We start from the raw sequence: 65,420 nt of genomic DNA, 5'->3' as shown, positions 1-65,420 counted from the left end.
TGTATGCAACAACCAACCAGGGTGCAGCTCTGGGAAGGCCAATACCTCTATGTGAGTTGCTGTGAATTCTTGGCCTCCACTAGCCAATCCCTTATATGCCTCATGGAGCACGCTATTGTGAGGTACCTTATACTTAATAGTCCCATTCCTCCATGCATCCTAGGTTTGTGTAAAAACATCTATTGGGAGCCTCGGTCTCTGGCCTCGCCACAAAAAGGTCTGGATTACTCTAGACAGGACCCTCTCCTCTCTCTGTCTTAAATATAACGGGAGCATTTGAAAGGTGTATAGCCAGCGAGGGGCCACCATCATATTAAACAGGGCAATTCTAGCTGTAAGGGAAAGCGGAGCCTCCCCCATCTTTGTAACGTACGTCTGGTTTCAGTGAGCAGTGGTATCACATTTTCATTGTAAAGCTGCAATGGGTCATTTGGTATCTCTACCCCAGGTATTTCAACCGCTCGGTTCCCCATTTCAGAGGAAACTGCCCTTGCCATTCCGTTTGAACCTCTTCCCTTCGTCGGCATGGCCAGAGATTTTGTGTAATTGAGTCTAAAGCCTGATACCTCCCCATAGTTCCCCACCTCTTGGAGCAGGGCTGCTAGTGATGTCTGAGGGTCATCTAGGAGAAGCATGAGATCATCGGCATACGCCAGTAATTTAGTCATGTGTCCAGGTAGTTTGTGCTCCTTTGATTTCTTTTGTATTTCGTATTACAGATAGAAGTGGTTCTAGTGTAAGCACAAATAATAATGGGGAGAGCGGGCACCCCTGCCGCGTCCCCCGCTCAATCCTAAACTCCTTTGTCCTAATGCCATTGACCAAAATGGAAGCTGTTGGCGATGTATAAAGAGCCTGAACTGCCTCAAAGAACCAACCCTGAACTCCCACCCAACGCATGTCTCAACATGAACGGCCACTCGACTACATCAAATGCTCGTTCTGCATCTAAGCTAACCAATAGTCTGTTTGTGTCTGTCTCTTTTGCATGCATCAGCGCCGCCAACAGCCTCCGCACATTAGTACCGATTTTCTACCTCTGACGAACCCACTTGGTCTGTATGAACAACCTTAGGTAGACTCTGGGCCAGTCTATCCGCCAGGATTCGAGACAGGATTTTGATGTCAACATTGATTAGTGATATTGGCCTATATGTGCCGGGCTGCATGGGATCTCTCCCGGTTTTGGGGATCAAGCTGATTAGAGCTGTATTTGCGTATTGGGGAAAGGGCGCCCTGCTGGACCGCTTCGTTATATACATCTATCAACGGCCCAATCACCTGGCCTTGGAGCATCTTATAGAACTCGCTTGTATAGCCATCTGGCCCCGGTGCAGTGTGAAGTCTGAGTGTTTTAATACCTTGACTAATTTCTTTTGCGGTTATTGGGCGTTCAGAGCCTCTATCTCCTTTGTAGAGAATTTCGCCATTCCCGATCTTTTTAGGTATTCTGCTGCTTTGATCTCTAATGTTTCTTTTTCCCCTGCTTTTTATAGAGTGATTCAAAGTGCTCTTTAAATAATTCAGCTACCTCATCCATATTAGTTGCAGTCTTGCCGTCTGGTGTGCGCAGAGCTGTGATAAAGTGTTGTTTCCTATTGTTTTTAACTACTTTAGGCCCTAAAAGTTTTAAATGACCAGAAAACAACAATAGCCTTCTTACAGGAAACACACTTAACACGAGAAGAACATGAAAAGCTGAAGCGATGGTGGGTGGGTGAAATCATGGAGGCCCCAGCAGTAGATGGGAAGGGTGGGGTGATAATCTTGATACGCAAGGGGTTGCATGTGAAAGTTAAGAAACTAATTAAGGACGAGAGAGGGCGGTATGTCTTGGTGGCCTTAGAAATAGAGAGACAGCCTTTATTGCTATGTAACATATATGCGCCTAATAACTTTGAAAAACCATTCTATAAACAACTTATGCGTAGAATGCAGGATATGGGAGAGGGACCTATCATAATGGGGGGAGATTTCAATGAGGTACGAGACCCACAATTGGACAGATCTAATCCGACCAGGCGAGAGCTGTCTAGGAGCCAGAGGGGTCTGGGGATGCTGGAGGAAGCCCTGGAGTTGGTGGATGTTTGGAGAACCTTAAATCCGTTAGAACGAGACTACACGCACTTGTCCAGGGCCCACTCCACGCTATCACGCATTGACTACATAATGATCGCGCGGGAACTGCTAACACAAGTTAGGGGGGCGAGGATTGGACCAATAGTGGTTTCCGACCATGCTTGGGTCTCAGTAGGCTTGAGACTGGAGCGGGAGTCACAGAGAACCTTCTCATGGCGATTTCCTACTTACCTGTATAGAGATAATAAATTTCAATCCCAACTACTGCATAGGTGGGCACAATATCAGAAGGAGAATGAAGTACATAGGGAAGACCCAGTCCTCTTCTGGGAGGCCGCCAAAGCGGTTCTCCGAGGGGAAACAATAGCCTATAGCAGTTTCCAGAAGAAGGTGCGGAAACGGGAGGTGCTAGGATGGGAACGGAAGGTAGTATCATTGCGAAGACAATATGGCCATAGTCCGACGATAGAATTGAGGGCTCGGTTATTAGAGGCACAGCAAACCCTTAATGAGTTATTGCAACAACAGGTCCAGAAATCGGCAGTGTATTATAAATATCAACTATATAAATTTGCTAATAAGGGAGGGAAATTCTTGGCGAACTTAATAAATAAACAGGTGGGCTCCAGGAAAGTGATCTCATTGGTAAACAGGCAAAAAGAACTGAAACATAAAGACAACGAAATAGCAGAGATCTTTAAGCACTTTTACGAAGAGTTATATAAGCCACAAGCTGAAATAGTGAAACCTAGTGCAATATATCTTGGGAGTGTGGATGTGCCAAAGGTGCATGCTGCAGACCTAAAGGTTTTGAACGCCGCAATAACAGAGGATGAAGTAGATTGGGTATTAAAGCAAAGCCCACTTGGTAAAGCGCCAGGCCCTGATGGGCTCTGTAATGAGTTTTATAAAATACTGCGACCGGAAATTGGGCAGATAATTTCAGAGGTTTTTAACGTGGTGATTGCACGTAGACAAATGCCCAACCACTTAAATCGAGCTCATATAACAGTCATTTTAAAACCGGGCAAGCAGGCGCATCTTCCAGAGTCATACAGACCTATATCCCTACTGAACGCAGAGACAAAATTCATAGCAAAGATACTGGCCAATCGACTGGCTCGGTTTTTGCCGGACTTGCTGGAGGAGTCACAAGTGGGCTTTGTGAAAGGCAGGAAAGTAGTTAAAAACCTGAGAAGGATAATTGGGGCATTGGAGAGAGTAAAGAAAGAGGACAAGCAGGCCATGTTAATCAGCTTTGATGCCGAAAAGGCCTTTGACAGAGTGGACTGGGGCTTCATGTTTGCGACATTAAAGGCTTATGGCATAAAGGGGTTCTTTGTGCAGGCAATAGAGATGCTATATAAGGATCCCAGTGCGAGAGTCAATGTGAATGGTCTGTGCTCAGAATGGTTCAATATAAGTAGGGGAACAAGGCAGGGCTGCCCACTTTCGCCACTTCTATTCGTGTTGACTCTGGATCCACTACTGCGAGAAATAGGAAACAATGTAGAAATCAAGGGAATAAGAATACAAGATCAGGAATTCAAAACTGCAGCCTTTGCAGATGACTTACTGGTGTTGATTACTGAGCCCCGGAGGTCACTGGAAAGATTGATGGAGAGCCTTCAGGAATATGGAGACTTCTCGGGGTTCAAATTGAATCTAGGAAAATCAGAGGCCCTAGCACATGAGGGACTAGGACAAGAGGTATGGAATCAAACAAAGTTACGTCAAGCGAACATGACATTCAAGTATTTAGGTATCAACATGCCAATGGAGCCAACACAATTATATAAAACCAATGTCCCAGGTTTGATTAGAGAAACCAAGACACAATTGGAAAAATGGATGTCGCTACCGCTGTCATTGATGGGCAGGATACACTTGTATAGGATGATTATTTTCCCCAAATGGCTATATGTGCTACAGATTCTGCCAATTAAACTATTGGTTAAAGATCTGAAGACTTTGCAGAGACACGTGGTACGATTTTGCTGGGGGGGGAAAAAATCAAAAATGAGGTGGCAACATGTATATGGGACACAGGTTGGAGGCGGATTGGGCATGCCTGACGTGAAGGATTATAATCAGGCGTGTTTGATAAGGCATGTGAAAGACTGGATCCTGGGCACGTCTACATATACCGACATGCAGTGGGAACGCGCATATTTTAAGCCATGGTCCCTGAACTGTTTATTACATATGGGGAGAAAGGGGCTGCCGCCACTGGTGAAAAATAGTGTGTTACTGTGGCCGCTGAGACAAGTCTGGAGGGCACTGCTGGGCAATTGGGGACAGGATCCGGAGACTAGTGTGCTACTGTCCATTACTGGCAATGTAGAGTTCCCAGCGGGAAGAGAAAACCGAGTTTTTAGAGACCTGGAGAGACAGGGGGTAACACTGTTGGAGAATTTTCTCCAAGCAGATGGTTCACTGCTATCTTATGAAGACTTTGAAAGAAGGTGTGCCGGAGGTCCGATGACCAGGCTGGCATATTTACAACTAGCACATTATCATAGGGGATTGCCTCGATCCGCACTCACAATGGAGTTTGGGGGGAAAATCCGGGACTTCCTGAGAGGGGATGCAGTAGGACAAACCTCCATATCTTGGTTTCATAAAGCGTTGGGACAATTCAAACCCAAAAGGAATATAGGTGAAGTAGTGAGGAGATGGGAACAGGAGGTGGGGAGCACAATAGCAGAAGGGAAGGTGGAGGCTGCGCTTAAAGGGTTAACAGGGGTAGTACATAGTGCGGAGTTGCAGGAGTGCCACTTTCGATCAATACACAGGGCATACTTCTCGGGCAGGCAAGCATGGCATGCAGGAGTGGCGGGAGCAGATAGATGCCTAAAATGCGGAGAGGACACGCCCTCCTTGGCACATGGGATGTGGCAATGTCGACCCGTTTGGAGGTTCTGGATGGCTCTCGCTCGGTTTGTTTCGGGGACATTGGGATTTAGGGTGCAATTCACATTTGAACAGATAATGTTTAGTTCATCATTGGTGTGGGCATCAGGGATGAGGGAAGAAAAGATATTTTTAAGTAAATCCTGCATTTTGGGGAAAAAATGTATATTGAATCATTGGCTGATGGACGTACCGCCCTCATACTGGTATTGGAGGAACAAACTACACGCGCTCATGCTCTGGGAGGCAAAAGGTGCTAGATATACGCCAAAGCGGAGGCAACACTTTATTAAAATATGGAAAGCATATTTGAATGGTATAGCTCCTAAAGCTAGAAGCCAGGTATTGAATGAGTTGGGATGAATGTAGAATGAATGGAAGGGAGGGGAAGGGAGGTAATACTTGAGGGGAATGGGGGGGGGGGAGGAGGGGGGAGAGAGTCCGATGGGATGCCAAAAGGAGTATTAAAATGGAAGTATAAGTAGGGAACAATATGAGCCTTCATCGGCCTTAAAAGTGAACCTTGATCTATGAATGTCAATGCCATAGATAATCTTTCCTTATTTTTAAAAATATAGTAATGACACAAAGACAACAATAAACAGGGTGGTCATTGCGTCTGGAACACGGCAGTACATGTAAGAAAAATGCATTAAAGAACTCAAAAATAATCGATTGGAGACAGCAGTTCAATGCTGTAAACACATGTTAGCCCATTAAAGGACTCCAAATCTCGAATTTTTAAGGTACTATTGTAACTGTTGACCCAGCACAGAAAAGTTACTGAAACTAAATATAAAATATAGTACGAGAAGAGATGAGAGGAGAAAACGTTAAAAGTTTGATGATTGTAAGCAGTAAGGTATATTTGTGGTACTGTTATTATGGATGTTGCATCATTGTACTTATATTACTATGCCGAGATAGTTTTGTACTTCTTGACTTGACATCAATAAAAATTGTTGAAACATAATACACAGACCCCTTTACATTCCCTCGAAGCAGAAAATACAACATATCCATGCTGACGATTACCAGAGATGCAGATAGAACAGATAATGTCACTCAAGCTGATATTTAAAAGCTCCTTGTTGGTCTTCCCACATCGATATAACAGCCATCGGAGTCCTGATCCTGTCTCCAATGGTGGCCAGTCTGGTCACAAATGCCTGTCAGAGCCCAAAAAGTAGATCTATTTCTCATGGTTCATTTTTCACTGACGAGCAATGGCTCTGCGAAGGGGCAGACTCAAGAAGAATGTCAGGAAGTATTTTTTCACGGAGAGAGTAGTGGATGCTTGGAATGCTCTCCCGCGGGAGGTGGTGGAGATGAAAAGGGTAACGGAATTCAAACATGCGTGGGATAAACATAAAGGAATCCTGTGCAGAAGGAAGGGATCCTCAGGAGCTTAGCCTAGAATGGGTGGCAGAGCTGGTGATTGGGAGGCGGGGCTAGTGCTGGGCAGACTTATTCGGTCTGTGCTGGAGCTGGTGGTTGGGAGGCGGGACTAGTGCTGGGCAGAGTTATACGGTATGTGCCGGGGCTGGTGGTTGGGCGGCGGGGATAGTGCTGGGCAGACTTATACGGTCTGTGCCAGAGCTGGTGGTGGGAGGCGGGACTGGTAGTTGGGAGGCGAGGATAGTGCTGGGCAGACTTATAGGGTCTGTGCCAGAGCTGGTGGTGGGAGGTGGGACTGGAGGTTGGGAGGCAGGGATAATGCTGGGCAGACTTATACGGTCTGTGCCGGGGCTGGTGGTTGGGAGGCGGTGATAGTGCTGGGCAGACTTATAGGGTCTGTGCCAGAGCTGGTGGTTGGGAGGCAGGGATAGTGCTGGGCAGACTTATAGGGTCTGTGCCACAGCTGGTGGTTGGGAGGCGGGGATAGGGCTGGCCAGACTTATACGGTCTGTGCCCTGAAGAGGACAGTACAAATAAAAAAAGTAGCATATATGAATTTATCTTCTTGGGCAGACTGGATGGACCGTACAGGTCTTTTTCTGCCGTCATCTACTATGTTACTATGTTACCTGACTACAAATATTTTTATGGATTTTCCTCTTTTGAACCCCTCTATCATAGTTCCTTTGACCACATCCTCTGGTACAACGAACAGCTTAATTATGCACTGCAGGTAAAACAACCTTTCTACATTCTCTTAGGCTTCCGTGGCAGGCGTCATGTTGTGGTTGTTCGGGTCTTGCCTTGTCTGAGTAAACGTAATCAATGTTTCATTTATTGTACTGTGATTTTCTTCTTCTTCTTTTGTTTTTTTTTATATTTTTATTGAGAGAAGTTGAACCATCTTAATAAATTGAGGGCTAAAATTGAACCATTTTAACACATGAAAAAGATAAGGCCATTCAATTCTATCAATTGCTTTTTTGGCATCAAGTGAAACAGCTACATAAGGTTCTTTGATATTTTCTGTAAATGCGAGAATATTCCAACAGTCTTGAGTTAACATTAGCCAATCTATTAGGAGTGAAACCGTTCTGGTCTCTATGTATAAGCTCAGGGAGGGTGTTTTGTAGGCGTAGAGCCAGGATTTTTGCATATATTTTGTTGTCAATATTTATTAATGAAGTAGGGCGATAGTTCGCAACTTTACTTAAATCTCTATCGAGTTTTGGAATGACAATTATAGTGAATTGGAAAAAGGAACCAGATTGCTGATTATCAGAGATTAAAGATTTATAGATAATATCCAATTTGGGGATCAATAAATCTGCAAATTTTGGTAAAATTCGGCAGTAAAGCCATCATTCCCGGGAGATTTCCCTTTGGGAAGAGATTTAATGGCGTCTATTAGTTCTTGTGGAGAGAAAGGTTTATCTAATTAAGAGTTTTGGAAAGGTGGTGACTAAAGGGCGATGAAGATCCTTTACAAATTGTTGGAAGGATTCTTTGGAGAACTGAATTTCAGAGTCATATATTCTTATAATAGTTTTGAAATTGCTGGGTAATGCCATTATCACTGGTATATGCGATATCATCAAAGTCAGTGATTTGGGATATTCTAATCCTGTTCATCTTAGCTTTTAGATATTGAGCTAAAAGATGACTTCCTTTGTTATCTTCTGCGTACATAGTACATTTTTAAAGGTGAATTATTTCTAAAGCTTCTTCGGAGAGAGCCGTATTGAGGTCATATTTTAGTGATTGTAAAGTAAGGAGAGTAGCCGGGTCGTTAACATCCAGAAATCTATTTTCCAGGGTTTTAACGTGAGAGATTTTATCTGCCAAATCATTTTTCCTTTCAAAACTTTTCCCAGCTGAATAACTAGATTTTAAAGCATTCCACCATGTAAGAGCCTTATAATCTTCAACAGGATTAAATTCATAAAATTCTAATAATTTGGTTTTGATATATTGAACAGAATCTTCATCTTGTAACCTTATGGAGTTGAATCTCCATGATGGATTTTGATGATTGACCGTTATATCATCAAGGGTGAGAGATATTGGAGAATGGTCAGATAAGGTTTTACTGAATATTTCAGCATTATTGGTAATGGATAACAACGAGAAGGAGATAAGAAAATAATCAATTCTGGAGTAACTACCATGTGGGGATGAATAGAAAGTGAAATGTCTCTCAGTGGGATGAAAAAGACGCCACGGATCAACCAATCCTAGAGTGGGTTTTAAATCTTGGATTTTTGCTAGGGTTTTGGTAGGTCTAAGGGGACATTTAGATTTTCTGTCTAAAATAAGGTCTTGTATTTGATTGAAATCACCACCTATCACTATATTCTGAGAACCAAATGAAGCAATCTCTGAGATTATGTTGTGAAAAAACACAGGAGAATCAACATTTGGAACATATAAATTAACTAACGAGAGATTCTAGTTTTGTAAAGATAATTTAAGTATTACCCATCTGCCTTCATTGTCAGAAAGTTGTTTTTCAACACAAAGCTGTAAAAATTTACAGATTAAAATAGCTACACCGTTATGTTTTCAAGAAACAGGTGAGAGACTAGCAAGAGAGTAGAATTTGTCTTGTAGGCTCATACAATCTGACCTATTGAGATGGGTCTCTTACATAAGTACATAAGTAATGCCACACTGGGAAAAGACCAAGGGTCCATCGAGCCCAGCATCCTGTCCACGACAGCGGCCAATCCAGGCCAAGGGCACCTGGAAAGCTTCCCAAACGTACAAACATTCTATACATGTTATTCCTGGAATTGTGGATTTTTCCCAAGTCCATTTAGTAGCGGTTTATGGACTTGTCCTTTAGGAAACCGTCCAACCCCTTTTTAAACTCTGCTAAGCTAACCGCCTTCACCACTTTCTCCGGCAACGAATTCCAGAATTTTATTGTACGTTGGGTGAAGAAAAATTTTCTCCGATTTGTTTTAAATTTACTACACTGTAGTTTCATCGCATGCCCCCTAGTCAGGCCAGAAACAGAGCCAAACTCACACCAGAAATAGTACCTGGCAATTAAAGTCTGAATATACTTAAATAACAATCATCAGCTGCAAGAAAGTAACATTCAAAACAACAACTCCTGGCAATAACTATAAACAGGGCGGGTTCTTGACCGGTCTGGAGGGTCTAGAAGAAAGAAAATTAGCAGGTAAGATCTAATTTCACCTTCCTCAGTGATCCTCCAGACCGGTCAAGACTTGGGACGTACCAAAGCAGTAAACATCTATGGGCAGGACCCCCGAAGGACAGAGGTCAAAACTGCTGCACCAAAACTTGCCTCTTCCTTTGCATGCACATCAATCCTATAATGTTTCACAAAGGAATGTAAGGAAGACCAAACAGCCGCCCGACAAATATCCAGCGGAGGGATCGTACTATTTTCCGCCCAGGAGGCCCCCACTCCCCTAGTGGAGTGAGCTGTAAATACCTGAGGTACCTCACGACCCTTCAATAAATAGGCAGATGCAATCGCCTCCTTTAACCACCGGGCTATAGTTGCCTTGGAAGCGGCTGCACCCTTCCTGGCCCCGCCATACAGAACAAACAACCGATCCGAAGTCCTGAACTCCTGAGTTCTCTTTAGATAACAACGTAATACCTGCCGAACATCAAGCTTTGCGAGATGACATTGCTCTGGATCTCCTGCCGGATCCCCTAGAACTGGCAAAGAAATCGCCTGATTCACATGAAAACTGGAAACCAACTTAGGCAAAAATGAAGGCACTGGTCGTAAAGAAACCTTTTCCTTGGAAAAAGACAAGAAAGGGACCCTACAGACAAAGCATGAAGCTCCGACACCCTCCGTGGTGACGTAATGGCCACCAAAAACACAGCCTTCAAGGAAAGATCTTTAACAGAAGCCGAAACCAAAGGCTCAAAAGGAGGCCGAACCAAAGCATCCAAAACAAGATTCAGATCCCATGGAGGAACCAATCAACAGTGAGGAGGACAAAGCAACTTGACCCCTTTCAGGAAACGAATCACATCAGGCGAAGAGGCTAAGGACTTGCCCTGAATCCTTCCCCAGAAACAAGACAAGTCTCGGGAGGAGAAAGCTGCCTTTCAGGGCAGGGAGTGGGATCAGAAAGCAGGCCATCAGACTCCTCGTCAGAGAAATATCTGATGTCCTCCTCCTCCTCCCACGAGGCCTCACCATCAGTATCAGACACAAGTTCATGAACCTGTGTCTGAAGCCGTGCCCGGCTCGACTCCGTGGAAACACGGCCACGGTGTGAGCGTCGAGAGGTAGACTCCCTCGCCTGCACCGGCGAAGCTCCCTCCGCCGACGTCGTCGGGGAGCCTTCCTGGGAGGCGACCGCAGTCGGCACTGCAAGCGGCACCGATATCGGAGACCTCACCCTGGGCAAGGGGCCAGCCGGCGCATCACTCGACGGTACCGGAGGCGCAAGCACCCCCCGGTACCGGAGGGGAAGGGCGCAACAGCTCTCCCAGGATCTCTGGGAGAACGGCCCGGAGACTCTCGTGCAGGGCGGCTGTGGAAAAAGACATGGAAGCCGATGCAGGTGTCGAAGTCAGAGTCTGTTCCGGGCGTGGAGGCTGTTCCGGGCTGTCCAAGGTGGAGCGCATCGACACCTCCTGAACAGAGGGTGAGCGGTCCTCCCGGTGCCGATGCCTACTGGGTGCCGACTCCCTCGGCGACCCGGAGCTCTCGGTACCGACACGGGAAGGAGACCGGTGTCGATGCTTCTTTGACTTTTTCAAACGAAGCATGTCACCGGAGCTTCCCGGTACCGACGAGGAGGACGTAGAATCCAGCCGTCGCTTCCTCGGGGCCGAGGCCGAAGAAGGTCGGTCTCGAGGGGGGCTGTACCGCAGGAGCCCTCAGGGTAGGGGGAGACCCACCCAAAGGCTCACCGCCACCAGCAGGGGAATGGACAGCCCTCACCTGCACTCCAGTCGAAGCACTACCGTCCGAATACATCAGCACTAATGGAGGTCCCGGTACCACCGACGCGGTGCGCATGGGCGCGCGAGGACTAGCAAAGGCCTTTGCTAGTGAAGTTTCCGATTGGAGGGGCTGCCGTGGACGTCACCCATCAGTGAGAACAAGCAGTCTGCTTGTCCTCGGAGAATGCTACCTCACCTTGCGTACTGTGTTCAATTCCGGTCACCCTATCTCAAAAAAGATATAGTGGAATTAGAAAAGGTTCAAACAAGAGCGACCAAAATGATAAAGGGGATGGAATTCCTTTCATATGAGGAAAGGCTAAAGAGGTTTGGGCTCTTCAGCTTAGAAAAGAGACAGATAAGGGGGGATACGATTGAGGTCCTTAAAATCCTGAATGGTGTAGAATGGGTAAAAGTGAATCAATTTTTCACTCTTTCAAACGTACAAAGACTAGGGGACACTCAATGAAGTTTCATGGACATACTTTTAAAATAAATAGGAGGAAATATTTTTTCATTGAAAGATTAGTTAAGCTCTGGAACTCACAGCCAGGGGATGTGGTAACGGTGGTTAGCATATCTGAGTTTAAAAAAAGGTTTGGACAAGTTCCTGACGGAAAAGTCTATAGTCTGTTATTAAGATGTTATGTTCTTCACTGAATAGGTAATTAAACTCTGGAATTGATTGCCAGAAAACACGGTAAAAGCAGTTAGCGTAGCCCCTCCCTAGATTGAGCATAAGATCAAACATAAGAACCGCCATACTGGGTCGGACCAATGATTCATCTAGCCCGGTATCCTTCTTCCAGCAGTGGCCAATCCAGGTCACAAGTACCTGGCAGAAACCCAAATCTTACTTCCGCAAGGACGGGCCTTGGCAGAGAGAAGGTCCCAGCCAGCAGCAGACAGGATGTGCCAGGACCCTGTACGAAGAAAGGAACGTTTGAGGTAAATGCGCTGGGGTTGGGGGAGGAGTGTCAGTGACGGAAAATGCCAGAGCGGGAGAGGGGGTAAGAGAGAGGGAGTTCCAGACCTGAGGACAGAGAGATTTGTGGAGGAAGTATTCCCCCCCCCACCACTGCTCTGGGCCCTCAGGCACTGCCCAGTTGCCCGATACGTCAATCTGCCCCTGATGTTATGCTGTGAGAACATCGTATGGTTTCTGTACACTTTTTTACAATTATGTTTTTATTTTTTACAATTAATTTGTATGTTTTTACTATATAATTTATATTGTCTGTACTAATAGTTTTAATGCTTTATTTGTATGTAAAGTGTTGGGTCCTTCAATAAACTTTGCTTCCTTCAGCCTAAGACCTCGCCTCTAAGGTCCATCCATGGTTCACTAGACTTCTTCTGTTGTGTTGTTTGGTTTCTGTTGCTGATTCCCTCTTTCTTTCTTTCTTGCATTGTATATGGAATGGGTCATCTCGTCATCATTCATTATCAGTCACCCAGGCTTCTTGCACTGAGCCTCACCCACTGCCAATGTGCCTGAGAAGAGATTTTAAGAATAACGGGAAACTCTTACCTAGAGACATCAGGATCTCATAGTTGTCCTTCATCACCTCCCTCCAAAGCTCCTTCTGCTCCTCATCTAAATACTCCCACTCCTCCTGGGAGAAAGAGACAAAGACGTCCTCAAATGTCACCTGCATCTGAAACACAAACCAGAAACACAGTCAGGGACACGGGGAGGTACTCAGAATACATTTGAAATCAGCTCCTATCTTTGTTTTTGGGGTTGTAACTGTGCAGATTTGTAAACAATTCAGATTTAGAGCATAAGCATAAGAGCATAAGAATAGCCATACTGAGACAGACCAGTGGTTCATCTAGCCCAGTATTCTATTTCCAATAGTGGCCAAGCCAGGTCACAAGTACCCAGCAGAAACCCAAATAGTAGCAACATTCCATTCTACCAATTCCAGGGTAAGCAGTGGCTTCCCCATGTCTATCTCAATAGCACACTGTGGACTTTTCCTCCAGGAACTTGTCTAAACCTTTTTTTAAATCCAGATACACTAACTGTTGTTACCACATCCTCTGGAAATGAGTTCCAAAGCTTAACTATTCGTTGAGTGAAACAATACTTCCTCCTATTTGTTTAAGGGAAAATTAGGTTCACACCTTGATAATTTTCTTTCCTTTAGTCACAGCAGATGAATCCATTAACTGATGGGTTGTATCCGCCTACCAGCAGGTGGAGATATAGAACACTGAAAGCACATGGTGTTCCTGGATGCCCAACTCCCTCTGCCTTCAGTATATGAAGTTTCCAAAGCAGAGTGAATAAGAAAGGCAAAATAACATAAACTTTCCTCAAGAGAACAAACACCCCTGAACCGGAGCAATAACCAAAGGAGGGACGTTATCAACCTCCTGCAATAAAAACAGCATGTAGTAACTCTGACAGCTTGTCTTCAAGTACTCCTGATTAGACACAATGTCTGTATGCAACATCTGTAGAAAAAACTAAAGTCAGACAGGGAGGGATCATGGATTCATCTGCTGTGACTAAAGGAAAGAAAATTATCAAGGTAAGAACCTAATTTTCCCTTCCTTGTCATCAACAGCAGATGAATCCATTAACTGATGGGATGTACCAAAGCACTCCCTAAGTAGGGTGGGAACAGGCAACTCCGCGAGCAAGCCCTTGCGCTCCAAAATACGCATCCTGCCGCGCTGCCACATCCAGCCTGTAATGCCTACAAAAGAGAGCTGAGAAGCCCAGGTAGCCACATGACAGATCTCTTGAAGAGAAAAGACACCCGTTTCAGCCCACGAAGAGGACATTGCCCTCGTAGAGTGCGCTTTAAACGCTTCAGGCAGCAACCGCCCTGAAAGCAGATAAGCAGAAAAAATGAGTTCCTTAAGCCAGCGGGCTATAGTGGCCTTAGACGCTGGAAACCCCCGTCGGGGACCTGCCAACAGAACAAATAAATGATCATAATTCCTAAACTCATCTGACATCTGCAGATACTGCCACAGAGCCCTGCGGACATCCAAAAGGCGCAATTGCCCACAGAAGTCCGGAAACTCCTCCTTACAAAAGGAAGGAAGAAAAATGTGCTGATTCAGGTGAAAAGCTGAAACCACCTTAGGCAGAAAGGAAGGCACAGTACGAACAGTTACCCCGTATTTCGAGAACTGTAGAAAAGGATCCCGACAGGAAAGAGCCTGAAGCTCAGACACTCTTCTCGCCGACGTCATTGCCACTAAAAGGACTGTCTGAGAGTCACACCCTTTTCAGAAGCCCGTTTAAGAGACTCAAACGGAGATTGCTGGAGTGCCTTCAACACGAGCCACAAGTTCCAAGCCGGACAGGGCGACCGCAAAGAAGGACGGAGACGAAGCGCCCCTCTGAGAAATCGGACAATATCCGGATGAGCAGCAAGGGACAAACCGGAGACTTTCCCCCGGAAGCAGGCCAACGCTGCCACTTGAACTCGAAGGGAATTGTAGGCCAGGCCCTTTTGTAGCCCGTCCTGCAAAAAGTCCAGCAAAAGCGAGACTGTTGCCAGAGTCGGCGAGATAGACTTTGGAGTACACCACTCCTCAAAAGTGTGCCAGATTCGAGCATAAGTCGCAGAGGTAGGCCGTGTGCGAGCCTGCAAGAGCGGGGCAATAACCTTATTAAAATAGCCCTTGTCCCTCAATTGCGCCCTCTCAAGAGCCAGGCCGTAAGACCACAGCGGCAAGGATCACCGGACCCTGAACTAACAAGTTTGGAACCCAAGTCAAAGGAAGAGGCGCGTCCACCAGCATCTGCCGGAGATCTGCATACCACCACGGACGCCTTGGCCAATCCGGGGCGATGAGGATCACCAATCCTCAGTGCAGGCGAATCCAAAATAGCACTCACCCTACCAAGGGCCAAGGAGGGAACACATACAGGAGGCCCGAGCGCCAAGGTTGAGCCAGGGCATCCAACCCCGCCGAGCGATGGATCTCTCCTTCTGCTGAAAAAGCGAGGGACTTTGGCGTTTACGCTTGACGCCATGAGGTCCAAGCCTGGAGTCCCCCATTTGGTACAAATCTGAAGAAAAACTTCTTCTGCCAGTTCTCATTCCGCCGAGTCGATTTGATGTCTGCTGAGGAAATCGGCTTGTACGTTGCTCTGACCGGCTATGTGAGCCGCGGACAGCAGCTCTCAGTGGCGCTTGGCCCAGTCGCAAATCTGAGACGCCTCCGCAGCAAGGGCCCTGCACTGAGTGCCGCCCTGACGAAAGATGTAGGCCACTGCTGTTGGCAGAACTCGGACAGGAAGACCCTTCAGCGTCCTGTGGAAGGCCAGAAGAGCCTGAAATATCACTCTCAGTTCCAAGCGATTGATGGACCATCCCGCTTCCGCGGTGGACCACAGACCCTGAGCATAGTGTCCCCGGCAATGAGCTCCCCAGCCCGAAAGGCTAGCATCCGTTATCACCAGACACCAAAAAGGAAGAGCCAGTGGCATCCCCTGCCGCAGCATGCTGTCGGAAAGCCACCAATCCATACTGCGCTGGGCCGCAGGAAGCCACTTTAGTCTGCGTTGGTATTCCTGGGAAATCGGAGACCATTGCTGGAGCAGAGCAAACTGCAGCGGCCTCATGTGAGCTCTCACCCAGGGAACCACCTCTATGGTGGCCGTCATTGATCCCAGGAGCTGAACAAAGTCCCAAGCTCGAGGGCGAGGCATCCGCAGGAGCAGGCGTACCTGATACTGAAGATTGAGACGCCTGTTGTCGGGAAGAAAAACGAACCCCAAAGCTGTGTCGAACTGGACTCCCAAATACTCGAGAGACTGAGAGGGAGGTCACGTGAATTTTGGGCAAATTTACTACCCAGCCCAGAGTCTGAAGAACTGTAACAACTCTGGCTGTGGCAAGACGGCTTTCATCTGCCGAATCCGCTCTGATGAGCCAGTCGTCGAGATAAGGGTGAACTCTGATACCCTTTCACCTAAGAAAGGCAGCCACCACTACCATTACCTTGGAAAGTGTCCGAGAAGCAGTTGCCAGGCTGAAAGGCAAGGTGCGAAACTGTAAATGTTGGCTCAATACCGCAAACCAGAGAAACCGCTGATGCGGCGGCCAGATGGGAATATGCAAATACGCTTCCTTGAGGTCCAGTGACATGAGAAACTCTCCTGGCTGTACTGCCGCAATGACAGAGCGCAGGATTTCCATGCGGAAGTGTTGCACTCCTAAGCCCTCGTTGACTCTGCGTAAGTCGAGGATAGGTCTGAACAATCCGCCTTTTTGAGGCACCACAAAATAGATGGAGTAGCGACCGCAGCTATGTTTGGCGGGAGGAACCGGAACCACTGCTCTGAGTTTCAGCAACACCTGCAAGGTCTCGTTTACTGCTGCCCGCTTGGCGGCAGTGCCGCATCGGGACTCCAAAAACACGTCTCCCACCAGGGCAGCGAATTCTCTGATCAGGTCCAGGACCCACTGATCCGAAGTAATCTTGGTCCACTCCTCGAGAAAGAGGGAGAGACGAACCCCTACTGTGGGAACCGACGAGTAGCCGGCGCCCCATCATTATGGAGGACGCCCCTGAACTCCTGGATGTTGCCCGGACGCTGCAGCGCATTTGTCTGAATGAAAGGACTTCCTCTGCTGAAAACGGGTACGTTGAACAAACCCCGCAGAGCGCCCCGGGCGATACCTGCGAGCTTTGCGAAAACGTGGCCTGGAAGAGGAGGGAAAAGAAGGACTTTTGGAAGAAGGCCTCGGCCTATCCTCAGGCAACTGTTGGGACTTAGAGTCCCCTAGGTCCTTAACAATCTTCTCCAAATCCTCCCCAAATAAAAGAAGGCCCCGAAAGGGTAACCTCACCAGCCTTTGTTTAGAGGCCATGTCAGCTGCCCAATGCCGGAGCCAAAGAAGGCGGCGGACAGCAACCGCCACCGACATCTGCTTAGCCGAAGCTCTAACTAGATCAAACAGGGTATCAGCCAAAAAAAATAGATTAGACTCCATACGCGGCCGACCTCAGCGAGGGAACCCGCTCCATCGGCGGGCTGCTCAATCGCCTGCTACAACCAGGAAAGGCAGGCCCAGGCTGCATAGGAACTGCAAATAGCCACCCGTAAGGAAAGGCCCGAGATTTCAAAGGACCGCTTCAGCGCAGATTCAAGCCACCGGTCCTGCATATCTTTCAAAGCGACCCCTCCCTCCACCGGGAGAGTAGTCTTTTTAGTCACAGCTGTGACTAACGCATCCAACTTTAGGCATCCCAAAGAGGGCCAACTGACTTTCACTCAGAGGGCAAATGTGACACATAGCCCTGGCCATCTTCAAGGGACCATCAGGGTCAGACCATTGAGCTGAAATAAGCTCTTGGACAGAAGCATGCACGGGAAAAGCCCGAGAAGGCTTCTTAGTACTAGCCATCCTAGGATTAACAGAAGAAGCAGCGCACTCATCAGGATCTTCAATACAAAGGGCCTGTAAGGCATCAGAAATGAGCGCTGGCAGCTCGTCGTGGTGGAAAATCCGAACCACTTTAGGGTCATCCAACTCCTGTGGCAAGCAGCCACCTCATCTGGATCATCAGTCCGTGAGGGCCTACCAGACCCCTCAGACTCCCCGAAACTAGACCACGGGGGAGAACAGAGTGAAGAGTCTCCCTCAGACGGGGTATTCACTCGTCTACTTTTAGCATCAGCCAAAAGCTCAGGGGAAGAAATAAAGTCTCCAGCAGATGCTGGGTTATCAAGAACTGGAGGCAACCCAGTACGCAAGGAATTGTCAGGAGCCTAGGCAGTGCTCTTTTTAACATAAAGGCCTTATGCATCAGCTCCTCTAGAAAACTCGAAACGAGGCGTCCCCCTGCACTCAGACTCCTCCGAAACCGCGAGGATCGAGTAACGTGGCGCCTCCAGCACAGCATCTAGGCAGCATGTGCTGCAAAGCCCCGCTGCTGATCTGCGTTTCCCACAGTGGGAGCAGCGCTTAACCCCTTCAGCAGCCATCAAATACAGAAAACAAAATGGCGCCTTCGCACCAAAACTTACCCCGCACAGAGCGCTGTCAGTGGGAACCTCCCCGGAGGAGCTGGGCACCACTCTCAACTCAGGAATCAAACAAGCTTCGGTCAAGCTGCACCGTACCAGGAGCTCTGGAGATAGCCTCAGAAATCGCCATGCGGTGAAAGTGAGCCTCTCTCTTTTTTTTTTTTGTTTTTTTTTAACTGTGAGGAAAGTTAGAGGCAGGCAGCCACAGAGGAACTCCGGGAGGAGAGGGAATGGGGTAAGGCAGGGACAGGGAAAACCAAGTATGCCTTTAAAGTGGGCACCAGCAGCCACAACACCCCCACCCCCCGCTCTACTGGCAAAGCACAAGAGCCACCCCAGGCAGAAATCCAGAAGCTGAGAAAGCGACGTCCACACCTGCTGGGAGATAGAGATATACTGAAGGCAGAGGGAGTTGGGCGTCCAGGAACACCATGTGCTTTCAGTGTTCTCTATCTCCACCTGCTGATAGGCGGATACAACCCATCAGTTAATGGATTCATCTGCTGTTGATGACAAGGAAAAGTATTTCCATGTAATTTCATTGAGTGTTCCCTAGTCTATGTACCTTTTGAAAGAGTAAAAAAAAATCGATTCACTTCTACTCATTCTACACCACTTAGGATTTTGTATACCTCAATCATATCTCCCCTCAGCTGTCTCTTTTACTACTACTACTTATCATTTCTATTGCGCTACTAAATGTACGCAGTACACTTGAACATGAAGAGACAGTCCCTGCTCGTCAGAGTTTACAATCTAATTATGTCAGACAAACAGGACAAACAAGAGATAAGGGAATATTAAAGTCCCAGGCACATTCGAACGTTGGAGGTGAGAATTATTATATAGGATATCTAAATCTGCACTACCCAAGCTGCAAAGGCCTCAAATACAAATCAACCTACGCATCCAGCTTTTCCTACATAAGTACACAACTGTGGAACACATTACCAAAAGCCTTGAAAATGACGCACGACCACCTAAACTTCCGGAAATCACTAAAAACTAACCTATTCAAAAAGGCACACCCTGCCGCTCCAACCTAAATGCCTGACCTCTGTGACACAATAAAACTAAAGTACGTAATGGACATAACTCTTCCGTTGTATGATTCCCTAATTGTGGCTATACCACACGATCTTTATCCTATCACACCACCACTTTGTATTTGTTCTCATCGGAGCCAGCAAACGCCTCTCCGATACTATGTAAGCCACATTGAGCCTACAATATGTGGGAAAATGTGGGATACAAATGTAATAAATAAATATGCAAGGAGCTCAACGTATTTGAAGAGTTGTCTGGCTTTAAAGTAAATTCGAGGAAACGCTAGACAATTTCTCCTTTAAAATGGCGAAGAACAGTTTTCAATATCTGGGCATACAGCTTCCCCGGGATCTTGCACAAATATATGGGCTAAATTATGTTCCAGTGTTTAGAGAGCTTCGGAAAGGTATGAGCAGGTGGAAAAGTGGATGGCTATCACGGTGGGGCAGAATAGCAGTGGTCAAAATGAATATAGTACCTAGGATGCTGTTCCTCTTCCAAACCCTCCCGGTGGGTATTCCCGCAGGTGAAATAAACAGAATGCAATCAGATATATCAAAGTTCACATGGGGGGGGGGGGGGGGGAAACAGGCTAGGATATCGAAAAAGATTATGTGGGGAGGGGTGGAACAGGGAGGGAGAGGATTACCGAACATTACTTGGTATTTTCAGGCAGCGCAATTAAAACAGGTAGCCAAATGGAGTAAAGGGAAGGAATCACAAGTGGTGGTCTTAGAACAAAATTTTGAATTACAATGTAACTTAGAAGGGGGCTTGTGGGCGTCCAGACCAATGTACAATCCCAAACGTAGGACAGAGAATCCTTTTGTAGCTCACTTAGAAAGATTGTGAAATGCAAACTTAGGAGAGGTCGAGGGACATCTACATTAGCACATATCACACAGGAATCTGAATTCCCAGCGGGGAAAGGGTTAGAAGGTAAAGTTTGCCTATTTGCGGATGATACTACTACTACTACTTCTTAACATTTCTAAAGCGCTACTAGGGTTACGCAGCGCTGTACAGTTTAAGAAAGAAGGACAGTCCCTGCTCAAAGGAGCTTACAATCTAAAGGACGAAATGTCAAGTTGGGGCAGTCTAGATTTCCTGAATAGAGGTATAATGGTTAGGTGCCGAATGCGACATTGAAGAGGTGTGCCTTGAGCAAGGATTTGAAGATGGGCAGGGAGGGGGCTTGGCGTATGGGCTCAGGAAGTTTATTCCAAGCATAGGGTGAGGCGAGGCGGAAAGGGCGGAGCCTCGGGTTGGCAATGGTGGAGAAAGGTACTGAGAGTAGGGATTTGACCTGTGAGCGGAGGTTTCGGGTAGGAATGTAAGGGGAGATGAGGGTAGAGAGGTAATGAGGGGCTGCAGATCGAGTGCATTTGTAGGTAAGTAGGAGAAGCTTGAACTGTATGCGGTACCTGATCGGAAGCCAGTGAAGTGACTTGAGGAGAGGGGTGATATGGGCATATCGGTCCTGACGGAAGATAAGACATGCAGCAGAGTTCTGAACGGACTGAAGGGGGGATAGATGGCTAAGTGGGAGGCCAGTAAGGAGTAGGTTGCAGTAGTCAAGGCGAGAGGTAATGAGAGAGTGGACGAGTGTTCGGGTGGTGTGCTCAGAAAGGAAAGGGCGAATTTTGCTGATGTTATACAGAAAGAAGCGACAGGTCTTGGCTATCTGCTGGATATGTGCAGAGAAGGAGAGGGAGGAGTCGAAGATAACTCTGAGGTTGCGGGCAGATGAGACGGGGTCGATGAGGGTGTTATCAACTGAGATAGAGAGTGGAGGGAGAGGAGAAGTGGGTTTGGGTGGAAAGATAATAAGCTCAGTCTTGGTCATGTTCAGTTTCAGGTGGCGGTTGGACATCCAGGCAGCAATATCAGATAAGCAGGCCGATATTTTGGCCTGGGCTTCCGCAGTGATGTCTGATGTGGAGAGATAAAGCTGGGTGTCGTCAGCATAAAGATGATATTGGAAACTATGAGATGAGATCAGCGAGCCCAAGGAAGAGGTGTAGATTGAGAAAAGAAGGGGTCCAAGGACAGATCCCTGAGGAACTCCAACAGAGAGCGGGATGGGGGTGGAGGAAGATCCATGAGAATGTACTCTGAAGGTACGGTGGAGAGAGATAAGAAGGAGAACCAGGAGAGAACAGAGCCCTGGAACCCAAATGAGGACAGTGTGGCAAGAAGTAGGTTGTGATTGGCAATGTCAAAAGCGGCGGATAGGTTGAGGAGGATGAGGATGGAGTAGTGACCTTTGGATTTGGCAAGGAACAGATCATTACAGACTTTAGATAGTGCCGTTTCTGTCGAGTGTAGAGGGCGAAAGCCGGATTGAAGCGGATCGAGGATGGCATGAGAGGAGAGAAAATCAAGGCAACGGCTGTGAACGTTCAAGTATCTTGGAGAGGAAGGGTAGGAGGGAAATGGGGCGGTAATTGGAGGGACAGGTAGGGTCTAGTGAAGGTATTTTGAGGAGTGGTGTGACTACAGCATGCTTGAAGGTGTCAGGGACAGTTGCAGTGACAGAGAGAGAGAGGTTGAGGATATGACAGATGGGGGGGGGGGGTGACAGTAGGAGAGATGGTGTTAAGTAAGTTGGTGGGGATGGGGTCTGAAGAACAGGTGGTGCATTTCGAGGAGGAGAGAAGATGGGCAGTTTCCTCTTCGGTGATATCAGGAAAAGAGGAGAAGGAGGCCAACCGGGCGAGGAGTATGGGAGAAAAGATAACCTCCATGGCACAGGGCCGCGACTGAAGCAGAGTCTTCAGGGTAAAGCCAAGGTTCAGTTAGGGCAAGCAGATGGCGAGTACGAGAGATAAAGAGGTGATGGATGTAAGAAAGTTTGTTACAGACAGAGCGGGCATTCCACAGAGTGCAAGAGAAAGGCAGTGAAGGAGGGGGGAGGAAAGGAACAGAAATTAGATTGAAGATATCACGGTGTGACCTGCACAAATAGGATGACAGCTAATGTGGAGGACCAGGATTGGGATTAATGTCCCCAGCGGAGAGCAGGAGAAGGAGCAAGAGAGTACGGAGAAGAGTAGGAGAGGTACGACGACAGCGACGAAAGAGATGGATGAATGGAAGGAAGGAAATGTTGAAGGGTGAGAGCTGAGAAAAAGGGCTAAAGCAGGGAATGGATTGAGCAGTGCCAGGCTCATTTCTTCTGTGTGTGGCACTGCATCCCCTGCTGCCCACCTCCTGCCAGTGAGGGGAGGAGAATCAGGAAGAAGAGCAAGCAGCGCTGTGTGAGGGGAGGAGATGAGGAAGAAGAGTCTGAGGGGCTACAGTGAGGGAAATGGATTGAGCAGTGCAGGCTCATTTCTTCTGTGTGTCGTGTGGCATTGTCCTGGCACTGCATCCCTGCTGCCCACCCCCTGCAGTGAGGGAAGGAGAATGAGGAAGAACGAGCCTGAGGGGCCTACAGCAGGGAAAATGGATTGACAGTGCCAGGCATCTTTCTTCTTGTGTGTGGCATCTGCCATCCCCTGCATGCCCCACCTCCTGCCAGTGAGGGGGAGAAATCAGCTGCTGTGTGAGGGGAGGAGAATGAGGAAGAAGAGTCTGAGGGGCTACAGGAGGGAATGGATTGAGCAGTGCCAGGCTCATTTCTTCTGTGTGTGGCACTGCATCCCCTGCTGCCCACCTCCTGCCAGTGAGGGGAGGAGAATCAGGAAGAAGAGTCTGAGGGGCTAAACCAGGGAATGGATTGAGCAGTGCCAGGCTCATTTCTTCTTGTGTGTGTGTGGCATTGCCTGGCACTGCATCCCCTGCTGCCCACCTCCTGCCAGTGAGGGGAGGAGAATCAGGAAGAAGAGCAGCAGCTGCTGTGTGAGGGGAGGAGAATGAGGAAGAAGAGTCTGAGGGGCTACAGGAGGGAATGGATTGAGCAGTGCCAGGCTCATTTCTTCTGTGTGTGGCACTGCATCCCCTGCTGCCCACCTCCTGCCAGTGAGGGGAGGAGAATGAGGAAGAAGAGCCTGAGGGGCTACAGCAGGGAATGGATTGAGCAGTGCAAGGCTCATTTCTTCTTGTGTGTGGCACTGCATCCCCTGCTGCCCACCTCCTGCCAGTGAGGGGAGGAGAATCAGGAAGAAGAGCAGCAGCTGCTGTGTGAGGGGAGGAGAATGAGGAAGAAGAGTCTGAGGGGCTACAGGAGGGAATGGATTGAGCAGTGCCAGGCTCATTTCTTCTGTGTGTGGCACTGCATCCCCTGCTGCCCACCTCCTGCCAGTGAGGGGAGGAGAATCAGGAAGAAGAACCTGAGGGGCTACAGCAGGGAATGGATTGAGCAGTGCCAGGCTCATTTCTTCTTGTGTGTGTGTGTGGCATTGCCTGGCACTGCATCCCCTGCTGCCCACCTCCTGCTGTGGCATTGCCTGGCACTGCATTTCCTGCTGCCCACCTCCTGCCAGTGAGGGGAGGAGAATGAGGAAGAAGAGCCTGAGGGGCTACAGCAGGGAATGGATTGAGCAGTGCCAGGCTCATTTCTTCTTGTGTGTGGCACTGCATCCCCTGCTGCCCACCTCCTGCCAGTGAGGGGAGGAGAATCAGGAAGAAGAGTCTGAGGGGCTAAACCAGGGAATGGATTGAGCAGTGCCAGGCTCATTTCTTCTTGTGTGTGTGTGGCATTGCCTGGCACTGCATCCCCTGCTGCCCACCTCCTGCCAGTCTCCTACCTGCTCCATCCTCTTGCCCTTCTCCACACCTCCACCTCCAGTCCAGCTCCCTCCTTGCAGCCACTCCAGGGACAGGTCTGGATTATGCTGCACTGCTGGTGGGTCAATGAAGTGCTTGGAAAGAAAGAGAAGAGGGAAGTGAAACTCCGCCCCTTCACTCCACCCCAGGAACATTCTGACCAATCCCTAGGTGAGGCTCAGTTTGAAAGGGGCGGGATCTTGTTGCTTTTCCCTCCCTATTGTTTTGCGTGTACTAAATTGACGCCAAGCTCCGCCCACTGGCTTCAGCTCTTTCCAGCCTCTTTGTCTCATGTCATAGAGTCACTAACTGGCACATTGCAGACAGCCCATGAGAGCAGAGAGAGGAAGCACCGACTGAGACAAAAACAGGTGCTGCCACCTCTGGCCGGATGTTTCTGCAGCTTTCAGTTTTGAGTGGTGGTGGGCTTAAATGCTACAAAATCTGAACACAAAATACATAAACCCACACATAGCAATAAGGAAAGAATCCTGAATATATAAACAATGAAAGGGAGGGGGGAGAGTAAGTACCAGGCAAGGAGTTCTACCATTTAGTACCTTGGTATGAAAAAGTAGCTGAATATATAGACATGACATTAAATAAACAAAATCTATGCAATAAGGTAAACCAAATTGTAAACAGCAATGGAATAGCATAGGTATAATGTGCTTCAAAGGTACAACACAATGAACAGAACATGAGCCCTCCAGGGACAGGGAAAGACCCAGAGTACCTGAATGCAACATAGTAAATGACGGCAGATAAAGACCTGAACAGTCCATCCAGTCTGCCCCATAAGATAAACTCATTTTACATGGTATGTGATCAGTGGCGATTCTTGTTCGGCTGCCACCCGGCAGTGGCGTACCAAGGGGGGGTGCATGCCGCTGGGGGGGGGGTGATGTGTGCCGGTCAGCTTCGTTCGTTTTCATGCTCCCTCTGCCACGGAACAGGTTACTTCCTGTTCCAGGGCAGAGGGAGCATGGAAACAAACGAAGCTGAGCGGCGCGCGGCACCCCCCCCCCCCCACCAGCGGCGTGCACCCGGGGGAGGGTTCTTTCGCCGGGAGGGAGTTGCGCTGCACTGGGAGGGGGGGCGCTGCACCCGGGAGGGGGGGCGCATCGGTGATCCGCCCCGGGTGTCAGCCCCCCTAGAAACGCCACGGCCACCCGGGGCAGATCGCCGCTGCGCAATCCCCCAACGGGTGCAGCGGTGTCCCCCCCTGTTGCATTCTTACCTGCTGGCAGCATCCGCGCGGCTGTCAGATCCACTGGTTCCCTGCTCCCTCTGCCCTAGAACAGGAAGCAACCTGTTCCAAGGCAGAGGGGGCTGGGAACCAGCGGAGCAGACAGCCACACGGCGGACCGCCCCGTGCTCGGTAAGCCACTGTATGTGATACGAGTTTGATTTCTCCTTGCATTTCTCAGGGCACAGACCGTAAAAGTCTGTCCTGCACTGTTCTTGTACTAAAAGTTCTGAAGCTAACATCGAAGCCCCTTAAAATTTACACTCCAGCCCACCCATCTCTATTCAGTTACAATCAGGGCATAGACCATAGTCTGCCCAGCACCGGTTTTGCTTCCCAATTACCGCCCTCACCTTGACCTACCTACTGAAAAAGGTGTGAACAAAATCAAAATAAACCCAATAAAACATCTGAGCATCAATTACAAAGATTCATTGATGAATAAACAGATAAATATTGATCTAATTTACCCCACTTGCATTTACGTGTAGCAGGAAATTGTAATGAAATATCCTCATATCTCTTAAATAATAAAACTGTGTTCCACCAGATGAAAATGGATAAACTGGAATTATCCTTCCAATGTTGAATGGTCAATTTAAGAGCAATGGAAATTAAAACATCAAATAAAGAAGCAACTTCATCAGAAAGAAAGAGAGTTTGTAAGGGCAATACATTTCCAAACTAAGGGGTCCTTTTACTAAGCTGCGGGACGAGGGGCCCAGCGGTAGCAGCGCGCTAAGCCCGATTACCACCAAGCAAGCCATTTCTGAGGGTTTTCTTTCCCCTCTCCCCCCCCCAGAAATGGTGTGCCCTCAGGGTAGAGCTACTGTTGGGCTGGTGGTAGTCCCTGAAGGGTGAGCAGTAAGCCCGCACTGGGCTTACCCCGCTCTTAAAAAGGACCCCTAAATGCTTAAAAGATACAGGAAATGAGTTAGAAAGTTGTACGATATCTAATATTTTAGGCCAAATATCCAGCCAAAATGTATAGACATTATTGTACCTTTCTGATAGAGCAAGACCAACATAAATCATTGAGAGATAATTTACTTTTAAAGGATTTAGTAGGAGTCCAATGAGCTCTGTGTTGTAAAAAAAACAGGAGAGGGAGGATCTCGGGCTATTTAACCAGGAGAGAGACCATTCTTTATTTGACAAATGTTCACCAGTATCTTTTTCCCATGCTTTTTGAGAAGAAATACTACATTGTTTTGACAGAGTTTGAAAACATTCACGAAATGAAGAGGCCAAAGGTGCAGGAGTAGAAAACAGATTTAAAAATGGTTGTAAAGGAAGGGAATTTGAAACAATTTTAATGTTCATTTTTTATTTGTACCCTGCGCTTTCCCACTCATGGCAGGCTCAATGCAGCTTACATGGGGCAATGGAGGGTTAAGTGACTTGCCCAGAGTCACAAGGAGCTGCCTGTGCCTGAAGTGGGAATCGAACTCAGTTCCTCAGGACCAAAGTTCACCACCCTAACCACTAGGCCACTCCTCCACTCCTATTTTGACGTTTAATATTCTTGATTGTTTCAAGCTAAGTTATCCCGATTTTTATTATAAGACTAGTAAAAAAGCCCCGTTTCTGATGCAAATGAAACGGGGGCTAGCAAGGTTTTCTTCAGAGTGTGCATGTGGGAGTGTGTGTGTCCCTGCCCTCTGCCCTCTCTCTCTTCCCTTGTGCTGTCTGTCCCCTCCCCCTCCCCCTCCGAGTCCAGTCCTTCAGTGTTAAGTTTCCTGCTGTGCTGTGTTTGTGTTACAGAGAGAGTGAGGGAGTCTCTCTCTCCTCCCCCCTCTGAGTCCTTCACTGTTACAGAGAGAGGGATTTCGTGCTGTGCTGTTTTCCTTCACTCATGGGGAAACCGGATGTCTCTGGCACTTCACACTTCCGGCTGGAGGCTTCATTAGAACGTTGGTGGTGCCTTTTATATATAGAGATGAACTTTCCTTCCTGAATACTTACTCCATTCTGTCTGCTCTACCTTAACTATGTATTTCTTTTTTTCCGGAACTGGTAACCACCATTACGGAAATATGTAAGCCACATTGAGCCTGCAAATAGGTGGGAAAATGTGGGATACAAATGTTGTAAATAAGTAAATAAAAGGTCACCTAACCCTTACACTTAGAAGGCATGAAAGAGAGAGGAACAAGGTAAGCACAGAGCAGATTCTCAGGTGTCTTCTCAATCAGCCATTTTGCCCTGCTCCCCCCCCCCCCCCCCCCCCCCATTGTAATGTTTTGACCTTTGCAGCTGCTCCTTTTTGGCCCTTTTTCTCATTTTATCATAGTCTCCTTTTTGAAAGTTAAATGCTAACATATTGGATTTCCTGCGTGTACTTACTCCAGAGCTTATATCAAATCTGATCATGTTATGATCGCTGTTATCAAGTGGAGCCAGCACCATTACTTCCTGCATGAGATCATGCGCACCACTCAGGACCAGGTCTAGAATTGTTCCCTCCTCTTGTTGGTTCCTGAACCAGCTGCTCCATAAAGCAGTGCTTGACTTCATCAAGGAATTTTACCTCTCTAGCATTCCCTGATGATACATTTACCCAGTCAATATTGGGTTAATTTAAATCACCCTTTATTATTTGGCTCCCCAGTTTGTTAGCCTCCCTAATTTCTGATAACATGATGGATGGTCGTACACTCCTATACAATCCTTTTTCTCTTTATACATGGAATTTCTATCCATGGGTATTCTAAAATGTTTTTGTGTCCTGCAGAATTTTTAATCTATTCAATTCAAGAACCTTCCTTAACATACAGTGCTATAACTCCACCAATTTAATCCGCCCTATCACTGCAATATAATTTGAACTCTGGTATGACATTATCCCATTTGTTGTTTCTCCCCTGCTGATCCAATTCCTTGAAAATGTTTTTTCTCTTCACAAATTCTGTTGCTTCCATCCCTTTTGGCACCGATAGATTTTCACCCACTCCTTCTACTTGTCAAAAGGATTCTGGAGGTTTTCTTTCAAATTTTAATACCCTTTGTGAACTGGGATCTGTTGATGCCATTAAGTAAACCTGGAGGACTATGACAGTATTTCAATAGGTGTAACTGATTTCTATGAGACCCATTCCTCCTTTACATCTAGGAATGTACAGTCTCGGCATACATGGATTCTTACAGAAGACCTTGTGGGCATAGTGGAGTTTTCTCATTCACACATCTAGTTTTTGCAGGTGTTTAAGAGGCCAATCTGAAATACCTAAACAATATGAGAGTGAGGGAAGTCTCCTACAATAATCGTTACTGATTTTTTTTCTCTCAGCCATTTCAGCTTTTTAGTTATTTCTTCCTGCATGCCTAGATATTTATATATACCTTCCTGTGTGGATCTTTTGGTGGTTTCTGAGGTTTACCTTCTAACAGAAGCTTTTATTACACTCTGTACATGTAAATGGCTTCACTCCTGTGTGGCTTTTCTGGTGTTTTGTTAGGTGTACCTTCTGACTGAAGTTTTTACTACACTCAGTGCAGGTAATTGGTTTAATTTCAGTGTGGATTCTCCAGTGTCTTATATGTGTTCCTTTCTCAGTGAAACTTGTACCACACTCAGTGCATGTAAATGGCTTGTGTGTATTCCCTGGTGCATTATCATGTATTTCTTCAACCTGAAGCATTTGCCACGCTCAGTACATGGAAAAGGTTTTACTCCCGAATGGCTACTCTGGTACGTAGTGAGTGTTTCCTTGTCATTGAAGGTCATACCACACTCAGAGTATCTAAATGGCTTCACTCCTGCGTGGATTCTCTGGTGTATTGTAAGGTTTACCTTCTGAGTGAAGCGTCAATTACACTCAGTGCAAATAAATGGTTTCATTCCTGTGTGAATTCTCTGGTGTTTCATGAGGCTCGTTTTATGAGTGAAGCTTTTACTACACTCAGTGCAAATAAATGGTTTGATGCCTGTGTAGATTCTCCAGTGTCTTCTGAGTGCTCCTTTCACAGTAAAGCTATTACCACACTCAGTACATGTAAAAGGCTTCACTCCAGTGTGGATTCTCTGGTGTATTATCATGTTTTTCTTTGTGAAGCTTTTTCCACAGTCAGTGCATAGAAATTGTTTCACTCCCGAATGGATTCTCTGGTGCATGGTGAGTGTTTCACTGTCAATTAAGCTCTTACCACATTCAGCACATGTAAATGGCTACACTCCTGTGTGAATTCTCTGGTGTTTTGTGAGGTTTGTTGTATGACTGAAGCTTTTATTAGAGTCAGTGCAGATAAATGGTTTCATTCCTGTGTGAATTTGCCACTGTCTTCTGAGTGTTCCTTTCACAGTAAAGCTTTTACCACACTCAGTACATGTAAAAGGCTTCAATCCAGTGTGGATTTTCTGGTGCTTTTTCATGTACCTCTTCAACCTAAAGCATTGCAAAGAAAAGCTACAAAAAAGGTATGGGATTTGTGTTACAAGACATATGACTTGCTGGCCTGAACATGTATACCCTGGAGGAAAGGAGAAACAGGGGTGATATGATACAGACGTTCAAATATTTGAAAGGTATTAATTCCGCAAATGAATGTTTTCTGAAGATGGGAAGGCGGTAGAACTAGAGGACATGAAATGAGATTGAAGGGAGGCAGACTCAAGAAAAATGTCAGGAAGCCTGCCCCCCTTCAATCACTCCTGTGTGGATTCTCTGGTGTCTGGTGAGGTTTCTTTTTCAGCAAGCACTTGCACCACTATCAGCAGAAGTACACAGTCTCTTATTTTTCTGAACTTTCTGGTATTATGAGAGGTCACTGATTCTTTACCAGTCTGAGGTGTTTTTTGATCTGTGAATGCTTCTCCATGGTTGATCTTTTTTCTTGCATTCAGTACTTGAAACTAGCATCTCTTCTGTGTGGGATTTTGCATTTCTTATGACGTTTTCTTCCTGATTGTAGCTTTTGTCACAACTAGGACAACTGGGTTAGATTCCCACTGAAGCTCCTTGTGGCCCTGGGCAAGTCACTTAACCCTCCATTAGTATATAAGTATTGCCATACTGGGAAAGACTAAAGGCCCATCAAGCCCAACATCCTGTTTGTAACAGTGGCCAATCCAGGTCACAAATACCTGGCAAGATCCCAAAGAAGTACAAAACATTCTATACTGCTTAGTGGATTTTCCCCAAGTCCATTTAATAATGGTCTATGGACTTTTTCTTTAGGAAGCCGTTCAAACCTTTTTTAAACCCCGCTAAGTTAACCACCATTGCCCTAGGTACAAATAAGTACCTGTATATACTATGTAAACCGCTTTGAATGTAGTTGCAAAAACCACAGAAAGGCGATATATCAAGTCCCATTCCCTTCCCTTCCTCTTTCTTCCTATCACTCTCCCCTAGAGATCTTATGTACTTGTCCCAAGCTCTCTTAAATTCGGATACTGTTTTAGTCTTGACCACTTCTACCGGGAGGCTTTTCCATGAATTCACCCTTCCCATGAAGAAGTATTGCCTCAGGTTACTTCTGAGTCTATCCCCTTTCACCTTCATCCTATGTCCCCTTATTCCAGAGCTTCCTTTCAATTGAAAGACTCATCTCCTGTGCATTTATGCCATGTAGGTATTTAAATGTCTATTATATCTCCCCTCTCCTGCCGTTCCTCCAAAGTAAACATATTGAGATATTTGTCTGTTCCTATACACTTTATGATGAAGACAACCAACCATTTTAATAGCTTCTGTCTGGACCGACTCTATCCTGTTTCTTTTTGAAGATGTGATCTCCAGAATTGTACACAATATTCTAAATGAGGTCTCTCCAGAGTCTTATACAGGGCCATCATAACCAACTTTTTCCTACAGAGCATTCCTCTCCCTATTCACCCAAGCATCCTTTTTAGGTTCGGTTTTAGCAGAAATTGCAAATTGCTTTTCAGCTGAAACTAAAGCTTCACCTTACCACCCCACCCCCACCCCCTGAGCAAGTCATCTGGTCCCTGTTTTCACAGAAGAAAATCCTGGAGAAGGACCGCGATGGACTGCAAAAAGTACAAATGAGATTGAAGTGGATAGAGCACCGTTCACGGAAGAGAGTGTGTATGAACAACTTGAAAAGCTAAAGGTGGACAAAGCCATGGGGCCGGATGGGATCCACCCTAGGATATTGAGGGAGCTCAGAGAGGTTCTGGCGGGTCCTCTTAAAGATTTGTTTAATAAATCCTTGGAGACGGGAGAGGTTCCGAGGGATTGGAGATCGGCGGATGTGGTCCCACTTCACAAAAGTGGTGATAGGGAAGAAGCTGGAAACTACAGGCCGGTAAGCCTCACTTCGGTTATTGGAAAAGTAATGGAAGCGATGCTGAAGGAAAGGATAGTGAATTTCCTGGAAGCCAATAAGTTGCAAGATCCAAGACAGCATGGATTTACCAAAGGGAAATCGTGCCAAACGAACCTCATTGAGTTCTTTGATTGGGTGACAGGAGAATTGAATCAAGGACGAGCTATGGAAGTAATCTACTTAGATTTCAGCAAAGCTTTTGACACGATTCCCCACAGGAGGCTCTTAAATAAACTGGAGGGGCTGAAGATAGGACCCGAAGTGGTGAACTGGATTAGGAACTGGTTGACGGACAGACGCCAGAGGGTGGTGGTGAATGGAATTCGCTCGGAGGAGCGAAAGGTAAGTAGTGGAGTGCTTCAAGGATCGGTGCTGGGGCCGATTCTGTTCAATATATTTGTGAGTGACATTGCCGAAGGGTTAGAAGGTAAAGTTTGCCTATTTGCGGATGATACTAAGATCTGTAACAGAGTGGACACCCCGGAGGGAGTGGAAAACATGAAAAAGGACATAAGGAAGCTAGAAGAATGGTCTAAGGTTTGGCAATTAAAATTCAATGCCAAGAAATGCAAAGTGATTCACTTATGAAGTAGAAATCCACGGGAGATGTATGTGTTAGGCGGGGAGAGTCTGATAGGTACGGGCGGAGAGAGGGATCTTGGGGTGATAGTATCTGAGGATTTGAAGGCGATGAAACAGTGTGACAAGGTGGTGGCAGTAGCTAGAAGGTTGTTAGGCTGTATAAAGAGAGGTGTGACCAGCAGAAGAAAGGGGGTGTTGATGCCCCTGTATAAGTCGTTGGTGAGGCCCCACCTGGAGTATTGTGTTCAGTTTTGGAGGCCATATCTTGTTAAGGATGTAAAAAGAATTGAAGCGGTGCAAAGAAAAGCTACGAGAATGGTATGGGATTTGCGTTACAAGACATATGAGGAGAGACTTGCTGAACTAAACATGTATACTCTGGAGGAAAGGAGAAACAGGGGTGATATGGTACAGACGTTCAAATATTTGAAAGGTATTAATCCGCAAACGAATCTTTTCCGGAGATGGGAAGGTGGTAGAACGAGAGGACATGAAATGAGATTGAAGGGGGGCAAACTCAAGAAAAATGTCAGGAAGTATTTTTTCACGGAGAGAGTAGTGGATGCTTGGAATGCAATGTCACTCACAAATATATTGAACAGAATCGGCCCCAGCACCGATCTCTGAGGCACTCCACTACTCACCTTTCCCTCCTCCGAGCAAACTCCATTCACCACCACCCTCTGGCGTCTGCCCGTCAACCAGTTCCTAATCCAGTTCACCACTTCGGGTACGTTTAAGAACATGTGCTTAAAGCATTTGGAGCTTGCACATGTGCTTTTCCCAATATAAAGGCCAGATAGTTAACTTTAAAAAGAAAATGTTTATTTCTAATACAGGCAAGATAACAAGTTTACAATAGAGAGGCAATTTTAGAGAGGATCTTTTACCAATGGAAGTATGCTACAAAATAACAGGTTTGATTGTAAATGAAGCTGGATAACTCACATTGATGGAGGCTGCTATGGAGAGTGATGCAGGAGATCCTTGCTGGAACAGGAAGTTTCTTTGTAGATTTGCTGTCTGATGGAGCTTGAAGCCGTTTCTTTCAGGTGGATGTGATGTCCAGCTTGAGAAGTCAGGATTCCAGAAGATTCTAGCTTGCTTTTAGATTTAATCACTTCAGGGCAGCGGCGACTAGGACAGGAGCATCAGGAACAGCCAGGAAGAACTCTCCTTCTAAAGAAAGAGCCCCTGCTTTTAAAGTGTCTGAACTGGGCATTTATCGTCAGGTGGTTGCCCTTGGTCCAATTAGAAAGCTCCTGGGTAGCTGAATTCTGGGCATCTGGCTTTGAGATGGAGCATGGCAACAGGTCACATTCTCAATGACATCACAAGACTTCCTGCCTGGACATCTGCTAGTCCATTGTCTGAGAGTGACTGAGCTTAGATGGGCTTAGTCTTTGTCTGAAAATAGGTGGAGGTGTAGTCTTTTGTTACTGAAGTCTCTGAGATAGCTGTCTTTTGAAAGGAACATCTGCTGGTCCATTATCTGAGGGTGATTGAGCTTCTTTTGTCTGATAGATGGGCTTCTGAGTCTGAGTAATAGGTGGAGTTTCACTGTCTTTTGTTACTGTAGTCTCTGTGATTGATTCTTTGGATAGGTGTTGATGGGCTTAGGTAACCACCGAGCTAGTAGTTTTCCAGAGGAAAAGGGGGGAAGTTGTGTCTTTGAAGCTGTATATTTTATATGATTTAGATCTGATCCAGCAAAATTAATAACTCTCACAATTAAACTTATATCATGCTACATATTTCCCTCTCTTGATTCTTAGAGACAATATTTACACAATATTGGAACGGAGAATCACAAATAACTATAACAATAGCAGTAAAAAGTTACAATCTCAACACTAACATCAAGCAGAATTCAAATAAAACAATAGCAAAGATATTGGACTATTTACATGGGTGTATTGGGAGAAATGAGTTTCTGAATAGTGGATATTGAACCTTGGAACATGTCAGCTAATAGGAATTGTGACTATTATTATAAACAAATGATTCATTATTAATACCTTTGTTTGCTCATGACTTACATTTAGGCTGCTAGGTTAAGTTTTCTGTGGTCTTCTGGCATCTGTCCCATTAGGCTTCTATTCAGTCAGGTGGCAGAGTCTGGCTTTTGCTCTGGTTTAAAATAGGCTTGCAAGTACACTTTATATGACTTCAGCCACACAAGTGTCATCTTGCCACGCCCCAGAGACCAGCTCTTTTTTGTCACCTGTTCAGGGGCATAGGCTGCTCCCATGTTTGTGCCACAGGATACCTTACCCAGTATGCTAGCCAAATCAATAGCATGAGAGTGAGCATATGACCAATTTATACCACCGCAATGGGGTGGAACAATCTATTCAGTCACTATTCTCAGCGTTTGACATTCCAAGGAAAATATTCCATGAGTGTTTCCTGACACTGTGAAGGTTTCCCTATATTCTCTATCTCAGAGGCTACCTGAGGTATTCACAGCAGTGATAAAAGGCCAGATAGTTCTAATACATAAGCAAGAGTGTAAATGTGGAGCTATTATACTACTGTTTCATTAGAAACTAGTAAAAAAGACCCGTTTCTGACACAAATGAAACGGGCGCTAGCAAGGTTTTCCTCGGAGTGTGTATGTTTGGGAGAGTGTATGTGAGAGTGACTGTTTGAGAGTCAGAGTGAAAGTGTGAGTGTGTGAGAGAGTGAGTCTGGGTGTGAGTGTGTTTGTGAGAGAGTGTGTGTGTGAGAATGAGAGTGTGTGCAAGTGTGTATGTGAGACACAGTGTGAGAGAGTGTGTGTATGTGGGCGAGAGAGAGAGTGTGTGTGAGACACAGATTCTCTGTGAGAGTGAGTGTATGAGACCAAGCGAGTGTGTGAGTGACTGTGTGGCACATAGAGAGTGAATGTGATACAGTGTGAGACAGAGTGTGTGAGAGTGAGAGTCAGAAAGACATTGTATATGAGAGAGAGAGTGTGAGCCGTGCCCTCCCAATCCATGGCCATCTGTCCCCTGCCCCCTCCATTCATCCTTTTCCAGCAATTCCCCTCTCTCCCTGAGCCCTGCCCTCCCAATCCATGGCCATCCATGTTTCTCTGTCACCTGCCCCCTCCATTCATCCCTATCCAGCATTTCCCCTCTCTGCCTGAGGCCTGCCCTGCAATCCATATCCATCCATGCCCATCTGTCCCCTCCATTCATCCCTATCCAGCAATTCCCCTCTCCCTGAGTCCTGCCCTTCCAATCCATGCCCATCCATGCTCCTGTGTCACCTGGCCCCTCCATTTTTCCCTATCCAGCAATTGCCCTCTCTCCCTGAGGCCTGCCCTGCAATCCATATCCATCCATGCCCATCTGTCCCCTCTATTCATCCCTATCCAGCAATTTCCCTCTCTCACTGAGTCCTGCCCTCCCAATCCATGCCCATCCATGCTCCTCTGTCCCCTGCCCCCTCCATTCATCCATTTCCAGTAATTCCCCTCTCTCCCTGAGCCCTGCCCTCCCAATCCATGCTCCTCTGTCCCCTGCCGCCTCCATTCATCCTTTTCCAGCAAGTCCCCTCTCTCCCTTCCATGACCCCCCCTCGCATCCATGCTCCTCTCTCTCCCATGTCCCAGCCTGGCCCGCCATCTTCTCCCCCCCCTTTGCATCCATGCCCCCCCCCTTCGCATCCATGCCCCCCCCCTTCGCATCCATGCATCCCTTTTTTTTTTTCCTTCTTTTTAACTTTACCTCCATGGCGGTTCGTGCAGCGAAGCGTCAGGGAAGGAGGCGGCGCTCCCGACGTCTAGCTTTCCCTTCGCTGTGTTCCGCAAGGCGCCGCCTCCTTCCCTGACGCTTCGCTTCTGGATTTGTTTGGTTTGACGTGAGGGCGGGGCAGAGACGGCTGGCTGGCTTGAAGGCTTCACACCACGAATCCACAAACCCTTCAGCCTGGGAGTGACGTCAGATGGCTTCATGGCTTCACAGAACGTTGTCCTCAGAACGTTGAGGGTGCGTTTTATTATATTAGATAAGAAAGACATATGTATGCAATTATCATAATAATAAACAAAAGGAAAATAATTATTCCTATCAATCCTATGCAGTAATATTTACTTAATCATTGACCAAATAAACAAAAACAGAGTCATGGTATAGTACCATGAAATACTTTTCAGAGAGAAACTCTTTTTTTTTTCAGAGAGAAACTTTCTCTCTGAAAAAAAAAAAAAACTCTTTCGTGTAATGAGTGTGGTAAAGGTTACAATTTTTATCTGCTTTAGCAGTGTTTAATGTAGCAAATTAATAGACAATAACCATGCGTTTAATGTTGTAAAGAATTTAGAAAAGATATGCTAATTGTGCTTTCCACACAGCCAATATTTCATTCCAGGGAGAGACATTGTGTGCATACTGGCTGTAATCAGAAACATTCACTATACTGACTGTATCTGGTAGATCATGTAAAGAGAAACCTTTGTTCATATTTTCAAATATACACATGTGAATATATAACCTTAGATAGCAATTAGTAGAACTTATTATATGTGAGCCATAGCTTGAATGATTCTTTTCTATAGCTTGCCTGCTAGTGAAAATGGTCTCTCTTTTTTTTTCTTTCTTGGAAAAGGACATGGTACAATGTGAACTAATGGAAGGACTGTTAGTAGGGAGGGTCTATGAATGTCTGCTCTGGGTACCCCATAACATAAAACAAACATATAAACATGGAGACCACATGACAAACAAAGAGCTCTATTAGGTCTTTAGGTCTCTGATCGTCCATTCCAGATCCAGGGTTGAGCTTAACCTGCAAGTAGAACACAAAAGCAATGTACGCGGCATCCATCTTGGATTGCCAAAGCATTAGCACAATTATACATGGTCATTATCTCATAAGTAGAACAGCATAGATCTGTTTATTTTTAAAATACAGAAATATATCTGAGATAGCCACATATATATTAATTACTAGCACCATTAAAAATATTAATATCTCATAAGTAGAACAGGATCTCTGAAAAAGACAGAAAGAAAAACACTTTCACAATAATTTTAGCAGGTCACATGGCTGGTTCTGGTGGGGGGATCCCTCTCTTCTTCCGCAGTTCCTTTCTATAATCTTAGACCATAGTATACAAGCAGTGTGCAGACAGGTTTTAGTTAGTTCATTCTACAATAATAAGCATACCGTGTTTCCCCGAAAATAAGACACTGTCTTATATTAATTTTTGCCCCCCAAAATGCGCTAGGTCTTATTTTCAGGGGCTGTCTTATTTTTTGGGGAAACATCGGGGTTGGATTGGGGTTGGCCCGCCCGCCGTCGCTCCCGGAACTAACCTTAAACGCCTCCTTTCACCTTCGCAGCAAGCAGCAGCAGGGCAGGCCACTCCTTCCTTCCGTGTCCCGCCCTCGCCTCACCTGACGTAACATCCGCAAGGGCGGGGCATGGAAGGAAGGAGAGGTCTGCCCTGCTGCTGCTTGCTGCGAAGGTGAAAGAAGGCGTTTAAGGTTAGTTCCGGGAGTGACGGAGGGCGGGTGGAGGTGGGGGCCTGGTGACCTCGGGTGTGGGGGTGACCTCGGGTGGGGGGGGCGGCCTTGTCCGGCTCTCGGCGGCCCTGCTTTCAAATAAAAATTTGCTAGGTCTTACTTTCGGGGGAGGCCTTATATCTAGCAATTCAGGAAAACCTCTACTAGGTCTTATTTTTGGGGAATGTCTTACTTTCGGGGAAACAGGGTATCTTGTTAATTCACATTAAAGCACAATATTAAGTTTCAGCTCAAGTGGGAGTTACTTATTGGAAAGAGGCAATTTTAAAACTTCTTACCCAGTATTTTAGTTTCAACTCCAGTGGGAGTCACTCATCAGAAAAAGGCATTTCTAAATCCATAAACAATATTATCAAAAACAAATTATGCAATTATAAGCTAATCATAGAGAGACATTAAACTTACTTATTGGAGAGAGACATTATTAAATCTTAAACATTCAAAAGAACAATAGAAGCTACATTTTAAATCCTTACAGTGTATCAAAAGGTTCATAGCAAAAACTTTTTCTATATTCCTGTCCAACCTATTCTAAAAATAAGCACCTGGATTCCACTGCCATCTGCAGAGTGGGTCATGCTGTGGAGAAGACCAGTCCAGGCTGGATGTGTCTCCTCATGTTTATTAGGAATTAAATTGCAGGAAAGGCTGACAGAATGTCAGTTTCTGGTCCAGCAGGACTTGCAGTTATAGGTTCCTGTTTATCTGGTGGCAAATTTCTCTTGTTATTGTTAGCTATCTGCAATATCTGCAAGGCCCTTTCTGTGGAGACACTAGTGGGTTTGTTCTCCCAATATGTAATATTCTCCCCATGAGATTCCAAAATGTCACATGCTTGCTGGCGGTTTTCAGTAGCTACATACTGTGGAGCTGATTCTCTTATTAGAGGTTCCCTTCTATGGGAGCTTAGATCAGAATGCAGCACAGGTGGTGCATCTGTGTGTTGAGGAGCTGAACATTTAACTGGAGGCTTACCTTCATGAGCATTTAAATTAGACTGCAGAACAGGTTGTGCTTATATGTGCTGAGGTTTTGGATGCTGTGAGGGGGCCTGGGAACTAATGGTTCTAGTTGAACCTCTTGCTAGGGGTGTGGACTGTGATACTGTTACCATGGCTGAGACAGGCATGGCTGTAGCTGTGTTTGGGTCTGGAGTGGCACATGGGAGACCCGTAATGGCTGACCCCTGCAAATGTGAATCCTGTACATGATCAATATTCTCATCTATAGGGGGCATCTGCAGTGTTAATTCCCTGATTAAATGCTTCAGGCCTGGAACTTGGCTGGCCTGCATTTCTAAAGCTAGAATTTGGGCCTTCATTTTAGTCTCCTGTGCTGCCTGCCATTGCACCTGTATTCTAAGGGAATCTAACTGATCATTTAAGCAACTAGCCATTGTGATTAGAAAATCCTTTTCTGTGTCTACCTGCATGCATTCTCTCTCTTTGGTTAGTAGCTTCTCATTCAATTCTGCATGTTCTTTTAAGACTTTCTTATATATGTTCCACATTAACCAGAGACAGGCAGAATTCCTCTTGCTTCCTGACTTAATTGAATATAAATCAAATTTTGTTTCAATATCAGAGGGGGTGGAAATATCATCAGTTATATTATGGGTCCAAGGATTAGGGCCAGAGGATTCTATGCATTGCTTAAGCAAAGTAGGGCTATCTACCCCTAGAATATGTTTCTCTGTGTGTGTATTCCCTTCAACAGAAGCTGTAAAATTTGTTTTTATTTTATGCCAGAGTATGGCTAAAATCTTTGTTATAAAGTACGTAAGCGCAATAAGCGTGTAAGTACTTAGATATTGCCATACTGGCAAAGCCCAAATATCCATCCAGCATAACATTCTGAATTCCTGAAAACCTTATCAATTGGAAATTTAATTAATGAAACCCGATAACTTTCCACAAGTTGGTATGGGGAGAAAGCCGGGGTAGGCTTTATGTATTAGAAAATGCTTCCTTTTATGAAGAAGGGAGGCTTAGAATGATAGCTGGAAAAACACAACTTTCAGGGAGTTCAGCAAGAGTTGCTGGCATGAAGACCTTCCCTTGAAAATGTGCCTGAATAACAAGTGGTCAAAAAAATGGAAGTTTAGGAGTGAATATAGAGGAGGGTTAGAAGATTAAAGATTTGCTAGGCACCAGTTCCAACACATTCAAGTGTGTTTTCACCAAGGCACATGCTAGCAGGAAATTGAAAATAGAGGCACAGGGATAGTGAATTAGATTGAGTTATCCAGCAAAGAAAGACATGTGGTGATTTTTTTCACTTTTACCAACTGGAAGTTAATTAATGAAACTAGATACTCAATTGTCTTATCAGGCAGCAAAAATACAATTTCAGTAACAATATAATTTTTAGAAGAACACTGTTATCTTGTGCACACTTTTCCTTGGCCACATTTCTCCACCATTAAAAATGTTACTGGAAATGTTACAGTTCCAAAATGATGTTTAAGAATAGAGGGGATCGCTCAGAGCATGTGGTCGCAACATGTGCTGTATTTCCAGTGCTTTTTTTGTAGAAAAAAAGGTGCCGGTACTCATTATGGGCGGGGTCACCACATATGGCTCCACCCCTATGATAGCCACACCCACATTAACCACACCCCCTATACCAGCCATGGCGCATATAAACAGACATCATTGAAAATATTATAGTACTATAGGAGAAAAAAATAACGTGATTTTTTTTCATGATAAATAATCTCTGTAAGCTCTTACAGCTCCAGTATACCCAGTGCAAAATAAGACAGCCAATGTAAATTCTCAAATTGGACATATTACAAACACTAAAATTAAAATAAAATGATTTTTTTCTACCTTTGTTGTCTGGTGACTGTTTTTCTTTCCATATTGGTCCCAGTCTGTGATTCTGCTTTCCTTTGTTTTCGCTTAACTCTTCTGTGCCATTTGTCATTTTTGTCTCCCTTTTCTTTGCTTTCTTCAATATTTTTCAGGCTCTCTCTCTGTCCAGATTTAATTCATTCTTACTATCCATTCTTTAATTTCCTTCATCTACCTGTGGCTTTTCATCTTTTCCTCACCCTTGTTCTCCCCATGCCCCTTCCTCTTATTCTCCAGTCTTTCTCTATTCCCCTTTTCCATCCAGCAGCTCTGCTTTCTCTCCCCATCCTTCCAGTGTCTCCCCTATTTCTTTCTGCATTCTTCCATCCAGCGTCTTCCCTCTTTCTCTCCCCATCCTTCCGTTTTCCCTCTCTCTCTCCCCATCCTTCCATCTGTTTTTCCCCCTCTCTCCCCATCCTTCCATCTGTTTTTCCCCCTCTCTCCCCATCCTTCCATCTGTTTTCCCTCTCTCTCCCCATCCTTCCATCTGTTTTTCCCCTCTCCCCAATCCTTCCATCTGTTTTTCCCCTCTCTCCCCAATCCTTCCATCTGTTTTTCCCTCTCTCTCCCCATCCTTCCCTCTGTTGGTTTTCCTCTCTCTCCCCAATCCTTCCCTCTGTTGGTTTCCCTCTCTCCCCAATCCTTCCCTCTGTTGGTTTCCATCTCTCTCCCCAATCCTTCCCTCTGTTGGTTTCCCTCTTTCCCTCTCTCCCCAATCCGTCCCTCTGTTGGTTTCCCTCTCTCCCCAATCCTTCCCTCTGTTGGTTTCCCTCTTTCTCTCTCTCCCCAATCCTTCCCTCTGTTGGTTTCCCTCTTTCTCTCCCCAATCCTTCCCCCCGCGACACTCCGGGCGAGTCCTGCACTTAGGTTTTTTTTTTTAAGACTCAGAACGTGCGAACGATGCAGCCGGCAGCGATTGAAAGAGGCTGTCTGGGCTGGCATCTGCGTCGGAGCTTCCCTCACCCTCTGCGAGTCCCGCCTTCGTTGTTACAACTTCCTGTTTCGCGGGACTCGCAGAGGGTGAGGGAAGCCCCGACGCAGATGCCAGCCCAGACAGCCTCTTTCAATCCCTGCCGGCTGCATCGTTCACGCGTTCTGAGTCTTTAAAAAAAAAAACCTAAGTGCAGGACTCGCCCGGAGTGTCGCAGGGCTAGCAAAAAAAGGTGCCGGTACGCCGTACCGTTGCGTACCGGCACAAAAAAAGCACTGTGTATTTCTAAGTTTTAAGATATATTTTGATTCTATTCTGTTTTATTATTCCCCACTTACCTATAAGGTAATAAGATAAGCATATGTAAGGAAAAGGGAAGTAAATACACTAAATTTGAATTAATTATATTAACCTGCATTGTACGTTTAGGAATAACTAGTGAGGTAATTAAATTCGCCGATGACACAAAATTATTCAGGGTCGTCAAGTCGCAGGAGGAATGTGAACGATTACAGGAGGACCTTGCGAGACTGGGATAATGGGCGTGCAAGTGGCAGATGAAGTTCAATGTTGACAAGTGCAAAGTGATGCATGTGGGTAAGAGGAACCCGAATTATAGCTACGTCTTGCAAGGTTCCGCGTTAGGAGTTACGGATCAAGAAAGGGATCTGGGTGTCGTCGTCGATGATACGCTGAAACCTTCTGCTCAGTGTGCTGCTGCGGCTAGGAAAGCGAATAGAATGTTGGGTGTTATTAGGAAGGGTATGGAGTCCAGGTGTGCGGATGTTATAATGCCGTTGTATCGCTCCATGGTGCGACCGCACCTGGAGTATTGTGTTCAGTACTGGTCTCCGTATCTCAAAAAAGATATAGTAGAATTGGAAAAGGTACAGCGAAGGGCGACGAAAATGATAGTGGGGATGGGACGACTTTCCTATGAAGAGAGGCTGAGAAGGCTAGGGCTTTTCAGCTTGGAGAAGAGACGGCTGAGGGGAGATATGATAGAAGTGTATAAAATAATGAGTGGAATGGATCGGGTGGATGTGAAGCGACTGTTCACGCTATCCAAAAATACTAGGACTAGAGGGCATGAGTTGAAGCTACAGTGTGGTAAATTTAAAACGAATCGGAGAAAATTTTTCTTCACCCAACGTGTAATTAGACTCTGGAATTCATTGCCGGAGAACGTGGTACGGGCGGTTAGCTTGACGGAGTTTAAAAAGGGGTTAGATAGATTCCTAAAGGACAAGTCCATAGACCGCTATTAAATGGACTGGAAAAATTCCTCATTTTTAGGTATAACTTGTCTGGAATGTTTTTACGTTTGGGGAGCGTGCCAGGTGCCCTTGACCTGGATTGGCCACTGTCGGTGACAGGATGCTGGGCTAGATGGACCTTTGGTCTTTCCCAGTATGGCACTACTTATGTACTTATGTACTTATGCTTAAAGCATTTGGAGCTTGCACATGTGAGGACATGTGCTTTTCCCAATATAAAGGCCAGATAGTTAACTTTAAAAAGAAAATGTTTATTTCTAATACAGGCAAGATAACAAGTTTACAATAGAGAGGCAATTTTAGAGAGGATCTTTTACCAATGGAAGTATGCTACAAAATAACAGGTTTGATTGTAAATGAAGCTGGATAACTCATATTGATGGAGGCTGCTATGGAGAGTGATGCAGGAGATCCTTGCTGGAACAGGAAGTTTCTTTGTAGATTTGCTGTCTGATGGAGCTTGAAACCGTTTCTTTCAGGTGGATGTGATGTTCAGCTTGAGAAGTCAGGATTCCAGGAGATTCTAGCTTGCTTTTAGATTTAATCACTTCAGGGCAGCGGCGACTAGGACAGGAGCATCAGGAACAGCCAGGAAGAACTCTCCTTCTAAAGAAAGAGCCCCTGCTTTTAAAGTGTCTGAACTGGGCATTTATCGTCAGGTGGTTGCCCTTGGTCCAATTAGAAAGCTCCTGGGTAGCTGAATTCTGGGCATCTGGCTTTGAGATGGAGCATGGCAACAGGTCAAATGCTCAATGACATCACAAGACTTCCTGCCTGGACATCTGCTAGTCCATTGTCTGAGAGTGATTGAGCTTAGATGGGCTTAGGACATGGAAATAGCTTCTCACCTGTGTGGATTCTCTGGTGTATGGTCAGTGTTCCCTTTTTACTAAAGCTTTTACCACATTGATTACATATAAATGGCTTCTCTCCTGTATGGATTTTCTGATGTGTGGTCAGTTTTTCCTTTTTACGAAAGCTTTTATCACACTCACTACATTTATATGGCTTTTCTACTGTGTGAATTCTCTGATGTTTGTACATTTTTGTCTTCTCAGTAAAGCTTTTACCACACTCAGTACATGTAAACGGCTTCTCACCTGTGTGGATTCTCTGATGTATGGTCAGTGTTTTCTTCTCAGTAAAGCTTTTATAACACTCACTACATGTGAACGGCTTCTCTCCTGTGTGAATTCTCTGATGTTTGGTCAGTCTTTTCTTCTCAGTAAAGCTTTTACCACACACAGTACATGTAAACGGCTTCTCACCTGTGTGCATTCTCTGGTGTGTGGTCAGTGTTTCCTTCGCAATAAAGCTTTTACCACACTCAGTACATGTAAATGGCTTCTCACCTGTGTGGATTCTCTGGTGTATGGTCAGTGTTTGCTTTTTACTAAAGCTTTTACCACAGTCAGTACATGTAAATGGTTTCCCACCTGTGTGGAGCCTCTGGTGTCTGGTCAGTCTTTTCTTGTCAGTAAAGCTTTTACCACACTCAGTACATGTAAACGGCTTCTCACCTGTGTGCATTCTCTGGTGTGTGGTCAGTGTTTCCTTCGCAATAAAGCTTTTACCACATTCAGTACATGTAAACGGCTTCTCTCCTGTGTGCATTCTCTGATGTATGGTCAGTGTTTGCTTTTTACTAAAGCTTTTACCACACTCAGTACATGTAAATGGCTCCTCACCTGTGTGGATTCTCTGGTGTCTGGTCAGTGTTTTCTTCTTAGTAAAACTTTTACCACACTCAGTACATGTAAATGGCTTCTCACCTGTGTGGATTCTCTGATGTATGGTCAGTGTTTGCTTTTTACTAAAGCTTTTACCACACTCAGTACATGTAAATGGCTTTTCTCCTGTGTGGATTCTCTGATGTTTGGTCAGTGTTGTCTTTTCAGTAAAGCTTTTACCACACTCAATACATGTAAACGGCTTCTCACCTGTGTGGATTCTCTGGTGTATGATCAATTTTCCCTTTGTACTAAAGCTTTTACCACACTCACTACATGGAAATGGCTTTTCTCCTGTGTGGATTGTCTGGTGTATGGTCAGTCTTCCCATTATGCTAAAGCTTTTACCACACTGATTACATATAAATGGCTTCTCTCCTGTATGGATTTTCTGATGTCTGGTCAGTGTTTTCTTCTCAGTAAAGCTTTTACCACACTCAGTACATGTAAACGGCTTCTCACCTGTGTGGAGTCTCTGATGTTTGGTCAGTTTTTTCTTCTCAGTAAAGCTTTTACCACACTCAGTACATGTAAACGGCTTCTCACCAGTGTGCATTCTCTGGTGTGTGGTCAGTGTTTGCTTCGCAATAAAGCCTTTACCACAGTCAGTACATGTAAATGGCTTCTCACCTGTGTGGATTCTCTGGTGTATGGTCAGTATTTGCTTTTTACTAAAGCTTTTACCACAGTCAGTACATGTAAATGGCTTCTCACCTGTGTGGATTCTCTGGTGACTGGTCAGTGTTTTCTTCTCATAAAAGCTTTTACCACACTCAGTACATGTAAACGGCTTCTCACCTATGTGCATTCTCTGGTGAGTGGTCAGTGTTTCCTTTATACTAAAGCTTTTACCACACTCAGTACATGTAAATGGCTTCTCACCTGTGTGGATTCTCTGGTGACTGGTCAGTCTTTTCTTCTCATAAAAGCTTTTACCACACTCAGTACATGTAAACGGCTTCTCACCTATGTGCATTCTCTGGTGAGTGGTCAGTGTTTCCTTTTTACTAAAGCTTTTATTACACTCAGTACATGTAAATGGCTTCTCACCTGTATGGATTTTCTGATGTCTGGTCAGTGCTTTCTTCTCAGTATAGCTTTTACCACACTCAGTACATGTAAACGGTTTCTCACCTGTGTGGATTCTCTGATGTATGGTCAGTTTTCCCTTTGTACTTAAGCTTTTACCACACTCATTACATGGAAATCGCTCAATGCTGTGGATTCTCTTGTGTTTTGTGAGGTGTTCTTTCTGACTGAAGCTTTTATTACAGTCAGTACAGGTAAATGGGTTCATTCCAGTGTCAGTTTTCGGGTGGTCTCTGAGACTGTCTGTAGTGAAGCTTTTACTGCACATAGTAGAGGTAAGTGTTTCCTTCCTACTTAAGATTTTACCACACTCATTACATGGAAATCGCTCAATGCTGTGGATTCTCTTGTGTTTTGTGAGGTGTTCTTTTTGACTGAAGCTTTTATTACACTCAGTACAAGTAAATGGGTTCATTCCAGTGTCAGTTTTTGGGTGGTCTCGGAGACTGTCTGTAGTGAAGCTTTTACTGCACATAGTAGAGGTAAATGGTTTCAATACTGAATTAAGTCTCTTGGGCATTGTGAGGTTTCCTTTCCAACAAGCACTTATTCCACTGTCAGCAGAAGTATATAATCTCTCATTTTTCTTGATTTCCTGGTATTTTGAGAGTGTTGCCTTCCTGCAAAATATTTTTTCAGATTTAGTAAAAGTGTCCGGTTCCCCAGCAGTTTGAGCTTTTTGGTGATCTATGACTGCTTCCTCTTGACTAAAGCTTTTCTGACATTCTGCACTTGAAACTGATCTCTGTCCTTGGTGGAAATTTTCTTCCTTGTTGGAGCTTTTCTCACATCCAGGACATGAAGATATTCTCTCATCAGTGATGTTTTTCTTATATTTTATAATGTCTGCTTTGTTCGTAAAGCTTTTCCCATATTCTGTAAATGTACACATTGTAGTTTCTTTATTAGTTTTCTTGTGTTGCATTAGCTTTTTCTTCCTATTGAAACCTTTCCCACATTCAGAACCTGTAAAATGTTTCTCTTTTAGGACTGTTTTCTGTTGTCCTTCTAGTTCTCTCTTTAGACTGACATTTCCCCCATTGTCCGTACATGTAGATGGTCTCTCTTCAGTATCAGATCTAAGAAGTGATTTTAGAACAAAATGATTGCTGAGGAATATCTGACAAATATCACAGGAACAGCTTTGATCTCTCGTCTGGTTTCTCTCCTCTTCCCCTGCCTGTTTGAGATTACTGATACTGTTTTCACACAGAGCTGAGCCTCCTGGTGAAGGTTTTTGTTTTTCCTTTTCTCCCCAGTCAGAACTGGAAGAAGTTTTCTCTTTGTCTCTTTCTGATAACATCTTTTCCCCTTCAGGCTTCTCACTGAGCTTCCAGTTATGTGTCTCTGTATTACTGTTTTTAGGGTCCTCTTTTTCTTAAAAGTAAAAAAAAAGAGCATTGTGTATTATTGTAGGAAAAGATATAAAAACAATCTTACAATCCAAACGTATCACAGGCACAAAACAGCAATGATGAGCCAGTAATTATTAAATTGTAAAATGGACAAACAATCCACCTAAAGCCACCTTAGTAAACTTTTTAAATATATTTTTAAGGGAGGGGTCTGTGGGGTGCTATGTGTTTTTTATTCTTAGTTATTTCTGTTTATATTTAGGGGGTTTGTTTGTCCATTTTACAATTTTACCCCTGAATGCCGAAACATGTTGGGCTGACGAACTAATAGAAAAAGTACTTTGGACTTAGATTTTCCACTACTTATAAGGCTGTTTTGATTCCTTAAAGGATTTGAAGAAATAATTACCGGCTTCTCATTGCTGGTTTGTTATTGTAAGAGAAGAACAATTTAACAAGTTTAAGGGTCATAGGGTTGCCATGTGGAAATCAGCACTACCGTCCGGCATACACAAAGTTTGCCGTGTGCCATTTTCCATGTCAGAAAACATTTTTCTACTTTGTAGCGTGGGTTCATGGTGTAGGTGCGTCTGGCGGTAATTGCGCACTGACCGATTACCGCTGCGTTAAAATGTGAACCTGCTCAGGCATTAAATGGCTGCAAAAAACAGATAGGCAACCGATCCACAAAATCCAACGTGGAAACAAACACAGCAGATCAGTCAATGATATGGTTCAAAACTTTATTCTAGAGTCATTGCCCAACACAGACTGTGTTTCGCCCACCAGGGCTGCGTCAGGGGCTTTAAATTGAAACCAAGTTTCAAACCGAAGCAAAAAAAACAGTGTGATGCCTTCTTCCAAGGTGAACCCAAGAAATTCACTCCGTGGACCGCGTGTATATGCTGCAGGTCCACGGAGTGCATTTATTGGGTTCACCTTGGAAGAAGGCATCACGCTGATTTTTTGCTTCAGTTTTGAACTCATTAAATGGCTGCATGCAGATTTCTGTTTTAGCAGACGGCTATTTAGGCTTCCATTTAAAACAAAGGCAATTCCACACGCCCACACTACCAAGCGCCACTTACATGTGCGGAGGAGTGGCCTAGTGGTTAGGGTGGTGGACTTTGGTCCTGAGGAACTGAATTCAATTCCCGGCACAGGCAGCTCCTTGTGACTCTGAGCAAGTCACTTAACCCTCCATTGCCCCATGTAAGCCGCATTGAGCCTGCCATGAGTGGGAAAGCGCGGGGTACAAATGTAATACACAGACCCCTTTACATTCCCTCGAAGCAAAAAATACAACATATCCATGCTGACGATTACCAGAGATGCAGATAGAACAGATGATGTCACTCAAGCTGATATTTAAAAGCTCCTTGTTGGTCTTCCCACATCGATATAACAGCCATCAGAGTCTTGATCCTGTCTCCAATGGTGGCCAGTCTGGTCACAAATGCCTGTCAGAGCCCAAAAAGTAGATCTATTTCTCATGGTTCATTTTTCACTGACGAGCAATGGCTCTGCAAAGGGGCAGACTCAAGAAGAATGTCAGGAAGTATTTTTTCACGGAGAGAGTAGTGGATGCTTGGAATGCTCTCCCGCGGGAGGTGGTGGAGATGAAAACGGTAACGGAATTCAAACATGCGTGGGATAAACATAAAGGATCCAGTGCAGAAGGAAGGGATCCTCAGGAGCTTAGCCTAGAATGGGTGGCAGAGCTGGTGGTTGGGAGGCGGGACTAGTGCTGGGCAGAGTTATACGGTCTGTGCCGGGGCTGGTGGTTGGGCGGCGGGGATACTGGTGGGCAGACTTATAAGGTCTGTGCCAGAGCCGGTGGTGGGAGGCAGGGATAGTGCTGGGCAGACTTATACGGTCTGTGCCAGAGCTGGTGGTGGGAGGCGGGACTGGTAGTTGGGAGGCGAGGATAGTGCTGGGCAGACTTATACGGTCTGTGCCAGAGCTGGTGGTGGGAGGTGGGACTGGAGGTTGGGAGGCAGGGATAATGCTGGGCAGACATATAGGGTCTGCCACAGCTGGTGGTTGGGAGGCGGGGTTGGTGGTTGGGAGGCGGGGATAGGGCTGGCCAGACTTATACGGTCTGTGCCCTGAAGAGGACAGTACAAATAAAAAAGTAGCACATATGAATTTATCTTCTTGGGCAGACTGGATGGACCGTACAGGTCTTTTTCTGCCGTCATCTACTATGTTACTATGTTACCTGACTACAAATATTTTTATGGATTTTCCTCTTTTGAACCCCTCTATCGTAGTTCCTTTGACCACATCCTCTGGTACAACGAACAGCTTAATTATGCACTGCAGGTAAAACAACCTTTCTACATTCTCTTAGGCTTCCGTGGCAGGCGTCATGTTGTGGTTGTTCGGGTCTTGCCTTGTCTGAGTAAACGTAATCAATGTTTCATTTATTGTACTGTGATTTTCTTCTTCTTCTTTTGTTTTTTTTTATATTTTTATTGAGAGAAGTTGAACCATCTTAATAAATTGAGGGCTAAAATTGAACCATTTTAACACATGAAAAATATAAGGCCATTCAATTCTATCAATTGCCGAAACGGGGGAGGGGAATTAACCCAGCTCATCCCCACACAAGTGGGGGAGGAAAATCCGTCCAGCTCATCCCCGCGGAGCGGGGGAGGGACACCACCCCGCCGATGCGGGGGGATCTGGCTTATCCTGCAACCGCAACCGCGGGAGGAGCTGACTGACCCTAACACCGCCGAAGCGGGAGGGGTACAAAGCTGCCCTACAGCCGCACGAAGCGGGAGGGAGCGCCGGCAGAATTTATGTCTCAATCCAGCCCCGTAAAACGGAGGGGAGAGGAATGCAGCAGCTCACTGTAACACAAACTCGTCTCAACTCTTGAAGAATCCAATTGAAAAAACTTGAACACGAAGTCCTCCTGAACAGGAACTGAAGACTAAACTTGAACCTGAAAGGCAACCAGAATATAAACAGTACAGATATCTGGGAGGGGCTATGGATTGATCAGCTATGATTAATGGAAAGAAAATTATCAGGTATGATACATAATTTTACCTTCCATATCATCATGCTGATCAATCCATAGACTGGTGGGATGTACCGAAGCAGTACTCACCCAGGGCGGGACACTGAAATCCCTGACCGCAACACTGAAGCTCCAAACCGGGCCTCCGCCCGAGCAGCCACAGTCAAGCGGTAATTCTTGGAGAAGGTATGGGCCGATGCCCAAGTTGCCGCCTTACATATCTCTTCCAAGGAGACGGACCCGGCCTCTGCCATCGAGGCCGCCTGAGCTCTAGTGGAATGAGCCTTCAGCTGGATAGGCGGCACCTTCCCCGCGGCCACATAAGCCGCCGCAATGGCTTCCTTGACCCATCTTGCCACTGTAGGCTTAGCAGCCTGAAGACCCTTACGAGGACCTGCAAACAGGACAAACAGATGATCCGACTTCCGGAAATCATTGGTCACTTCCAAGTATCTGATGATGACTCGTCTCACATCCAGATATTTGAGAGCAGAGTATTCCTCTGGGTAGTCCTCCCTACGAAAGGAAGGGAGACAGAGCTGCTGATTCACATGGAAGCGAGAAACAATCTTGGGCAGGAAGGAAGGCACTGTGCGAATAGTCACTCCTGCCTCAGTGAACTGCAGAAAAGGCTCTCGACATGAGAGTGCCTGGAGCTCGGAAACTCTTCTGGCTGAAGTGATAGCCACCAAAAAGACTGCTTTCAACGTCAGGTCTTTCAGAGATGCCCTCGACAAGGGTTCAAAAGGCGGCTTCTGCAATGCTCTTAGCACCAGGTTGAGATTCCACGCAGGCACCACTGAGTGCAGAGGAGGGCGCAGGTGATTAACTCCCTTGAGAAAACGCACCACATCTGGCTGCGAAGCCAGGGAAGCACCCTTCAGGCGGCCCCTGAAGCAAGCCAGAGCCGCTACCTGGACTTTAAGGGAACTGAGCGACAGGCCTTTCTCCAGACCTTCTTGCAGGAATGCCAACACTGAAGAAATTGGAGCAGTGAAGGGAGAAAGTGAGCCTGCTTCACACCACGCTGCAAAGGTACGCCAAACCCTGGCGTAAGCAGTAGAAGTAGAGCGCTTCCTCGCTCTCAGCATAGTGGCGATGACCTTGTCTGAGAAGCCCTTCTTCCTCAGACGCTGCCGCTCAATAGCCAGGCCGTAAGACCAAAGGGGGAGGGATCCTCCATCACCACGGGACCCTGATGCAACAGGCCCTGCTCCATTGGCAGTCGCAGAGGGTGGTCCACTGAGAGCCTGATCAAGTCCGCATACCAGGGACGTCTGGGCCAGTCCGGACCCACCAGGATTATCCGGCCCGGATGCTTTGCCACCCGGTCTAGCACCCTGCCCAACATGGGCCAGGGCGGGAACACATAGAGAAGCTCCTGTGTCGGCCACTGTTGGAGAAGAGCATCTACTCCCAGAGATCGAGGGTCCCGTCCTCTGCTGAAAAAGCGTGGCACTTGGCAATTGGCCGATGACGCCATCAGATCTAGGCTCGGCTGGCCCCAGCGCTTCGTGATGTCCAAGAACGCCTGAGCCGATAACTGCCACTCTCCGGGATCCAAGGTATGGCGACTGAGAAAGTCCGCCTTGACATTCATGACTCCGGCAATGTGGGCCGCTGACAGTTGCTCCAGGCTCGCTTCCGCCCACCGGCATAAATTCATGGCCTCCTTGGCTAGAGGGGCACTCTTGGTACCTCCTTGGCGGTTGACATAGGCCACAGCCGTGGCATTGTCCGACAGGACCCTTACTGGCTTCAACGCCAGTATCGGGAGGAACTGCAATAGCGCCAACCGAATGGCTCTGAGTTCCAGGAGGTTGATAGACCACTTTGCCTCTGCAGGAGACCAGAGCCCCTGCGCTGTCCTTCCCAAACAGTGGGCTCCCCAGCCCGTCAAAGAGGCGTCCGTCGTGACGACAATCCACTCCGGGGTTACAAGAGGCATCCCTGCAGACAACTTGTCTGTCTTCAGCCACCAGCTCAGCGCCTTGCGCACTGCTGGATCCACGGGAAGGCGCACAGCATAATCCTCCGACACCGGAGTCCAGCGCTGCAGCAGAGAGTGTTGAAGTTGTCTCATATGAGCCCTGGCCCAGGGCACTACATCCATCGTGGCCGTCATAGAGCCCAACAGCTGCACATAGTCCCAAGCCCGAAGGGGAGAGGCTACTAGGAACTGGTCCACCTGAGCCTGAAGTTTGACAATCCGATTGTCCGGCAGGAACACTCTGCCCACTTGGGTGTCGAATCGAACTCCCAGATACTCCAGGGACTGAGTTGGGCGCAGCTGGCTTTTCTCCCAGTTGATGATCCACCCCAGGGAGCTCAAAAGAGCAATCACCCGGTCCACAGCTTTGCCGCACTCTGCATAAGAGGGGGCTCGGATCAACCAGTCGTCCAGATAAGGATGGACTTGTACTCCTTCCTTTCGCAGGAAAGCCGCGATGACCACCATTACTTTGGAGAAGGTCCGCGGAGCAGTAGCCAACCCGAACGGGAGGGCTCTGAACTGGAAGTGTCGGCCCAGGACTGCAAAACGCAGAAAGCGTTGATGAGGAGGCCAGATGGGAATATGCAAGTACGCTTCCTTGATGTCCAAGGATGCCAGGAACTCTCCTGCCTTCACTGCCACTATAACAGAGCGGAGAGTCTCCATGCGAAAGTGCCGAACTTTCAAGGCCCGATTGACCCCTTTGAGGTCGAGGATAGGCCGTACAGAACCTCCTTTCTTTGGTACCACAAAGTAAATGGAGTAACACCCCTTGCCAAGCTGATTTTCTGGCACCGGAACGACCGCACCCAGGCGGATCAGATTGTCCAAGGTCTGCTGCACTGCCACAGCTTTGACCGGAGACTTGCAGGGAGAGAATACAAACCCGTCTTTTAAGGGTCGGCAGAACTCTAGCTTGTAGCCGTCTCTGATGACTTCTAGCACCCAAGCGTCTGAAGTTACTCTGGTCCACTCGCCCAGAAACGAGGACAGGCGTCCTCCAATCTGCACTGGGCCATGGACCAAGACCCCGTCATTGGGTACGAGACCCTGGGGGAGGACCGGAGGGCGTACCTCCGGGACGGCGGTCTCTGCGAAAGGAATGCTGCTTGGGGGAGAAGTTCCTCTTGAAGGAAGAGGGGGCAGAGGAGCCCGACTTGCCCGGGCGGTACCGACGGACTTCTTGAAACCGTCCTCTGGAGTTACCGGGGCGAGCACTGGTCCGAGCCCTGGCCTCTGGTAACCTCTTGCCCTTAGACGTGCCGAGATCGGTCACAATTTTGTCCAGCTCGACCCCAAAGAGCAGCTTGCCTTTAAAAGGCAACTTAGCCAGGCGGGACTTAGAGGCGTGGTCCGCAGACCAATGGTTCAGCCATAGCCACCGCCGCGCAGAGACTGTCTGAGCCATACCTTTAGCTGAGGCTCTCAAGACATCATACAGTAAGACTGCCAAATAAGCCAAGCCCGATTCCAGGGTCGGCCAATCAGCCCTCAAGGAAGGATCCGAGGGGGAAGCCCGCTGCACAATCGTCAGGCACGCCCTGGCCACATAGGAGCCGCAAACTGAGGCCTGCAAACTTAAAGCAGCTGCCTCGAAGGACGACCTTAAGGCCGCCTCCAATCTTCTATCTTGGGCGTCCTTTAGGGCCGTGCCACCTTCCACCGGCAACGCCGTTTTCTTAGTCACCGCAGTGATTAAAGAATCCACGGTAGGCCAAAGAAAGGCCTCACGTTCACTTTCAGGCAAAGGATAGAGGCGGGACATAGCCCTAGCCACTTTGAGGCTTGCTTCCGGGACATCCCATTGAGCCGAAATTAAGGTGTGCATGGCATCATGCATGTGGAAGGTTCTAGGCGGGCGCTTCGTCCCCAGCATAATGGCGGAGCCAACAGGGGCTGAGGGAGAGACGTCCTCTGGAGAGGAAATCTTCAAAATGCTCATGGCCTGCATTAACAGGTTGGGCAAATCCTCTGAGCGAAAGATCCGCGCTGCAGAGGGGTCATCCGCTCCATCCGAGCGGGAATCCGTCTCCTCCAAGGAATCCCCAAAGGACCGTTGGGAGAACTCAGATACGCTGCCCTCATCTACATCAGAGGAGACAAAGTCCTCTAAGGCCTGGGAATCCACCCGAGGGCGTTTACTTCCGGAGGCCTCAACCCCTTTATCGGACAAGGGAGCAGGGGCAGCGTTTTGCATAAGGAAGGCCTGATGCAGCAGCAAAATAAACTCGGGGGAGAAACCCCCCAGACTGTGCACTTCAGCAGCCTGGGCCACAGCCCTAGACGCACCCTCAACCGGCGCTCGCAAGTGCGGGGGAGAAACATGCTGCGCATCCAAGATGGCGTCCGGCGCGACACTCCGTGAAGGAGCCGCGCGGGAAGAACGGCGCTTAACTTTAGCCGCTTTTTTGCCGTCGCCCAAATCAAGGGCGGCCATGGCATTAACGTCTCCCAGCTCAAGGGCGGTCCAAGAAGAAGCCGTCCAAGCAGAGTGGCCGGCCAAGATGGCGGAGGCGAGCAGCAGGGGATGGGCGTTTATGGCGGGAAAAACCGCCGCACCGGAGGAAGAACCGGGACACTGACCGGCCTCCAAACTGACACCCAACAAGGGCGAATCAGACTTTAAGACCCCCGCATCCCCGCTAGAAGCGCACACGCGGTCCAGGGAGCGATTCTTCGCGCCCTCGCCCTCCGACGCCATAGGCCACATGGAGATCGATCGGGGAACCCCCTGCCCGCTATAAAAAGGTAAAGATTACCTGCTTCTCGCTCCAAGCTGTAACGAACTGGTGTCCCAGTGAGTAGCTGCAATAAACGTTTAAATAAACGTCGAAATAAACGCCCTTAAGGACGTCCAAAATTTTTTTTTTTTTTTTAACGGAGCCAGCGGGAGGGGGGAGAAAAGGAGGGACCTGGCACCACCAGGTTTGCACTTGCTCAAGAAGAGCCCTCAACCCCAGGTACTCAACAAAACCTAAAAATTAGGCTTGGAGACCTAGCCAGAGCTGCTGCTGTGTGTGACCACCACCTGCTGAGATAGAGAACATACTGGGGAGTTTCCGGCAGCACATGACCACATATAGGGAGGCAAAAGTTTGCTCTCTATCTCCACCTGCTGGTAGATGGACACAACCCACCAGTCTATGGATTGATCAGCATGATGATATGGAAAGTAGATTTTTGAAGGTGAATTATTTCTAAAACTTCTTCGGAGAGAGCCGTATTGAGGTCATATTTTAGTGATTGTAAAGTAAGGAGAGTAGCCGGGTCGTTAACATCCAGAAATCTATTTTCCAGGGTTTTTTTTTTCTATATATGTTTTTATTCACACAATAACAAGTTGTAAATACAAAATACAAGCAACACTGCTCAATGTACAATCCAAAGTCACCATTCCATGTTTATATTCAACAGCTATGTCTATCCAAAAGTCTTTGGTACAACCTGCATTGTATTTTATTAATTAATCCCCCCAACCATACTACCTTACACTCCATCAAGTATTCCATTCCACTTCTCAACTTTCACACCATCCCTCCCCCCTCCCCCATTCATCCCTACATACTCCTTCTCCCAGTGCCCCCTCCAATTTCAGGTGAGTATTTGTAGACATTCCTCCCACAGCATGGCATACCTGCGGGTCTCTGGTTTACTAGCCTTGGAGTAAGTTTGCCTCTCATGTGTGCCTACCTCCCTCATTTTTGTTTTCCATACCGCTCCTAATGCACCCTCTGCAGCACCCCAAAACTGTAATATCGTCTTTTTAACCAGCAAGAGGGAGACATATACCAACCTCCTATATGGTTGAGTTAAACCTTGCCTAATTAAGAGTGATTGTTCTCCAAGCAGCAGGGTTGCATAATCCCAGTCCAAGGTCTTCTGCACCACATTATTAAGCACCTGTATGGCCTCATTCCACAACACCAGAGCCGGGCAATCTAAAAAAGAGTGCAGCAGCGTCCCCTCCGCCCCTTGGCATTTAATACAACGATCATCAATCCAAAGTCCCATCTTTGCCCCTTTTGCCCTAGATATGTGTGCCCTATGTAAGATCTTGTATTGCATCTCCTGCAATTCAGCTGCCTTAACCATGTCATAGAGTGTTGCAAACAATTTCTGGAATGTTTTTTTTTTTTAATTTTCATGAAGTCTTTATTGGTACTTTAACCACAGATTTAAATACATAGCACATCGTGTACAGCATAGTGCATTTCAAATGTACAGAACCAATTTATGGTATTGTGGATGACCAATAATACAACACATGGTGAGATTCTCACTGCATACACATCCACCCAGACAATTTTTGCCTGACGAGTGCGCCCAGGAGACTATTCTTTAAGCTCAGCCCATGACTTCAAGATTTGTAGTTTTATATATATGTTAATCCCCTTCTCCCACTCCCCCCCCCACCCTATCCCCCCCCCCACTAACCAGCATCACATTCCCGATAACAGCAATCATATTATACATGAAGAAATAAAGGTTCCCAGATCTTGTGCCATCTGTTCAAATGATTGCGCCTCTCAGCTAATAGCCTTTCCAATTCACAGATGAGCTTCAATTTTTGAATCCACCTAGCTATTGGTGGGGTTGTAGGCTGCTTCCAATGGGCTGCAATGACTACTCTAGCAGCGCATATCGCCTGCCTCAGAAAAATTTGCTGGGTCTGAGGGCGACGTGCAACCCCCGCCAGAAACAGAAAAAAGGTTGGGCTCCAAGGTAGTGGGCTACCCATCCAACTTTGCAGCCTATTATGCACAGATCTCCAGAAGGCATTGATCTTCCTACAAGTCCACCATATATGTCCCGCTGTACCTTTCACACCGCAACCCCTCCAACATACTCCCATTGTGGTGGGGTAAATGCGCTGGAGGCGCTCAGGTGTCAGGTACCATCGGTACAGCACTTTTACCGCATTCTCCTTGAAGGGCACATGAGACGACACCCTCAACACATCCCGCTCCAATTTCTCCCATGATGCCTCCCCTATTGTCAACCCCAGCTCCCTTTGCCATCCCTTCCTGTGGAGCGCGTAATTCTGGGATTGCCTATTAACAATGTGGTAGAGGCGTGAGACCAGCCCTCTAGTTTTAGGTGGCCCCTCACAGATGGCTTCAAGTGCGGATTTTTCCCGGGCCACCACCTCCCTAACTGCCCGTGTCCTAAGAAAGGTGGATAATTGGAGGTAAGCATACCGGTCCGACCCTATTATAGGGAATCTCTCAAGAGCCTCTGTATACGACAACAGCGAATCCCCTTCAAACATTTGGCCCCACCTTTGTAAACCTCCCCTGTACCATCTAGTGAATACTCCCTTTATCGTACCGGGGTAGAATAGTGGGTTGTGTGCTATAGGGGACAGACAGGAGAGCTCAGTGCGTCCACGGGGAAACATACTATCCCAATTAGAAAGGGTAACATATATGGAAGGACACAAGCCTCCCTCTAGGGACCTAAGTGATCGCGGGATCCACAAGAGCGCCCCCAAGGGTCGTGCACCCAAGGTATATTGTTCCAATTGCACCCACTGCCGATCAGGATAATCCTGAAACCATTCTACCGCCGCACGTGCCTGAACTGCCCTATAGTACCAGGCCAAGTTGGGTACCCCCAACCCTCCCCTTTTTTTATCCTGGTATAGGACCGAACGCGCCAGCCGCGGACGTTTCCCCGCCCAGATAAAGCGCATGATACGTTCCTGCAATGTTACTAGGAATTTCCTGGGCATCTTGATTGGGAGGGCTTGAAAAAGGTAGAGCAGGCGCGGCAAAACATTCATCTTTACAGCAGCTATGCGGCCAAACCAGGAAAGATCCAGGTCACCCCATCTCCCAAGGTCCTCCGTGAGTGTCCCAGCCAAGCCCTTGTAGTTTACAGCAAAGAGCTCGGAGAGGCGGGCCGTCAGATTGACCCCCAGGTAACGAATGCTCCTGTCAGCCCACCTGAAGGCGTAAGTAGATCTCAACGTTCCCACAAGCTCCTCAGGGAGAGATACATTCAAGACTTCAGATTTAGACATATTCACTTTAAAGCCCGACACAGTCGAGAATTCTTCGATCTCCCCCAAGAGCCCGGGGAAAGTGGTTAGGGGGCGAGTAACAAACAGCAGCAAATCATCCGCAAATAAGGATAGTTTATGTTCTCTTCCACCTATGGAGAGACCCGAAATATCAGGGTTATTCCTAAGCCTGGTAGCAAATGGTTCCATCACCATTGCGAATAGCAAGGGAGATAAGGGGCAGCCTTGTCTAGTACCCCTATGTAGAGGAATTGTTGCAGAGTTGCCCCCATTAACTCGTATACAAGCCTTAGGAGATTCGTAGAACGCTTGAATCCAGCCCCGAAACTGAGGTCCCACCCCAAAGGCCTCCATCACTTTGTACATAAATGGCCAATGCACGCGGTCAAAGGCCTTCTCGGCATCTAGGCTAAGAAGGCACAGGGGCTTTTTCATTTTTTTTGCCAAATACATTAGGTCAACCACTCGCCTAGTATTGTCTGAAGCCTTTCTATATGCAACAAATCCCACCTGGTCAGGGTGAATGACAGCTGGAAGCAAAGGTGCCAGGCGGTTTGCCAAGACTTTGGCTAAGATTTTGACATCTGCATTCAAAACAGATATCGGGCGATAAGACCCACAATCTGTGTGGTCCTTATTCGGTTTAGGCAGAACCGCAATCCAGGCTTCCAACATGGAAGCAGGCAGGGCCTCCCCCTTCCCACTCAGGTTAAACAGGTCCGCTAACAACGGGGCCAACTCAAGGGCAAATTTCTTGTAAAATTCATTGGGTAAGCCATCCAGTCCCGGTGACTTACAGGAGGGCAGATGCTGAATTGCCTTTTGTATCTCAACCGGAGTAACCGGGGCATCCAGCATAGTCCTCTGCTGCTCTGTGAAAGAGGCAAGGCCACTGTCAGCTAAGTATTCTAGAATAGATTCAGCAGGAGGATTAATCTCTTGTGCATAGAGCCTCTGATAAAATTCACTAAAGCGCCTCCTTATGGACTCAGCTGTATTCAACATTTCACCCCTCTCCCCTTTAATATGTGTTACCGCTCGGTCCACCTTTCGTCTTCGTAGCTTTATAGCCAAGAGACGCCCTGCTTTATTAGTAAATTCGTAAGATCGAACCCTGTTTCTATTTTGTATCCAACTTAGCTGTTCAGAGTAGATGGAGTCCAGCTGTAGCCTCTGGCCCCGCAGCTCCTCCAGCACCTCTGGAGAGCCACCTGACTTATGTTGCGCCTCCAGACACCTAATTCTTGCCAAGCACTGTGCCAGCTGGGCCCTACGGATTCTCGCACGCTTACTAGCTAACTGTACAAAGTAGCCTCGTGAAACTGCCTTCATTGCATCCCATACCACCCCAAGGGGTGGACCCGACTCCATATTAAGCTCCAGGTATTCCTTCAGGACCTTTTTACATCCCTCTACCACCTCCCCCTCCTGCAGCAAGTCTGTATTAAGCATCCATCTTTTGTCTTTGACCTCAGCCCTGATGGTTGGCAAGGTAACCCATACCGGGGCGTGATCAGATATTGTCGCATTACCAATTCCTGCTTGTGGTCCCCTCTCAACAAGCGAAACATCTAAGAATATATAATCAATACGAGAGTATGACTTATGTACGGGGGAGAAAAATGTGTAGTCCCTCATGGTCTTATGACTGAGTCTCCAGATATCTAACGTCCCCAGGGAACTAGCCAAAGAACCCAGGGCCCTAGAGTCACTCGACACCTGTTGTTGGGGTAACCCGGATCTGTCCAGCGTGTGGTCCATGACTTCGTTAAAGTCACCCCCCAAAATCAGGGAGCCCCTAGTGAATGTAGTTAATATGTTTTTTACTTTGGTGTAGAAGGACCCCTGGTGGTCGTTTGGCGCGTATATGGATGCAAGCGTAAGTTCGACTTGGTCTATGAGGATGTGAAGCATCAGGAATCTCCCTCCCGGGTCACGTTTAACAGTTAGAATTTGGGGCGAAATGGATTTGTGGAACAAAACCGCTACCCCACGCTTCTTGGACCCATCTGCTGAGGAGGCAAAAAAGGCATTGGGATAGTCTGAGTGTGAGAGGAGCCGTTCATGCACCCTGCGGAGATGTGTCTCCTGCAGCAGAACAACATGCGGTTTTATCTGTTGTAATTCTTTAAACAGTTTCTGCCTTTTTTGAGGCATGTTCAGTCCCTTCACATTGTATGATAGTATTTTAAGGTCTGCACACATTACAAGGATTCTAGGTCAAAGCTAAACAAATGGGTTCCAATCATTCCATGTATAGATGTTCCAGTAACCCGGTGATGCTCCCTACCCTCCCCTCCCCCTCTTTGCCTTCTAAATATCCCCCTACTCTCCCATATCCCCCCCGACCCCTCTTTTCTAACACCAACTCGGAAGCACATGGCCCCAGAGTGGGACAAGAGAAAGTGACACACCCTCATCCCTACAGCCAGCTCCCACGCCCCTCCCCGAATCACCCCTTAAATTGCCAAGGTCCCTTAATTTTTCTGCCCAGTGCTAAAAGCACTCATCTTCATAAGGGACCCCAGCTCGCCCCACTAATATTTAAGCTACCTCCCCCCTATTTCCCCAGCAACATTACAACCGTGAACACAACATTCCCCACCCCACTTTTCCACCCTCAAAACTTCCAGTATTAAGGGATCTGAATGCCCCTTTTGCTAAGGTAACATAACTCTTAAAACTTAACATTACAGTTATTACTCCCTGCTGCTTTTCCAGCAATTGGCACAGACAGAACCATCGTCCCTCCAGCCGCCTTGCAAAGTGCGGCCTCGTGTATGATAAAGCGATCAAGCTGCCACTGCAACAGTTCAGGTCTCCTCCATGGTGACTTTTCTTTTCGAATTGTTCCTTTTAGTAGTGGAAGGGACCCTCTGCCATTTTTGAAGTTTGGCCTTCGTAGCAGATGCTAAGTCCCCTGGAGGTTTGCTTGTTTTCACCATGCCCGCCGCATGCAGGGATGCCCATGCTTCAGAAAGTGATGTTACTCTATTTTTGGTTCCCTGGAGAGTATAATTCAGCGAGAAAGGGAAGCCCCATCTGTATGCAACGTGTTCTTTAGTTAGAATGTCCAGGGCCGGTTTCATGAGGCGTCTCTGCTGTAAAGTAAACTGCGAAAGGTCTTGAAACACAGAGATCTTTGCTCCACCATATTCCAGGTCAATCTTTTTCCTGGCACAGTTAAGCAGTTGTTCTTTCAATTCATACCGGTGGAATCGCGTGATAATGTCCCTTGCTCTGTTCTCCTGCCTCTGACCGAGGGATCTATGTGCTCTGTCAATTTCTATCTTAGCCGTTGCAGCATCAGAGCCCAGCAGGGAGGCACACAGTGTTTGTATAATAAGCGGGACATCTTCTTTCTCACCTCCTTCGGGGACTCCACGGAACCTAAGATTATTCCGACGTCCCCTGTTTTCTAGGTCATCGAGCTTATATGTGAGTTCTTTATTTTGTTGATCCAGAGTTCGAAGGTGGGCCTCGTGCGAGAGCAGGGACTCAGAGTGCTCTTCCAACTTAGCCTCCGCCTCTTCAACTCTGTTACCCAGCTCGCGAAGGTCAGAGCTAAGTACCTCCATTTTGTCCAGGATCTCGTCCTTCGATTTTTTAATATCCTCCTGTATACCTGCAAGCATCTGGCGAAGTTCGCCTGAGATTCCTTTTTTAGCTGGCGGCTTCCGCGACTCTGACATCGACAGCGCGGAGTCTGAGTCCGACGGGGTGGCTCGCGCCATTGCCTCGTGGCGCTTAGCTGTTTTACTTGCCCCGCCGCCTGTCGATTTATCGGCCTCCTTAGGCCGCGCTGAAGTTGCTCTGCTCATGCTGTTGCCGATGAGGAGCGGTAAGGAACGCTGCAGATACTTTTAAATTGGCTGGGGAGTGCTTTTTTAAAGCGTTTTATAATTCAGGGAGCGGGAGCTCAGAAACTAAGCTGCCATCAGTGGCGGTGACGTCACTTCCTCCTCCAATTTCTGGAATGTTTGCTCAGTATAATTAGTGCCCAGTTCTTCATTCCATTTGGCTGTCAATATCCTCATTTCCTCTTCCTGCCGATGTTCATTTAACACTTTGTACCAGGTCGACAAGCTATTTAATTGATATGGGATTTTAAGGAGGATCCTGTCTAATTGGCCCCATGTCCACGCTTCCCCATATTTTGTTCTTGTGGTAGCCCAGTAATGCCTAATTTGAAGGTATTGTAACAAGTTTTTGTTCGTCAAGTCCCATTTTTCCTTTACCCGGTCAAATGTGTCAAAAGTGTCCGTGTCATTTTCCAGTAATTGTCCCAAAATCCTGCATCCATTATCCCTCCAAGTAGTGAATGCCGTTCTACCCATCCCAGGTGGGAATGCTTCATTGCCCACTAGGCTCATAAAAGGTGAAACATCTGGCGATCTCTGTTGACGCTTCCTCCACCACCCCCAAGCTCGCCGCATGGGCCCCAGAAGTTCTCTCCTGTCAGTGATATTAATGTCACCACTGGGACCCCCGTGAATTAAGTTGATAAATGACCAAGGTCTACTCCAAATCTCCATCCCCCTCTCTGGTAGGTACCTCTGCTGACCTATGATTCCCTCATAAATAAAGCGCATTAGCGCTGCTACATTATACATACGGAGGTCTGGAAGGCCTAATCCACCCCTCTCCTTCCTTAAAGAAAGTTTGACATGACTTATCCTTGCCCCTTTTCCTCTCCAAATAAATCTCCTAATAATTGACCGAAACAGTCGTTCTTCTTTTCTTAACACCCATATGGGAGCTGCCTGTAAAGGGTAAAGAATTTTTGGGAGAAGAATCATTTTTACCAAGGCTACTCTGCCCATCAGACAAAGTGGTAGATTCTTCCATTTATCACAAAGTTGCCTGATGTTTTCTATCTGGTTGATCACGTTTTTCTTGTAAAAAAGTTTTGCATTTGTACTAAGGAAAACCCCCAAGTATCTCATCGCTCCCTTGACTGGTGTTATAGGTAATCCTCCATCCCGGGGTCTCCCTCTATTCCTGACAACGGGAGTAACTCCGACTTGGCACAATTCACTCTCAGTCCCGATAAATCTCCAAACTCCCTGACTAACTCAAGGGCCCTAGGCAGATCTCTGGGGCCATTTGCCAAATATAAAAGGATATCATCGGCAAATAAGTTCAGCCGAAGCTCCTTATTTCGTACTTGGATTCCCCGTATCTGTGTAGCACTACGGATTCTTATGGCCAATGGCTCAATTGCCAATAAAAAGAGAAGTGGGGAGAGGGGACATCCCTGTCTGGTGCCCCTGCCCAGGGAGAACCGTTCAGTAAGCTTCCCGTTTACCATCAGTCGGGCCATGGGGCTTCTATAGAGGGCTTCAATCCAAGATACTACCGGGCCCGATATCCCAAAGTGACCCAAGGTCTCAAATAGGTAGCGCCAAGATATACTGTCAAAGGCCTTCTCCATATCAAGCCCAGCTATAACTTCTAGCCCCCCCTCTCCCCGGAATTTGTGAATGGCCATCAAGGCTCGCATGATATTCATAGAACCATGGCGACCTGGCACAAAGCCCACTTGGTCTTCATGAATTAGCTCGGGTAACAGCTGATTCAAACGCCTAGCCAAGATAGCCGCTAAAATCTTAATATCTTGGTTTAGCAAAGATATTGGTCGGTATGAATCCACCTGCTCCACATCTTTGCCGGGCTTCGGCAACAGCACTACATGCGCCACATTATGCTGTATAGTCAAGCCCTCCCCCACAATTCCATTAAACCATGCCTTCAGTGGTGGCGCCACCAGGTCACTCAATATTCGATAATATTCAGGGCCAAACCCGTCAGGCCCTGGCGCCTTAGTAAGTTTCAGCACTTTTATGCCTGACCGTATTTCTTTCTCCGTCACGGGCCCATTTAAGGAGTCCAGTTGTGCCCCTGTCAGTTTTGGTATCTGGAACCCTTGAAAGAAGGCTGCAGATTGGGCAGCATCATATTCCCGCTCCTTGTATAAAGAGCTATAATATTGAACGAACTGTTGCATAATTTGGGATTCATTAGTAAATACCTCTCCCCGGGCGTTCTTTATAGAAAAGATTAATTGCCTTTTACGTGGAGGCCTCACCAGGTTTGCCAACAGCCTACCCGCTTTACTGCCCCATTTAAACAGTTTAAAGCGCTGGTAGTATATATCCCTCTCAGCTCTTGCATGTAATATATCATCAATCTGCTTTTTAAGGTGGGTCAGCTGCGCTTTATGCGTATCATTTATATTCTGCATATGTGCCCTCCTTATATGATGATACTCCTGCAAGAGCCGCAACAAATCTGCCTCTCTTTGTTTCTTCTTGCCCGCCACATATGCAATGATGTACCCCCTCATAACTACTTTGGAGGCCTCCCAATACGTACTAGCACTAACCTCTGGTGTATTATTATGTGCCTGATAGTCTAGCCATTTAAGGCGCAGAAATTCTCTAAACTCCTTATCCTGGTAAAGGTAGGGGGGAAGCCGCCACACCCTCTCGCCCGGCTCCGCTGCAAAAGAAACCGCCATCAAAACTGCCGATAGTGGTCGCTAAGTGCACTATCCACTATTTCTGCTTTCACAATTTTTGGGACCAGAGAAGGTGCCACCAATAAGTAATCTAGTCTCGAATATACCTTATGTGGATGTGAATAAACGTATATTCCCCATCTTGAGGGTGCAAGAGCCGCCATATATCTACCAACCCCAGCTGAGACGTCACAAAGGGGATCCCCCTATCTTCCCAGCTCCGCACCCTCATTTTCATGGGTTTACAGTCATTGGTGGGGTCTGCTACTATATTAAATCCCCTCCCATTACAATCTGATAATTAGAGTATCACTCTTGCCACAAGGTCAGAAAAGAACCTGTGGGAGTATACGTTAGGTCCATATATGTTACAAAAGAGAATTTGCTGTCCCCATAGCTCACCCATGACTAACACATATCTCCTTCTTTATCTTGGATCACTTTATGACAGTGAAATGGGATTTGTTTATGAATTAAAATTGCCACCCCCCTCTGTCTGGAGTTGTATGCTGAGTACCCAACCTCTCCAACCCATCCCCGCTTCAGCTTTTGATGTTCTGAAGGCCGTGAGATGGGTTTCTTGAAGGTATGCAATGTCAGCTTTTTCTTTTTTCAACCATGAGAGAATTTTAGTTCTCTTAATGGGAGAGTGTAGGCCATCCACATTAAGTGTAATAATTTTTCAAACTTCCCAACCAACAACAAGTGTGCTTGATGACCCATTTCACTGCATGTTATACCTTGCCAGTCTCCCAGCAGGACGTGCAAGGTTTTGATCGTACCATCATCCCAAATAGGCTTCCCATTACCTCTGCTGCTTCCACAGTTTGTTCACCTGATTCACCTCATATCCCTGATATCCCATGCTCCATGCACGCTCAT

The 65,420-nt window shown here is 46.7% G+C and overlaps 1 protein-coding gene across 1 annotated transcript; it reads right to left on the bottom strand.

Moving 5' to 3' along the window:
- Positions 1 to 29,157: 29,157 nt before the first annotated feature.
- On the bottom strand, positions 29,158 to 59,779 carry LOC115460730 (zinc finger protein 721-like). The gene is made up of 3 exons (XM_030190488.1): positions 57,785 to 59,779; positions 43,647 to 45,720; positions 29,158 to 29,192 (listed from the first exon to the last, which is right to left on the bottom strand). Exons 1-3 carry the CDS (start codon positions 59,777 to 59,779, stop codon positions 29,158 to 29,160), a joined length of 4,104 nt encoding a protein of 1,367 aa, XP_030046348.1.
- Between the last annotated feature and the right edge of the window lie 5,641 nt (positions 59,780 to 65,420).

This window comes from Microcaecilia unicolor, chromosome 1, assembly GCF_901765095.1.
Source record: "Microcaecilia unicolor chromosome 1, aMicUni1.1, whole genome shotgun sequence".
Lineage (NCBI taxonomy): Eukaryota > Metazoa > Chordata > Amphibia > Gymnophiona > Siphonopidae > Microcaecilia > Microcaecilia unicolor.
The sequence above is the reverse complement of the archived record's forward strand: the minus strand, read 5'-3'. Positions and strand labels throughout refer to the sequence as shown.

Excerpts from the sequence above, each read along its gene's own strand:
- LOC115460730 (XM_030190488.1), bottom strand. The coding sequence starts at position 59,779 with ATGGACCACACGCTGGACAGATCCGGGTTACCCCAACAACAGGTGTCG. Across the intron at positions 45,721-57,784 it reads GGTTTGGCCGCATAGCTGCT|TGTGGTAAAAGCTTAAGTAC; the intron begins GTAAAGATGAAT and ends CCATGTAATGAG. Across the intron at positions 29,193-43,646 it reads ACACCAGAGAATCCACACAG|GAATGAAACCATTTATTTGC; the intron begins GTGAGAAGCTAT and ends GAATTCACACAG.